Below are 64,395 nucleotides of genomic sequence, written 5' to 3'. Positions count from 1 at the left end.
CACTCAGAAGCTCAAACAGTGCTCAAAACACCAAACAGAGCCCTAGAAAACACTTTCTGGACGTAAAACAAATTGGAGCCCGCTCTTGGAATGGAAGAGCCGGCTCTTCCCCTATTGGAGCCGGCTCCAATTCCCTAGGAGCCGGCTCTTGCTGAAGGGGAGCCGGCTCTTGACTTTCTAGAGCCGGCTCTCTCCCTCTTGAGAGCCTCCAGTTCATCTCTGCTCCGTTTCCGTCAATCTGCTCCTTCTCCGATCAATTCCTACCCCTCTGCTTGTTTCTTAAACTGATCTAAAGGATCTAACACCCTCTTAATAGCATCCCCAAGGTTTGATTATAGCAATTTAAATCAATTACAAAGCTTAAGTTTGCTACCCAACTTAATATGCTGTTAGTATGAACACTGGAACCATATGCAAATTGAAGCGGAACGGATTGCAACACGTATTTAAAATAGAATAATAGCATCCCTATAAGCTTTGTATAACCCCAGTAGTGTTCCTATACTGTGTTTACAAAAGTTGCAATCAAATACAGAGACTAAATTTACAACAGAATCAATATACTTAACGTACAGGATACTGAAACAAATATACACGAACTGTAAATATATTGGATTTTAAAACAAACAGACTATCATCCAAGCATATAATAAACATGTAGGTTTCAATCATTGATTAGTTATTCCCTAGAGATCATCTAGGTGCACAGAACACGGCCCAAAGGGAAAGAGGAAGATAGAACTTGCCTTTGAGTTTCAGACTTTGAAACTCTAAACCATCGTCTCTGGGGTTTTCCGACCACCTTCTAAATTGTCGTTCTACTCCTCTGCTACTCTTGGTTAAACCCAGAAGAAAACCCTTGTTCCCTTCTTCTTGAACTTCTCTGTAGATCACTCAAGTTTTCTCTGTTTCTCTGTCTCTCACTCTCTGTATCTAGGTACGTGAACAGAGTTGTACGTACTTCCCAAAACCCTAAACCCACATTATGATATATTTATAGGCCCAAAACAATAACCCTAATCCATGTAAAAATTAGAGACTAAGCCCTACTTCCAACCTTAATCGGCCCATGAAACTACCTAAGTTGAAACAGACGGCGGCTATGATAAAACCTAAACCCTACGTTACGATAACTCAATTATAAATAATTAAATAATTACCATTTAATACAATAATTAACCAATTAATATAAAACGCAATTAAATCAAATAACTCACGAAATAACAATTAATTTAATTTAAAGAAAAATACAATTTAAATAATTAATTAAATTAAAATACTATTTAAACAATACATTAAATACCAGGAATATCCTTTTAAATCTAGGGGTATTACAGTTATTATCATTTCATTTCTACATGTTTCACATTTGCAACAAAACAATAGCATGTGAATGACCATTCTATTCTATTTTCATTATTATTTTATTTCCACTTGCATTCCATTCCATTTTTGCATACCAAACACTACATAAAAAATAAAAAATGGCATCATTAATCAATTAAACCATCTGTTATGAATCATCAATTAAAATAAATAAAAAATAAAAATTTGGTATATTTGTCTGGGGAATATTAGCTTGAAGTCCCTGTTCAACATGTCCCCTTGGGATGACATTGAAAGCATACATGGTTCATGATTAGGTGAGCCTTTGTCAATCTTGATTAGGCAAAGATACCAACTAGCATAAATAGTAGTAGTACTATTGGGGTCATAGGAAAATCAATAGGACTCATGATAGTATCATTAGTGGCACCATACCATTTAAAATACAAAAATTGCTCCACAATGCCTATATATATATACACACACACATAAAGTTCATCCATCCAACTCTGCAGAATTATAGTTATAGGGAGGGGACCAACGGCTTGATGTTGTTGTGGCTAAATATATATTCCATTCAAAATTTCATAAATTTAATGAAGATAATAAAGTTTCGTGGTGTGTAGGAAATGACATTTATGTCCCTAAATTTAAGTGTATAGTTATATAGTCAGGTGATTTCACTTTAAAATTCATGGAAAGTTGTATTTTCTGCTTGATAAAAAATTTAAATATGACGATAGTCATTTTTTTCAAATTAGAGAAAGAGAGGGATACTGTTCTTGAAAATTTCCCTAATAAAAATACCTGATTTATATAGCATTAGTCAAAAGGTGGAGTGACCATGTGTAAAATTTCTTACATTTCTTGCTTTTTTTCATTAAAAAATGTTTTATTATAAGACTATAACTTGGTCACTAATGATGGAGGGAGCGAGATGGAATGATTAGCTTTGTTATGGAAGGTGACTTTTTCGAGTATCATGTTTCATTCTTTGATTACATTTCAAACAGGGTGGCCCATTTTTGATTGCCTAAAAGGTTATAAGGAATTATAAAATGAAAAAAACATGTGTTAACAAGCACAAATGGTGTTAAGTTTTGGAGCCCTTTTTTGTTAATATCCAAAATATGGGACCTCTATATGCAAATATGCACTTGAATGGGGGCCTTTACTATGAAGGCCCATAGAAATAGTTGTGATAACAAAATCAAACCCTTGTACTAAAATAGATCCAATCCCACCTTCCTTTTATCCTTTTTAACTTTCAAAAGACATGACACCACTCCACCCTCCACCAATAGCATGTGCATGGGTGATGGTGTGGGAAGCCACTTTAGGTGATTGTCATCCAAATGACCAGAATTTTTTTTTAAAATAAAATATAAATATAAAAAAGGCAGTGAGAAAAGCAAATGGGTTTTCACTATAGAATCTCTATTGATAGAGATTGGGCTCCCTCTTTATTAAACATGTATCATGACTCTTGCATCATGCATTGTCTCTTCTACATGAGGCACCATGGGTCCCCCCTTCCCCTCCTCTCCCAATGATGTTGACCTTACGTGTCTATAAACTATTTTCCAACTCTAATCACTGACCCTAAATTACCAATAAGACTTATACATACATACATACATATATATATATATATATATATATATATATATACAAAAAAAATAAAAAATAAAAAGTTACAACCTTGTCCCTGTCGGAACTTAACCGGACCTTCTATTTTGAAAGGTAAGAAATTACCATTAACTTTGTACAATTCTTTGTAGATTTCAGTACTTAAATAAATGTTAGTTTTATTAGAATGCACAAAACTAGAAACTCTTGTGTGGTATGAGCCAAATTCAAAAAAATTCTCTTGTATCCCTTCAATTTTACTTATTTCCAAGTATAATTAAGATTTAATGTGGTAATTGATTCATTACCAGCACAGAAGAGCGAACAATTCAATGTGATAGAGCCTTTGGGTAATGTACTCTAGTGATGATTCATTAAACACAAAGGAATGAACAATTAATTAATTGCTACAACATAACATTCAACTGTACTGTTGTGTAGTAGCATTTTCTCCCATGGACCCAGCCTAGCTTGTTATGTCTGGATCAATGTCACCCAGCCCAAGTAGGGCTTAGTCTGGGCTCTGAAGATTTGGGCTTGTCCATGATTTCAGTTAAATTGGGATTGGTTGGAAACGCTAATAGATGTTGGGTAATAAATTGGGCATTTTTTACTTTTGGATATTCCAGTGAAAGATGATGTACTACATCTTTAGCAATTTTGAAAACTAAAAATAAATAAATAATAATAAAACAGATTTGTGAATGTCAATTGATTTGGGGCAATGGAACCACAGCAGTACACTGTACACAACCAAAAAGAATAATATTTGCATGACTTGTTACAATGAAATCAATGTTATTTATTTATTTTCCTTAAAAGTGATACTTCAGTTTAATATGCACACATATGCATGCGTATTATAAGTATACCACAATATCATTATAAAACTTTAATAGGCCAACGCAAAATAGCATAAAAATTCCTATCTGGGAACGACATATATATTATATGTATATCAAACACATGGTATAAAGCAATCAAATTAATAAAAAAATCACTAATACCTAATCACCAGAGTAATCTGATCACTAAGTTTCCAACTAAGTAGCTAAGCTAGCAACTAGAAATAGGTCCTCAGAAATTCTAAAGCAAGTGATGTATTGATCTCGGTATATATATATATACCAAATCTGATCATGTGGATTTAGGTTCATGGTTGCCTTGGAACCATATTTGGCTGATGTTCATCATCATCATCATCACCACGAGTCAACTCCATGTTCTGATCAAGTGGTTCAAGTTGGTCATAGATGTTATCTGAATAAGCTTCCACATCTGTTGGAAGTTGGAGTGGATTATTATAATTCATAATGTCAAACATGGGCTCCGAATAACCCAGAGGCTTCATTCTGGTGACGTCCTCCTCGTGATTAAATTGCATTGGCAACTTTGAAGAACTTGTTCCAGCTTCTGCAGGTACATCGTGAATTGCAGGCGGCTTCAATCCCTTGCCACATCCCTGCATCACAACTGACATCAAATAACCCGGACAGTATTGTTCATCATGAATTGAAGAATTACTTGGTCCTGCTACATCGTGACTTGTAGGCGGCTTCAATCCGGTGCCATATCCCGCCATATGCATTTTTGAATTACAATTTATTGGCTCTATGAATGGTACAAGATTTGCCAACTTTGAACAACTTGGTCCCACTGCGAAATGATCCATGCATATATATACCATGCATCAATTAATCCATACATATATATATATATGTGGGAAAAAGGAAAATGATTGCTGATTATTAATTAAGCATGCATACATGCAGTTAAGTTAAAGAAAGATTGCAGTACCTAAGTAGGTAACAACGTACCTTGTAAGGTTGTGCTAAAAAAATTTTGATGCACATTGGATGAATAACGGAGGTCATTATTGAGTACCATATGGTCATGAAAACCTTGATAACCAATGATGGATTCATTTGCCCATTGTCGTCCTTGATGAAGATTTGTGGTCGCATAATCAATTACTGGCGTCGTCGTTGCTTCCCCTTCAGTATTAGCTTCTTCTTTGTTGTTTTTCTTCTTGTATATCTTACATAAAACCAACTCATTCATCTGTCAAAGTCAAAATAATGTTTATAATTAGCTTGATATATTGAACAGTATATTTTTTTCTAGGGATCTTCACAATTAATATTCAATATATATATATATATACCTTCTTAGCAGCTGCAGTACCATTGCTATTGGTATTGGTATTATTTGGAGGAGGAGGAGGAGAACTCTTCTGTTGAATTCTATATTCGTGCATCTTCCAATCTGTTCTTATTCCCCCTGGATGCCTGCCTTGGTAAAAATCCAATGACTTCATATATCCAACAGTCACATTATTGCTTTTGATTTCTTTATCAACACCGGTTGGCTTCCAGTATCCGCCATCCACAGCTCGGTCCGGCCGCTTGCCGTTCGGATACTTTCGATTTCGAGTGGTGAAGAAATACCATGCATCCTCTCTTATCAGTTTGTAAAATCCTTGTCACAGTTCAATCAAAATGCAAACGTTAGTTTGTAATTAAATTATATAATTCTTATCCACATTTTGTACGTTTACAACAGTTTTTTAATTTGGTGATATACACACAAGTTTTTTACATTAATTTTTGTCAAATCCTTAATCCTCATGTAACATCTAAAATTCCAAATACCAAAAACTAGGGTGCAACTTGGGTAGACCATATCTTTCAAAAAATAAAATAAAATAATTTGGGAATATTAATCCAAACCCAACCCGAGACTTGATGTGTTAGAGCAATTATTTTTACAATTAGGGTTGGTAAATCTCAATTCAGACTTAATTAGGGTTGGATTTGTATTGAGGTGTTAGCAACCTGAATCCTAATTTTAATTAGGGTTGGATTTGGATTAATCATAGCTTTCAAAATAGCATAAAGCAAGTTTTAGAGAAGATTAATTCATACTCAATTCGAGCCGGTCTGAGTTTGAGCAATTATTTTTACAAAAGGATTGATAAATCTCAATCCAAACTTAATTAGGGTTGGGTTTGAATACGTGAATCCGAATTTTAATTTTAATTTTTTTTTATATTTTTATTTTAGATATACTAAACACTTGCTTTCAAAATAAATTTATTTTAATTGTTTAATAGATTATGTGCATTCCGAGTAAATAACTTTCACTATAGAAGATGTTTATATAATAAAATGAGTGTGATAACTAGAATTCTAACACCTGAGTTTGCAAGGCAAGCTAAAAGATTTAAGAATGAGTTTGACTCGAATTGATTGGACTGGATTGATTAGCTCAATTAAATTGTAATTGAATATTTTTTTTTTTTTTGAATGATTGTAATTGAATATTTCATATACTGAATTTGAACCGTAAAAGAATCTTTTAACATACATGTTAGGGAATTGTACTGTACCATAGTTAAATAAATAATTTTCAAATAATAAAACGTAAGAAAAATGTGATCTATTCATATTTCTAACCAAATCAGAGAATTGAAAAAAAAAAAAAAAAAAAAAAATTATATACAAGCATATAAACAATCCTAATTAATGGAGTTTATGAACTACATAAAAATAAATAAGCTGTTACACTATATCTTCTTCATGCTACTCTACGTAATCGAAAATATAAACTACATAAAAATTTGAAAATTCTATAAACAAAGAAAGCATGAAAATAATAAATAAATAAAACAACATATACAAGCATGAAACTAATTAAAATAGCAAAAGTTTTAATTACCCGTCAGTATCTGAGGATCATAATCATATAGATTAACTTCACGAATCGGACTAACCGGTAATGTCTCGTTACGGACTTTGCTCCTCAGGTAGTCAACAAGCAATTCTTTGTCAGTAGGACAAAACCTATAACCAGGAGGAAAACGGTCAAGATACTCCTGCAATGTCACAGAACGACGTCTTGCACCAGTACTAGGTCTGTTCATCATAAATTGTGGTGGTGGTGGTGGTGGTGGTGGGTGTTGGTTGTGGTGGTTTTGCTCCATTGGGTTAATTCGTGGGGTTGGAGAGAGAGAAAAGTTGATGACAGATATGAGAGCAAAATATGACTTAATTACCCATATAATAGAAGTATGAGTTCGGATTGGTATAGGCTTTGTAATATGGAACTATATATGCTCCACTCTCGGTTCATAGCTGGTGAATCCGATCGGGTATTTTTGTGCCGCTTCAATTATTAGTGTCTAACTATGACTCTTAAAATAACAAAGACAGAGTTTATCTCTTTTTTCAAAGTATTTCAATCAATGAAAAACACATCAGTGGATAATAATAGCGGGTATGTGAGAATCTTTTTTTGAGCAACATTCACTTTGAAAGAGAATCTCCCTTTTATCAAAAAATTATTACACAATTCCAACCAATCCCGTGTTGACACATAAATAAAAATAGAACTGATACAAAATTTACATATTTACATCAAGGTCTCGAATCATATAATAATTTTTTTGTTTAATCTCTCTTCTTCTTCTCTCTCTCTCTCCAAAAACACATACTCGCATACACATACTAAAATTATGTTAAAGTTATTTAACGATGTATGAGAAAAACGCAGATTAATTATTTAAGGATGCATAGAAATAAAATAGAGAAAAACGTAGGGTAAAGAGGCAAGATGAGAAGGCCGGGCAATGAAATAGGGTGAATGAAATTGGAGGATCAGGCATAATAATAAAGGTGTGATGTTTATGATTTTGTAATGAATAGGTGTAATGTGACAATGAATTGGCTCAGAACAATCGATGAGTTGTGTATCAAAAAATTCAAAAAAACTCATGCGTTTATTCGCCCAATCTGTAGAATTAATTTTGAACGAATGTTACAGGGAAATTATTAGATGGTATGGTATAATCAAAACTCTTCATTTAAAAAAGTAAACTCATAACCATTTAATATATGTGTGAGGTATATATATATATATATATATATAGATAATAAGATTAATTGGACGTGGACTCCACTTGATTAAAAGGTTTGGTATAAACTGAGCTTCAGGAGACATGTCCAACAAAGCAATTCCCTTTCTTCACACGCGCGCGCGCGCACAAAGACAGTGAGAGACATTAAATTTGGCCTGCCACCGAGAGACGTGGTTTGAGTCCATCTCAAGGCCCAGAATCAAATTAAGCCATCCTACTTACAGACATATAGACAGATTCGGGCTGCTACTATCCAATTCAAGGCCCAGATCCAATGAGCCACATCCTGTCATACCACACATGACATTTTTAAGATATAAAATTTTAAAAATACCATTGTCTCATCTGATAATGTTCTTATATACACACTTGTCACATTTAATTTTTTTTTTTTTACCTATTTTTTATTCATTTGTAGAGGGATGCTTTAGTCTTTCTAGTATTCAGGTCCTTGTTTGTACCAAAATTGAATATTAAGGAGGTTTAGAACGTATAGGAGAATATACTCTATATGCACATGCCATAGGGGTATTTTTTGCCTGCAACTTTGTATTATACATATAAAAAGAAGGACAGTTTAGTTATTTCATATTTAATAAGTTTTTTTTTTTTACCTATTTTTTTATTTAGTTATAGAGGGATACTTTAGTCTTTTCAGCATTCCGTCCTTATTTGCTCTAAAATTGAATGCTAGAGACTTTTTAGAACGTATAGAAAGTTATACACTCTATATGCATACCTTGCGGGTGTTTTTCACTCGCAACTCTTTTATAAATATTGTTCACTTTGTATACTCTTTCCTTAATACTCGTGATTTTGTTTGAAACGAGACTACATAATTAAAGAGTGTTCACACATATAAATGTTATAAAAATCTTCCTCATTATACTTCATTTTCTCCCTCCCCTTGTGGATTATTGAATGAGGAATGCTAAGGACCTTTCGCAGTCGATTTTGTCATTGGCTACTTTAAGTTTCATTAATTACATGCACTCTTTCTCTATCCTCAAGGAACCTGAAAAATATAACTTACTTTAAAACATAACTCACCTTTTAAAGACAGAACTACCCTTTAAATAATTTTTCATTACCTTTCTTGTATTTCATCGATCCCTCAATCTATATACATGTAGTATACATATATTTTTTACCGCCTTTATTTATTTCCTTTTTATGTCAATTATCACCACTAGTTATTTTTTTCCTTCCTTTTTTTCTTCTTTATTTCCCCTTTTTTTTTTTCTAAATTGTTGCCATTAGCCTTTTTTCCGTCCTTCCTTTCATTTTTTTTTTTAAACCAGAACAAATAAGAACAGGAGAATGTTAACCAAATTTTGAAAAAAAATTATTAAACCAAATTGTTATTAAATTTTAAACCAGAACAAATAAGAACAAGGGAATGTTCACCAAATTTAGAAAAAAAAATTAAGAACAGGGAATTGTTCACCAAATTTGTTATTAAACCAGAACAATTTTGAAAAAAAAAAATTTAGGAAAAAATAAGAAAAAAAAATGAAACGAAGGACGGGAAAAAAGGCTAATGGCAACAATTTAGAAAAAAAAAAAAAAAAAGGGAAAATAAAGAAAAAAAAATAACTAGTGGCAAAAATTGAAATAAAAAGAAAGAAATAAAGGCAGTAAAAAATATGGATATACTGTTGGAAATTTTTATATATAAATAATAAAAATAATTTTATGGTCCTATGCATTATTTTTTCTAAAATAGAATCGCAATGTGATTATTAATATTTGATGGATTGGGTTGTACTTTCCAATTTGGTGGTCTAATTGGCAGTATGGTTTTATAACGTTGGATTGTGGCTTTTCAACTTATTTGATATGATTTAATTCTAATTATTTATATCTAAGTTTTCATGATATGAAGGGAGACTTAAGTATGTTTATTTATAGAGAAGTCGTCCCTCCTGTTGTTGATATATAAGGATTTTGAAACCCTTATTCAACTCTATCAAAGGACAACTCTCAGAAGGGGATAAAACACTCTAATGTTTTGCAGGATCACAAAGAATTTTAAGACTATTCTCGAAAATCTAAAAGTATATGTGCGTTAATCATCAATCAAGTACGAGACTAAATTATCTCTTTAATTAATTGTAGTATTCTTGATTTCTACGTCTAAATTATTTGATTAAAACCCAACAATTTGTATTAGAACCAAGTTTAGTTAAGATTTATACAGTAGAAATCAAGATCAATGAATTGAATACACATTATATATTATTTTAAATTAAGGGCATGATAAATAAATAAATATATATTGGTTCGCAAATTGTGATTGTATAGTTTACCTGATGCATTGGTTTATAATGATCGACCTCTTTAAACGTGCATGGTGATTGCATTATTGCTGATAACTTGATATCTCCTGTGAGTATGAACAAATATATACCCCGGTTATGGTTACCCACTGTTTCATGCATATACCTATAGCTGCTGTATAGATTACATATATATTATATAAGAATCGTGACCAAATTGATGATTATATATGTATTCTGACAATCAAAATATATACCGATGCATTGTTAAGCTATGTTTGGTTTCGTGGAATGTGCGCTTGCTTTTGATGTTCAATCTTGAAGCAGGTAATTAAATAAATAAAATAGAGTTACTGTTGCATGCATATATTCATTCAATATGTGAACATATATTGGATGATTGAGTGATCTAATTGAATATAATTAAATATTCAATTCAAGTTTTAATATATGTACAAATGAATTTGTATATACCCCAATTGATGGCAATTGAAAAGATTCAATGTTTATGGATTTATAGAATTTTCACTAATTCATGAAAGCTGAAATATAAATGTTTTTTAATTTTGGAATTTATTTTGCGTACATGGATTAATATAACTATTTTTGTGTACATGGAATTTGTCCAACATGTGTATATAGTCGTTCCATATTTCAACCTCGACTTTGGTGCATGACTTAATACTCAAATAGTTTATATATACATGATATATACCGTGCCAAACAAATCATTCCATAAACTATTTGATGTTGAAACTTTTTATTCATGTCATATTACATGTACAAGTAACTTTTTAGTTGAATATGAGGCTGCATGGCTTTGTAGCTACACCTTATGCCCAATGCTCTAATTGAGTAATTCATGATATTTATTTAATTTTAAGTTGAAAAATCTATAGGGCTTACGTGTTATAAACAAACAATATAAAAAGAACTAAGATTTTTTAAATCTTGATTGAGGTGCATGTTATTATATCGTTCACTGTAATTTCTTGATATGTATGAGGAGGCTTAATTTTATTTGTGTTAAAGTCATTTATATTACAGTGAAATCAAGTGTTCCATAATATTTGGATTTAGTTTATGTGCAACATAAAGAAATTGTTGAACTTAAATAAATGAAATTTCTGCAGTTTAGGTTCTTCCTTGGGGTTTAGGAAAACTAGTAAAATGACCGTTTCAAATGTGGTAGCCAAAGTGAGTGATGTCTGCCAAAAGGTGACATGCTAATGGAGGTTATTATTTTTTTTGGAATTTTAAGGCATTGGTCTTATTAAGGTCTCACAGTACACTTACCTACATGAGGACATTAGTTCTGCCAAAAGGTGATCAATGTCTTAGTGTGGGATAAGTGAGTAAAATATTTGAGAGTGCCTCAATTATAACTAAAAAACCCTCTTACCAAAAAGTAATGGAAATGTTTAACAATAATTCAAGTATAATCATATAAGTCTATATGCAACTTTATCGCAAATTTGGGGGGTAAAATCTAAAATTCTACCAAAAGGTGATTTTTAGATGGCATTTTATTTGTTCTCGCAGGGTGGATGATTTTGCACATAGTAAAACACCCTCAGAAATTCGGCTTAAAACCCTAAGTATGAATTAAAGTAATAATTTCTAAAGTTATGACATATTATTTTATATATTGTTTATGTGGTATTATTCAATTTAATATCAATTCAGGTTACAGACGCTTCCACAATTTTAAAGATAGCTCGTAGGGATTGAACCATTGAATGGTTAAAATTATATTGCCTAGAAAATAGGTTTTGATATTATATTGGGTTTCCTGGACTATGCGTCTGTGTTTTTTTTAGGAAGAAATCCATATACCCAGTGCAGAGTCTTCTTAGGTAGAAAAGTTGTTGCATTTTTTAAAAGTGGACTAAAAGTTACTACCATGCCATTAGGTTAATTTATGTTTCTATTGGTGATACTATTCATGGTGGTATTCTAGTTTCTGATACTGCAAAGGAGCTTCTTGATTTGATCAAGAAATAATTAATGGGTATTAAGAAGCAATTACAATACTATTATCTGACATCGTTTATGTTAGTTAAATATGATGGCAATGGTTCAATAAGGGAGTACATCTATATGATGTGCAGGCTGGTTAATGATTTGAGATAGTAGGGAATCATATTTGATGATAAGTTATTAGTCTACATGGTGATTTATTCTCTGCTTAGGTTTTTTCAGCTTTTCAAGGTGAATTATAATTCACAAGAAGTTAAATATGGGATTAACCAGTTGTTAGCACTTTGTACGATTGAAGGGGAGCGACTCAAGGGTGTTAAAATTGAGTCAGCTCATCTTGTCATGACACTAAGAAAAGTTTTAAGAAAAAACTAGGCGGCAAGAAAATGTATAAGGCTAAATAGAATAAAGAAAGACAGAACAGTATATAAAAAGACATTGATTATAGAATGATAAATGTTGGTTCTATAAAAAATAAAAGGACATCAAAGAAAAGGTTATTGTGGTGAAAAAGAAAAACAAAGCACGAAAGAAAATTGCTATGTTAATATTTGAGCCTAACTTGGTAAGAGTATAGGTATAGACATGGTAGATGGATTCGAGTGTGATCCCACCTGCTTCTTGTTTTCCTATAGACTCGATACCTTCCGAATAAAATCGTGCTTTGGTTAAAGAGGATTCATTTATGCTATGCATAAGATATTGGGGAGTCTCTTAAAAAAGACTTGAACGCTTGGTCAAGGATGAGATTATTGGGCCACGAATTTTATGCGTTGGTTGCATAAAATGATTAATGCTAAGAAATGCAATTTTTGAGGCTAGTCAGTCATTTGGTCTTTCGGACTATATTTATACTGACATTTGTGGTCCATTTCTTATTGTAGCTCGTTTGTGGCAAAGGTTTTTCATTGTCTTCATTGATGGGTTCTTAAGGTATAATTATGTACTTAATCCATCAGAAGTCCAAAGCACTTGATGTGTATAAAATCTACTAGACTAAAGTTATAAGTAGTTGGTATAAAAATTATGGTATTAAGATCAGACTAAGGTGGTGAGTCTTAATGGGAGAATGATAAGGAGGGTGTAAATCGTAGTAATTTCAGTACATACTTAAAGAGCAGGGCATTGTGCCATAGTACACCACTCCTAGTTTTCCTTAACAGAATAAAGTTGCAGAAAATAGAAAGTGTGGGGATGTTTTATAGAGACAAAGTTATATAACGCAGATATCAAGGAGCTTGATACTCACACTATCAATGATTATTTTATTGGGCATCCTGAAAGATTAAAGGATTGAAGATTTTTTTTTTTTTTTTTTTACTGTCCAGTATACCTATGGAGATTATTGATATATATCATACAAATTTGATGAGAGTGGCGAATCTAGTGGGAGTTTAGAATACTGTAGTTTCTTTTTGCAGAGGAGCAACTTTCAGTATCTATTCCATTTATTTGAGACTTTATTCCACTTTCTTTAGTGGTTTCAGTTAACGTTTATATTCCCACTCATTTAGTTATTTCTCATTTACAACATCTTTTTTCAGTTTCCAATCTAATTCCTGGGCCTATTTAGTTTAGGGGATCTTTTAGAGCTTGGAAGTGTGCTGTAATTGGTGATTTTAAGGTGTATGATAGTTATAAGACAAAATTGATGGATAAATTCTTAAGCAAAAGTTAAGTATTGATTTCTTTGAGATTTTTTCTTCAGTTTCATTAAAGGACTCTTTAAAAATCATTATTTCATTATCACTCATTTATGGCTTAAACAAGTTTTACAGCAGTGGTATCCAAATTTTGATACTGTGGTTACTAATTGTAGGTTCAAAGAGAATGTTATTGATAAATGTATATACATCAAGTTTAGTGGGAGTCATTTTTTGTTTTCTTTGTCCTATATGTTGATGATTTTTTGCAAGATAGTAATAACATTCATGTGTTACATGATATTAAGAATTTTATGTAAAGTTTTGACATGAAGGACATGTGTATGCAAAGTATGTCTTTGGCATTAGGATCCATAGAGGTCACGCCACTGGAATACTTGGACTTTCTCTAAAGGCTTATATTAATTAAGTATATGGAAATAATTTAAGGGTGACCAAGCGTAGTAAGCCCATTGACATAAAGTACATTTTCAAGCGTGAGAAGGTTAAGGTTTAAGTGCTATTAAGATTTCCCTATATGGTTGCAGAAAGATTGTTGCAAATCCTCTTACTAAAGTCTTCTGCTGAAGATAATAAAGTATTTAAAGAGCATGTGATTCGGATAGGTGTTCGAGAGTTATTATGTTATGATGTCTGGTATTTCTTTTATTCCTCCAGTTTACACCTTATGGTGACAGTTATTTGCATCCAAAATAAAGTTATAATGCATCATTATTATTATCTTGATATATATGGTTTATGCACGTGCTATTATGTTTGTCTGGGAGTGGTATTTCACTTATGAGGTTGTTTAGACTAGATGTGATATTGGCACCACATCGATAAATCCAAAATAATTATTAAAGGTTGTCTGGGAGTGATATCTCACTCATGCGGTTGATTGGGCTAGATATGAGATTGACGCCATATCGAAAAATCCAAATATAAGATTTGTCTGGGAGTGATATTTCACTCATGCGGTTGTTTGAGCTAGATATGAAATTGACACCATATCGGTAAATCCAAATATAAAATTTGTTTTGGAGTGGTAATACACTCATAAAGTTGTTTGGACTAGATGTGGATTGACACCACATTGGTAAATCCAAACATAAATATTAAAGTTTGCCTGTGGGAGTTTTTCACACTCCATGAAGATAGCTTGGGCTAGATATGGGATTAGCTCCATATCGGTAAACCCTCACATTGAACAAAAGGTTGGCAGTTTACTGTAACATGTTTAGGTGACATACCACGATGGTAAGAAGTAGGACGGATAATGAGGTGTGCGTTTAAACCACATGTAATTTGCACTTCTCATGAAATACAGTAAAAATCACTATATTTGCTTGAATCCTAGATGGAATTGGTTTTGAGATCATGGAACTGTTTAGACTAATATATTACTTGTCTACGCATTCATGATCCACTATTGTGGAAGTGTATGGAGAAGAGTGTTCTAAAGTATCAATCCATCTATTTCGATAATTGTATTTTTTATAAAACAAAAATGAGTGGCCACTTGACTTTTTCTAAAGTGTGTTGCAATCCATAGTGTCATTTTTATAAAACTTAGTGCATAGATTAAGTGGGAGATTGTTGAAAATTTTTATATATAAATAATAAAAATAATTTTATGGTCCTATGCACTATTTTTTCTAAAATAGAATTACAATGTGATTATTGATACTTGATGGATTGGATTATACTTTCCAATTTGGTGGTCTAATTGGCAGTATGGTTTTATAACGTTGGATTGTGGTTTTCCAACTTATTTGGTATGATTTAATTCTAACCCTTTATATCTAAGTTTCCATGATATGAAGGGTGACTTAGGTATGTTTATTTGTAGAGAAACCATCCCCTCTTGTTGTTGATATATAAGGATTTTAAAACCCTTATTCAACCCTATCGAATGACAACTTTCAAAAAGGGGTAAAGCACTCTAATGTTTTGCAGGATTATAAAGAATTCTAAGGCTATCCTTCAAAATCTAAAGGTATATGTGCGTTAATCATCTATCAGGTACGAAACTAAATTATTTATTTAATTAATTGTAGTATTCTTGATTTCTACATGTAAATTATTTGATTAAAACCCAACATATACTACACGCATATGGATTGAGGGAGGAGATACAAGAAAGGTAATGAAAAAGGATTTAAAGGGTAGTTTTGTCTTTAGAATATGAGTTTTGTTTTAAAGTAGGTTATATTTTTCACGTTCCTTGAGAATAGAGAAAGAGTAATTAATGAGACTTAATGTAGCCAATGAGGAGAGCGACTTAGTATTCCTCTTATTGAATACCTCAAACCTATAAAATACATCAATGAAAGTGCCATTGTTCAAATCTTAAAGATGGTGGTGCCCAACAAATTCTACAACCTAAGCGATGGAATTTTTAGAATTTCGATTAATAATTAAATGAGTATTGAGGATCCAAAGATTCCAAACATATATTTTGTTATACATAAAAATTATTTCAGATCGAAAATGGATCTTGTAAAGAATCATCATTCTTTAAAAAAAAATTAAATTAAATAAACACACATTTATATTTCTATTGAAATTCAAATATTCGACCTCACATCTAGAGTGGAGGATTTGTTCCAATTAAATTATTGCCTATTAACAACAACTACGTCAATTTTTCATTACCACCTAAGAGTATATTCCAATCCAATGAGTGAATATTAAATCATATTAACTGTCATGTCTAGTCAAATTAATTAATAAGATACGCCATTGCGCACTCTGAAAAACCCAACTATATGAAGCCAAGGAATAATAGGGAAGAATTGATCCCTATGCTGCTTACCAACTGTGGCTACAGGAAAAGAGGGGAAGAAAAATGACCTCACCTAATTTGGCTTGGAATGGCCTACACAACTTTACACATTCTTAGCGCAATGTTGCATGACTCGCATATAGTCAAATTGTAAGAAGGTTCTGTTACGTAAGCAACATGTAAAATTAAGTGCCTAGGGATGAGTGCCTAAGGACTGAGGAGAAAAGGCTTATGAAACATTACACTGCACTTGTTTTTACTGAAGAGAAGTTCATTAAGCAAAAAGCAAGAGTCAGGTGGTTGAAGGAGGGTGACTGTAATACTGCATTTTTTTTCAAGCTCTACAACTTTAAGATCAACAGAAAAAAGATTACGTGCATTACCATAACAAATGAAGAGTCCATTGTGAATGAAAGCCTGATTAGAGCTGAGGTTCTTACCCATTTTCATGGTGTGCTAGGGAGTTCCCCCCCACTTCCCGGGAAGACAGGCTTTCCAACCTTTTATTTCGGGCCAGGTACCTAGTAACTTGCTCCTTATGTTATGTACAATCCCAACTGATATTGATATTCAGTCATGCTTCCTCTCTTTTAATAATGAAAAGTCCTCGGGGGCAGATGGATTCAACACCCATTTCTAACAGATGACATGGCCAGTGATTGGGAATGATATGATTAAAGCCATTCGAACCTTCTTTGTTAATGGCAGGCTTCTTAAGGAAGTAAATAACTCATATATTGCCTTAGTCCCAAAAACTCCTAACCCCACAACATTAAATGACTTCGGACCAATCTCTTGTTACAACACACTTTATAAATGTATTGCCAAACTGCTAGCAAACAATCTTAAACAAGTGTTACTTTCCATCATCGACTCCTCTCAGAATGCTTTTGTCAAAGCCCGAAATATTGGGGACAGTGTGCTATTGGCTCAAGAGCTTCTACATGGTTATCACAGGCACCTATCTCCTCCCAGATGTGTTTTAAAAGTGGACCTCCTGAAAGCGTTTGATTCTGTTGGCTGGAACTTCATTTTGGAAACCCTATCCCTCTTGGGTTTTCCCTAACCATCTATCCACTGGATTCAGGAATGCATTATTTCCCCCTCTTTTACTATTTCTTTAAATGGGGAGCTCCATGGACATTTTAGGGGGGTTAAAGGCCTAAGGCAGGGGGACCCCATCTCCCTTCTCCTATTTGTGGTGGCTATGCAGGGGTTCTCATCCATTACCAAGAAATTTATTGCTGAAAATCAAGCCTTCAAATTCCACTCAAGGTGCAAAAAGCTGACTATCTCTCACCTCATCTTTACTGACGACCTCATTATATTCTCACATGGGGACATTGCCTCCATCTCTACACTCAAGCGTGCTATCGACCACTTCTCTTTCCTTTCGAGACTAAAGATTAACTGCTCCAAAAGCCAGTTTTTTGTTTCTGGAATTGGTTCCCCTCTTGTTGAAGAGATTAGAGATTTGTTGGGGTTTAACTGGGGTTCGTTACCTTTCAAATACCTAGGGGTACCCTTAATTTCTACTCAACTTAGGGCTACAGATTGTCGAGGATTGGTGGAGAAGATGACTAGAAGAATTTGTCACTGGTCTTCTAACTTCTTATCTTATGCTGGCAGAATACAACTTATTCTGTCAGTGCTTTATAGCATGGTCAACTACTGGTCTAGCCTATTTGTACTCCCCAAATCAGTCATAACTAAGGTCAACAAGGTGCTAAAGAATTTCTTATGGACTGGAACAGAATTTAAGCACTCTGGAGCAAAAGTCGCATGGGATAAAGTCTGCCAACCTAAGGAATGTGGGGGTCTTAGATTTAGAAATTTGGAAGTTGCAAACTATGTAGCATCTCTAAAACACGTTTTGATTCTCATCTTTAATAAAAGAGATAACCTCTGGGCATAGTGGGTAAGAATTCAACTGATTAGAGATAGATGCTTTTGGGCTATTAGCATCTCGAAGAATTGCTCAAGCAATTGGAAGAGAGTTCTACAGCTTAGGGGGACTGCGAGGAACCTAATTAGATTTAGGGTTGGCAACGGAGATCTTACCTACTTTTGGGAAGATAATTGGCTACCGGGTGGACTTCTCACCTTCAGAATCCCTGATCAAGTCAGACAACTCGCTAATTTTACCTTGGCAGAGACTCTCCTCTCTTGCTTCAGATGGAGCATGGTCCTTTCCAGCCGTATTAATTGAGCATATCCCTGAGCTTAGTAGCATTTGTCCGTCGACCACTTCATCGGATTCAGTTGGGTGGATCATTTCCCCCTCGGGCACATTTTCTCTGAGTCACATTGTTGGCTGGTTTGAGATGAACCACCCGCCAAAGCACTAGCATACTTTTCTTTGGAACCCATTTTCAGTGCCAAGATGTAATTTTTCGTTGTGGCTTGCTGTGCAAAACCGACTCCCCACACTTGATAGAAGTAGCATGCGAGATGTGCCTGGCCTAAAACTCTGTCTGTTCTACAATTTGATGAATGAATCGCATGATCACCTGTTTTTTGCGTGCACCTTCACAAGGCCCTTATGGATCTTCCTACAATACAAGTGTAATTTCCTCTCTCCGACTTCAACATGGATCGGCTTCGTAGAGTGGGCTTCAGAGCATTGGGCGAGCAGAAGTCTGAGAAACTCAGTGAACAAGCTTATGCTCTCAACTACCATCAATAAAATTTGGATGGAGAGAATTAACAGAGTGTTTAAAAACCAAAGCTGCAAACAATCAGTGCTCCTCAATCAAATTGCATATATGATAAAGTAGAAACGTCTTTTGAAGCAGGTACGGGACTCACCATCGGCAAGACGAATTGTGCTTGAATGGAATCTTCCAGCCTCCTTTATTCGCCCGCCGGCGGAACCACCTGATGGATCGAGTTAAGGCGCTACTCTCCTTGATTGGCCCTAATTTCTTTTGCACCGGAATGACATCAGCTTGACATGAGTAGTTTACAAACCCTAGACTAGGAAAGTGTTTGCTTGGAGATGGGCTGGCCTTGCAGTGTTATTCTTGTTTTGCTTATTGGTCTATATGCTTATTGGGCCGTCTACACTTCGTGGGTTGTGTCCTTGTTAAAGCTTAGCCTGCTCTACTATATTACCTCATTTATATATAAATTCATCTTTACCTTCCGGAAAAAAAAAATAAATAAATAAAAATAAAAATGTAAAATTGAGTAGAATTTTACACTGCGTCTACTTGGCACGAGCTAAGTTAGTTTCTAGAAACTATAGAGTATTAGAGCAATTGTAATGGAGTCTCTAAAAATTGGGCCTCGAAAAAAAAATGCAAAAAAGAAGCAAAAAAACTAATTTCTAAAATTTTGTTTAGTCAAACAGGCCCTTCAAATACTGTTACAACTTCTGACCCTATTTTAAAAAGTCAACATTGCCAACAGGGCCCAAATACGGATCGCAACAGGGGTCGCCCAAAAAGGGCTACCCATTCCCCAATTCAATTTTTCTGGGCCCAAAAGCAGCGAGCCCATTAGAGTAAAAAAAATTGCCAAATAGGTCATTGGGCTTGTGAAAACCATTGCGTTGAAGCTACTCTAAGAGAACTTGTAGATATTTGTAATTGGAAAGAAAATTTAACAAAAGTGGAGAGTTTTATAGAATATAGAATGTAAATATGTAATAGCATGAGTGTGTAGACCTACCAATGGAGCGGATCCTGATCCGGATCCGATCCGAATCCGATCCGATTAATCGGATATGGATTGAACAAAAAATCCGATAACCCGGTTACGATCCGAATCCGATAATCCGTTAGCTTAACAAATCGGATATGGATTATGCTGATCCGATCCGATAAAAATCCGATCCAATCCTATTAAAATTATATATATATAAATAATTATATATATATATATATAATTATTTATCAATAATTTTTCACATATATATATATATCAATACTCCTATTAGAATTGTATTAAAGGTAACCCAAAAATCCAAAATAATAATAATGTTATATAAAATATTGTGATGTCCTCATCCACATGCTAATAAATCTTTTAGTACACATACTAATAAAATCATACTCTTTATAATTATATATGTTAGTAAATATTAATTTCATCCGATTTCGAATCTGACCCGATCCGAGTCCGAGCTAATAGGATATGAATTGAGACATTCAGTCCGAGAATCCGTTAGTGATCTGAATTCGATAGTCCGTTTGCTTAACAAATAGGATATGGATTTGATCGATCAGATCCGAATCCGATCCATTGACAGGTCTATGAGTGTGTCATTTGTACTTGGTTAACAAGCACTAGGTCTCAGATAGCCTTATATGGAACAATTCTTTTAAGTATTAATAGAGGTATTCTGTCTTGTCAAATAAGCAAATTAAATTGCTAAGTATGTAAGAGTATGTAAGCTAAGCAAGGTATATGACAAAAATTGCATAAAGAAAGTAACAGTCTCAACTACAAAAAAACCACATCCCTAATTTTGCTAATCTACTCAAATTCTTCTTATTGCAACTGTAAAATTACTGATAATCTGTAGTGAGCGTGACACATGGTTTTATTTAGTGATTTCAAAAGGCAAATATTTGAATAATTACTGATTTTTTACAATTTTTTTTGTTCACTTGTATAAATACATAAGCATGATCCAAGAAATGCATATATAATTCTAATAAAGAATTGCTTCTAATGTTACAAATTAACTAAAGCAAGTTACATTAGATAGCTCAAAGTAGTTCCAATCTAAGGTGAATGTTAAGATCTTTATATGGATAAACTTAATTTTTTGTGTAGAATGATGATCAGTATTAATGAAAATGAGTAAGTTCTGGAAGTTAGGAATACGAAAACAAATAGTGATTTTATTATTATTTATAGGGTAAGTTGTTGTCTAGTTATCAATACAGCTAATAACATACATGCATTTTACTGTCTGAGACTCTTATGCGAACTGCTGTGACAATTTAAAGAGGTATTCTTATGCTTATTATATTATATTAATGGCATGTGTAGACCCTTTTGTTGATGAGAATCCTTCACTTTTTTTCTCATTATTTTTTTTATTTTATTTTGTGTGTTTTTGTTTAGGTCTCATGAAATTTATTTTACAAAGGCATGCACATGCAATGCACGTGGCTCTGATCAGATTGATGTGATAGACACTTCCTTGTTAGATTAGACAAAGTGAATCAGCTTCATTGAAATCAAGAATTCAAACTAAAACAGAGCAAATCACGGCAACGAATGAAGAGCCAATGGTCGCTGTGGGGGTCAACACCGCCTATTCCACGAGTTTGTAGAAAACCGGGTCTACTTTTTGAAAGCAAAAAAGAGACAACCAAACACATCTCACGGCAAATTTAGTGGCACATTAACTTGGGCTTTTGTGCCTTCTTTTCTTCCTCCAACTTTGTCTTAATATATAAAATATATAATTGTCATATCATATTCCATTTCATCTCCATTGGATTCTATTTATATCTCCATTTGGACTTTTTTTTTTCTTTACTCATTGCTCAACAATGGCTCTAGTTCTCTCTCTGTACTTCATCTTCTCTCTCTACAACAGCTTTGTTTCTGCAGCCAATCCTCCAATTCTTGATGGTAAGCACCAAATTGTTATATTGTCTTTGAATGAGCTATATATATATGTGTGTGTGTGTGTGTCATTTTTGTGATTTGGGTATATAAATATAATGTCCCTCTCTCCATTAGGATTTCTTCCAAATGGCAACTTTGAAGAAAAGCCAAAGGCATCAAATCTGAAGAAGACAGTGATCATAGGAAGGTACTCTTTGCCCAAGTGGGAAATCAATGGGGTGGTGGAGTATGTATCAGGTGGGCCACAGCCAGGTGGCTTCTTCCTAGCAGTCCCTCGTGGGGTCCACGCAGTGAGGCTAGGAAATGAAGCATCCATCTCTCAAAATGTTATGGTCAAGCTGGGCTCAATCTACTCGCTCACATTTGGGGCCACAAGGACTTGTGCCCAAGATGAGGTGCTAAGGGTCTCAGTCCCTGGTCACTCGAGTGATCTTCCCATTCAGACACTGTTCAGTAGTGATGGTGGTGACACTTATGGTTGGGCTTTCAAGGCAACTTCTAAAGTGGTTAAGGTCACATTTCATAACCCTGGGATTCAAGAAGACCCTACCTGTGGACCTCTCCTGGATGCAATTGCAATTAAAGAGATGCAACCTCTCAAGTATACTAGAGGTAACTTTCCATTATACATGCATACATATATTTTTTTTTTTTTTTTTGGGAATTTGTAAACAGGGGAATTGAAAAAAATAAAATAGCATAACCTTAGGTGACTTTGATTTTTGAGTTTCACAAATGATGAGTGGGAGGCAAATGAGTTGCTCGAGTACTCATAACTTTTTTTTTTCCCCAGTGGAAGAGGTACAACCGTCCAAGTTTGAATAATCGTACTTTTACGTCATTAAGAAAAATGATAAAAGCCCAAAATCGATACATGTGATTTTAAAATTTTATATAAAACATCTTGATTCTGAAGTCAAATTAATGCATGCCCTTGTTCGATTTTTAAGCATTTGTGAAGTCCAAGATAATCACGTGAAGATGAGGAACACTACATGTGGAACGGAGCATGCTGCTTTGACTATTACAATAATATAATTATTTTCTAGTACATCGGTACAAGATCGTACCGTGTACATGAGTACATGTTTATCTAATTGCAAAATGGTTTATATAGCCACCACTATTAATCCATTCAATTTTTCAAATTTCCACATTATGGTTATATGAATCATGAGCTGAGGTGGAAATATAATTTTGTAATTGTGGCATATCTTTATAAGTTACTTGGAAACATATGTGGTATTAAATTTTATAATCCTTATAATATTGAAAACTTTGTTTATGCAGGTAATTTGGTGAAAAATGGTGGGTTTGAAATAGGACCTCATGTGTTCAAGAACTTCTCAACTGGGGTCCTCCTCCTCCCCAAACAACAGGACTTAATTTCACCTCTCCCCGGATGGATTATCGAATCCCTCAAGCCTGTAAAATACATCGATTCCAAGCACTTCTTCGTCCCCAAAGGAATGGCTGCAATTGAACTGATTGGAGGGAGAGAAAGTGCCATTGCTCAAATCATAAGGACAGTGCCCAACAAATTCTACAACCTAACATTCGCCATTGGCGACGCAAAGAGCGCTTGCCATGGATCGATGCAGGTTGAAGCATTCGCTGCGAAACAAACCCTAAAAGTGCCCTTTACATCAGAAGGAAAGGGTTGGTTCAAGACTGCAAGTCTAAAGTTCCAAGCAGTTTCAGCCAGGACAAGGATAACATTTTTTAGTGCATTTTATCACACTAACATTAATGACTATGGTCACATATGTGGCCCTGTTTTGGATGATGTTAGGGTTTTGCCTGTCTCTTAAGGCACACATGTTTACAGTAGTTGTTTGTGAGTCATATTGTTCAATGTTCCTTAATCTTATTATAATACTTAAAATGTTTAGGAATAAATAAATGAAAAAGAATACTTGGCAGTCTTTTCATCATTGGGGTAGCTAACCTAATAGTTGAAATGAGGGTTTCTTCCTCTCTTTTTACTTTGTTCTGTCAAAAGATTCATTTTAATTAAATATGAGAAATGATTGGTCCTAATGATTTTCTTTGTATGGAGCAGTCCTCGTGTTTCTTTTTCTTATTGAAGTTCAAAATGGATCCCTCCATTCGAAGTTTTTCAAATATATTGCAATTAAAGTTGAATCACTGATCAAACGTTTTTTAAAGTTGCAATTGTTGTTTTTATTGTTTGAATTCACTTTGGTTCGATTTTTGTGGATGTTAAAAAAAAATTTAGCGTTACACTTTCAAATACTATTACAAAGTCATGTATAACCGCAATGACTTCTTAATTAATTTCTACTCTCCTTTGTCCTTGTATTAATGAGTTTAATTCGGTGTATCACAAGTGCACACGGAGGAGGAAGTTAGGAGGACATAAAGGTGAACCTGAGTAATTTAATTAAAATTTTAAAAATAAAATATAAATATAAATATAATACTAAAATTTGTTTGTTAATGTAACCTAATGATATTTCTCACCTTGAAGTATTTTCTCTCCTTTTAAGACCAAAGGTAGAAGGTGCAGTCTCCCCAAGTACATTGTGAGATTTAATTTTCAAGATAAATAAATAAATCTATTATAGTAAAATAATTAAAATAAAACATGGCTAAATTCAAACAAAATAAATAAAATTATAGTAAAATGCTTCTATTCTCTTAGAAACTAAGTAAATAATAATTTTTAAATCCAAACAAATTGTTACATAAATTCCGTTTGATTTTTAAAATAGATTATTATAGTGGTTCATTACTAAAAATAAAATAAATCAAGTACATTATTATAATAGCACTTTAATGCTATTTTGGTAATTTCGTTTTCATGATCCTTTGATGTCTGTGTCACAATCACATACAATTTGATCACAACTTCAGATCCTATGTCTTTTGGCCATGATTCTAAGAGCTTCAGTTTAGCTCTAAAAGTAATTTATTAATAATTTTACAAACTTAAATCAAAACTTGAAAAAAAAAAAAAAAAAAAATTGAATAAAAATTATGATTTGTGTTATTATAGTCATGGGATTAGAGACCGTGTATGAAGGTGTAAAAAATAAAAGAAAAGTATATGTGAAGTGTTACATCTTTAAATTAAATTGATAATTAATTATAAATGAGATCATAAAAAGAGGCTCTGCATACAAGTAATTTAAAAGCACATAATAATATAATATTCAAATATGCTAGAAAAGTTACTTAACTGTTTTTTAAACTTTAAATCCACAAAGATATGTCAGTATTATTCTCTATTTCATAGTGAATCTTTAACTCTTTTGAATATGTCTAGAATTTTTTTAACTCCTTTAAATTATATTTAATAAAAAAACTATTTAATATTATCTTATTAATAATACAATTATATTCATTCTATGGTCATTAGACATATCATTAATAAAAAATATTATTTAAATTTTCGTAATGGTAGTTAAATTTTGGTAACATTGCTTTTTCTGTGGAACCTCTGAAATCTTAGTAATTCTGTTGATAAAGTTAACTCCACCATCTCCTCAACGGGTTCTTTTCATCTCAATAGTACAATGTGTTGTGGTTCCAATACCACATCCCTGGACATTTGTGGCATGGACTGCAATTCACCCCAAGCTCAAAATTTTCTAGTCAACTCTGTTCTCCAAACCCATGATCATCTTTTCTTTAATTGTTCTTTTTCCAACCAAATAAGTATGACAATTCTTTCAACACAAATGTGGCATTTACTCCTATGAACAGGGTGTGGTGACCATTGCTAATCTGTGGAGTCCTAATTCCAAATCTAGTAAAGCTATGGTTTACAAGTTGTGCTTTGCGGGATAATCTACTACTCGTGGAGAGAGAGAACAATCGAACCTTCACAAAGGAGCCTCTAACAAATATGAAAATTTGCAAGGAAATTGATGAGTGCATTCGTACCAAGCTTTCTACTGTCCATATCTCGGATTGTGTTGTCTCGAGGTCTGTGGCTGATGATTGGAGCCTTCCGAGCTCTGTGATCAGAACCAGACCCTAGTAGCATAGTTGTTCCATGTTCTACTTTCTCACCTGTTCTGTTCCAGTTGCTGTTCTGTTCTATTTGAATTGGGTGGGTTTGTTTTGGGTCCCAGTTTTGTGTACAGTATATTTTTCATTTATGAATTTAATTACCCAAAAAAAAAAAAAAATATATATATATATATATATTGGGAGGAGAAGACTTGTTGAAAAGAAGAACATTTATATATAGATATATATATATATAAAGTTTTCGCTATTTTCTCAAACAAGTAACTTACTCAAAAATATTTTTTTGTGCTGATGTAAAAAACGTGAACGAGAGAGAGAAAGAAAGAGGGAAAAAAATATTTAATGATATAAATTTTTGGCCTAATATTAAATTTCTATATTGGTTATAATTTATTATAAAACATGAATAAGAAGAGTAAAAAAAAGGGAGGAAAAAAAGTCATATAAGGATGTAAATCTTTGGGGTTAATATTAAATTTATGTATCAATTAAGGAGGAAAGAGAAAAAAGAAAAGAAGAAGAAGAAGAAATTATTTTATGATATAAATATTTGAGGTCTAATATTGGGACAAATGTGACTAAAGCTATCAATTTTATTTTATTTTATTTTTTTGACTGGGAAGTTTCTGACTAAGGCATATTATTGGAAGTAATTTGCCTTTATTTTTCCTTTCTCTTTTTGAATTAAAAGACCTTTTCTTTTTAATTGAATTGTTTTTATTTTATTAACTATATATATAAGTAATACATATTTGTAAAATTCTAATATATAATTGTGTCACACAAAACAAAGATGTTACGTTACAAGTTTATAGTTGTTATGAACTTATTTTTATTCTATTGAAAAATTTGTAGAAGTATTAGATTTGAGTTTTCTAAATCAGGTTTAATGGTTCTTTTTTTTTAATTATTTTATTAATTTTTGTTATTATAAATTTGTGTGTATATATATTTGTATATTTTATTTTTGAGTTGTGACTAATTTTAATTATATTGTTAAAAAAATCACTTTTTTATTTTTGACCTGAAGCCCCAAATTAGATTGAGCCCCCCCTGCATCAACAGTTACAGGAGCTTGCATCAATTGGAACTGTAAAGATGTAATAGGATTGCTAATGAACTGTTCATGGTTTGGAATAGCTCTATCCTCATCTTGTTTAGTTACTAAGATGATGTTTGAAAATAAGCAGTAATTTTATCACCTGCTTTAAGGCGTTGAATCCTGGATTGTTGCCTGTAAAACACCTCTTCAGCTCTAGAAACAGTTTGATAACGTTGCAAACAGTCCCTCTCCTCCTTCTGCAAGTTAATATTCAAAGGATCAATATCCATCCATTTTCTTCTGCAGAACATCAAGATCTTATTGAGCTTCCTTCACCTGCTGATATAGCTGAGACCTTTAGGGGTCCAATACTCCAATGGAACATCTTGTCACTTGATTATGTTTAGGGTTTATTTATTTTAATTTTTTTAAGTTGAGATGAAACAACCCTCTGCAATGGCCATGTTGGCGCCTCCATGCCAATGCAAGAGATGGATTTGGACCTTTTAGTGTAGTATGTGTAGATGCTTCCGTTGAAAGATAAGTTAGTGTGAAATAGATGCTAACCTATGCATCCAAAAGCAAGGAGTCAAGTACTAATCTCAAGTACGTACGTTGAACTTCAGGGCAAGTTCCACCAGCTCAAGATCGCGAGCTCTATGCTTTTGGAGCGTCATTGAGCTCCCACCGGAAGTATTCATCCCGGAGTTCCAGTACTCGTCATGGAGTTCTGCATTTATGGTGTACTGGTTATTGTATTGAATGTTGATTGCATATTTGCATTCGCGTTTGAAAGATTTAGCACAGGGTAGCAACCCAAATCCCCATGATTAACAGTGAAATTTTGGACTTTAAATTGGTATCGACAATCACATTGACGTGACTTTAATTTAAGTCCCCTTGAAGAGGGTGTGGGTTTTTGAAGATGCATTGTAATATAACGGGGATTCAGTCCGCAATGCAGGGTGTTTGGAAAGCCAGAATACAGGAGTGCTCTCTTTTGTGATGATAATAAACAGATAAAGAAGCAATAGCAGCATTTTTAGTCATAGCCAAATGACCACTTTATGTGGTAGATTTAGGTGTCTATAAACTTTTCTTATTTATTTATAATTTATTTTATCAATTAATATTGAGTAGTGCTAGTTGTAGTCGCACTGTCCTTGCATTGCGCTCCTAATTGGTTAGGATTTCTAGAATTTCACGCTAGTTAATTAAGTATCTCCTACCATTATAGGACATTTAAAATATAAATTTATAAGATAAAAGTACCTTTTTAATTATTTTTTCTTTCCAAATTTGATCAGTATTATGATTATTTTCTTTCTATCTTTTTTATTTATTTATTTATTTTTTATGGATTCTTTTATTTCTTTTTTTAATTGTCTTTTAGCTATATATGGAGTGTGTGTAATTACTATATATATATATATATATATATATATATATATATATATATATATCATCTAATATTTGCTAATCAATATCTCTCTATTATGAATCCATATATCGCATAGGGTAAAGTGCAAATTAAAAACCCTGAATTATTGCTTTTTTGCAACTAACTCCCTGAACTAAAGATTACCCCCCTCAACTATTGATTTGTTATAATTAAGGACAAACCCATTACAAAAGACTATTTTACCCTTTGTTATTAAATTTGTCATTTCTTATTAAATTGTTTATTATTATATTTTCTCTTATTTAAATATTAATTATACCATTTACCTTAATTTTATAATTAGTAACAATTGATTATAAAAATGGAAAAAAATAAATAAATTTGTAGCTATCATTTTCTAAAATAATTAACTTATTATAATAAAAACTTATTATACTCACTTTAAAAAAAATTAGTATAAAAAAATATCTTCTTTTTCAAACAATACTCATGAAAAATTAATAAATTATATAAATAAAAATATCTTCTTTTTAATGCAATATATTCATGAAAATTAAGAAATTACTTAAATTGTTTCAAATTTTTCTATTTAAGATTTTTATTTAAATAATTAATTTAAAAAAAAATTAAAGGCAAACTTATACAAATTTGATAGAGAATATTTTATCAAATTAGTATGAATTTTTTCATACTTTATTTTAACAAGAAAAATATATCAAGTGTAATTCAATAAGAGATAACATTATGGTCATTTAATGAAAAATATGTAAGACAATGGGACATTTTACAACTAAATGTGATAGTTTAGGGGATTTTATGCACAAAACATAGTTCGGGTCAGTTATTTGCAAATTAAACATAGTTGAGGGGGTTTTTTTTTATACTTTACCCTATAGTGTGTGTGTGTATGTATACATATGAAAACCACTGTTTTTATATATAGATACTCAATCTATATATATATATATATAGACAAAAAAAGAAAAGATGATATTTGTATATATAGATACTCAATTTATACATATAAATAAAAAGAAAATAAATAGATACCACAACCTTCCTTCTAGTCAGACACAATATTGTCGTTTTTTGCTTTCTCGGACCAAAGACTTTCCAAGGGTAGGGTTGTAACTCGGACGAGTTTGAAGTATAATTTGAAACCAACACACCATATGAAATGATAAACCCAAGCTCAATCAAACCCTACCTTTAACCATAATTACTCAATCCGAGCCCACCCATCCTGCTACTTTTAAATTCGGGCTTGCAACTCGAGCTTAGATTCCATATTAAAAATTGGGGTGAATTCGAATTACACATATAGTTGATCTTCACACTAAAAATTTAATATGATCTTGAATTAGTTTTAGATTAAATTACTCTTAAAATAAAAAAAAAATTAAAGACATTTTATAGATTTTGAATAAATTACAAACAAATTCTTAGAAAATTAATTGTCTTAAATGTTAATATACAATAAGTAAGATTTAACAAAAGAAGTTGTAAAGAAAAAAAGTAATCGTAGTTTAAATATTATATATAATGTATTTAAAATTAAAAATATATATGAAAATAATACAAGAAATCGGGTTCGGGTTGTTAATACCATAACCCAACCTCAACCCTAATTAAATTCGAGTTGAGATTTTTCAACCCAGACCCAACCCTATTTGTAAAAATAATTGTCCAAGCCCACGAAAAATTGGGCGGGCTCGGGTTGCCCAACCCAAGTTGTGCGCTTACGGAGTTCTGGTAGGTTCATAGCCATCACGGTTTTAAAACGTAACTCGTTCAGTGTGATGTGGGATTGTACATTTGTAACTCGCCCAGTGTGATAGCCTACTGGTGCTACCTGCATAAGCTCACACACCACCCATAAGGTTGCCACAATCACCCCCTAACGTCCTCGTTGGCCACACTTCCAGTTGGATCAGACTCTGATACCATTTGTAACACCCAGGCAATGTGCCACCTGCACACACTCACACACACTGCCCATAAGGTTGCCACAATCACTCCATTTGGAGGTGGCCACACTTCCTACTGGGTCAAACTCTGATACCATTTGTAAAGACCCTCACCCTAACTAAACACAATATTGTTTGCTTTTGGCATCCCCGCACCAGAGACTTCCTAGGGGGTCACCTATCCTGGTACTACTCCAGGTTAAGTACGGAGTTCTGGTATGTTCACGGCCATCATGGTTTTAAAACGTGTTGTATCATAGAAGGGTGTTGAATCTACATATAATATTTGCCTCATCCACACCCAAGCAATATGAGATTGTGCACATGTAGCTCACCCAGTGTGATAGCCTACTGATACTACCTGCACACGCTCACATATACCCACCCACAAAATTGTTACATACTCAATCTATATATATATATATATAGACAAAAAGAAATTTAGGTGTTTATATATATACTATTAAAATACTTAAATGCAATACGATTGAATTTGATTCACACCACGCAATTATTATTATTTTTATTTTTTATTTTTTATTTTTTTACACAAACTAAAATCAAATTGAAATATACATAAATCCTCAAATAAACATTGCTACGAAAATTTTGAAGTATAAAATCCTAATTGAACTCAATTTATACAATCATAATTTACACAAACCCATGTAAAACAATGATATACTATGATTTCAATTTGTATAAACAAATAAAGTAAATACAAAAAAAAATTAATAAAAATAATAAATACAAACATATGTATATTCAGTATTTTGGAATTGATTATAACTAACTTATTGTATATGATTATATAAAACTTTCGAACTATGAATAACAACTACAATGAGATTGAATCTGGTTCACACCATGCACTAAAAAAAGATTTTATTTTATTTTACAAATATTAAAATCAAATTGAAACACACTTAAATCTTCAAAAACTACCATCATGAAATATTTGAACTATAAGATCCAAAATGTACTCAATTTATTCAATCAAATATGCATACAATACAATGATGTCCTGATTTCAATTCGTATAGACAATTAAAATGCTTATAAATAATTAAAGTAAAAAATAATAATAATACAACTATATGTAAATTCAGTACTTTTAGAGTTGATTATAGCTAACTTCATGTTGATGGGTTGAATTGAATCTATTGGTCGGGACTAATCCATTTGAACATTCACATTCAATGTAAGAAGGGATATTCAGCAATGGAGAAATACCGAATGATGCCTAAATACCTAAAGCTTACCGAAATAATTAGAGAATTAATTTATTCAGTTTTAAAAAAAAAAAAAAAAATCTGTAACAAACAAATTTTACAAATTCGATAATGAATTGAAAAGGCAAACACCGTTGACCAATATTTTTCCATAAATAATATCGTATGCAAGTTTTAATAAATAACATATATAAAAAATGACTTGATAAGAATTATAAGATTAATGTTACATAATATTGATGCCAGAGTTGAAAGTCATAATTACCTTCATATCCAAATATTTTAAAAAATTTCATGCAACAAATAAAATTTTATTTTCTTCAAATTTTTGTTTTAGGTAACAAAACTTCTATATATAATTAATAGATCAATTTTATTGGTAGGAAAAACTAGAGATCCATATGAATCTCTGTGCATTTTTATTTAAATCATATACCCAGTTTTTTATGGAGGAAGAATTTGTACTAGAGGGCAAAAGTGATAGGAGGTAGCTTGTTTCTACCAAAAGATCGAGAGAGGGAAAGAAATGAGATTTTAGTACTAATACATGATCATGTACAAATGTTAATGAGCTAATGAAAAACGAATATATGTGTAAATATATATGTATATATAATATTTATGAAATTTGGAGAACTAGAATACTAAACAAAAAGACGAAGATTCAGGTAACTCACAAAACACACCTTTAATTTAAGAAAAATAAATGTTAGAAAACTTTATGGACAATGAACCATCACATAATTTAAATACTATTACTAATATTTTTTAAATTTAAAATAGTAAAAAAATGCATAGAAATAATTAAAATTTTATTAGTAGTATAGATAAATAAGAATATTATATTGGAAATATAAGTCATTATGAAACTGAAGTTGGATGGAGGTATGTTAAAAACAAAATTGGTACTTTATTTTTTCCCTTCTTTGTTTTTTTTGTTTTTCATTTTGTTGTATTTTAATTTTTTGGGAAAATTAGAATTTGGTGACCAAACCTAAACAAAATTATTGTAAAGTGATCTTAAAGTTGAGAAAAGATAAATTGTTACCAATTTGGAAACTTAATTGCCAACAAGTGACCATTTGATGGGTTATTACATAAATATCCTTATTGTAATATACAGATATACATATCCATACTTATCTCTTTTAACGGTCAAAAATAAAATTATTAGTATGAAATAAATTATTTTCTTTTAGAGGACCTCTGAGAAAAAGAAAAAGAAAATAGTAAAATAAGTAAAGAAGTTAAAAAAAGTTAAAGTTGAATAAATGGTAGTTATGACATTATAAATTAAGAGATGGTTCATTAATGAAATTAAGGATTTTTTTGTCATTCATTTTAAAAGAAAAAGATAAATGAAGTGCAAATGGAGAAAAGTAGAGTGCGAATATCGCCTCCCAAAAGAAATAAAAAAAATTTAATCCTCTTCCTTTCTTACTTTTTCTTTTTCTTTTTCTTTTTTTTTTTCTTTTTTTTTTTTTTTTGGGAGGGGCAACTTGACAAAAGAGATGATTTCTTCAATATTGGGGTTTTTTCATGTTAAAAGAAATAATTTGTAATGATTATTTTTAATTTTTTTTGTCCCATCAAAAGAGGCAATTTATTCAACATATTATTATTATTATTATTATTATTTGTCTTGTAAAAAAAAAAAAAATTATTCAAATTTTTTTTTTAAAAAAAAAAAGACCTAAAAAATTAAAGATCAGATACAAAGAGAGCAAATTTGAAAAGGCAGTTTTGTCATTTATAAAGTATTAATTATTTATTTGTAAAGTTAGAGTTAAAATTGTCATTTCATTTAAGATTACGATGCAAACGTTTAAAAGTGGAATGCAAATATCACCTTCCTTTTTTAATTGCATAAATTTATCCCTAACATTAAACACTTTTGTTGCAATCAGAGGATAAGATCAAGTCGAAGAGGGAAGTGCAAAGAAGATGTGTGTGTAAAATTCGATCAAACTTGAAAGTACGCAAATCTATAGAAATTATAATTATGGATATAATATTCTTAGTTATGTGCTTAGCATGTTTTTCGGTGGGATGTGGAAAAAAAAAAAAAAAAAGAAAAAAAAGAAAAAAAAAGAAATTCTAAATTTAAGATATAAGGTTATTAAAGAATTTCTAATTTTTTAAATGGTAAGTTGCAAACTAAAAAGGAAAAAATAGAGCAAGAGAGAGAAAGGAGAATAAATCAACAATTTTGTCATCTAAAACTTATTTCTAGAATATTTTATATACAAGAATTTTTTTTAACAAATTGCTCTTAAATGATCACTTATTAGTAATTAAGTTTTAAAATTGGTCACCATCCATTTTTTCTTGACTTTAAGGTCAAATTTTCACAATTTTATTTGCGTTTAGTCACCAACATCTAATTTTTTCTTTATTTTAAAACAAAAATGGTACTTTTTTCCTTTTACATTTTTTTTTTTCTTTTCGATCTTTTTTGTTTTAACCTTTTTGGAGGCATTATACACCATTATATATAGTTGATATATATGTTAATAAATTTTATAAATTTAAAAGAAGAAAAAATATTTAGAAATAGAGAAAATGTCTTAAAGTGTGTTTTAAAAATATAAAATGGTACATTTTTTTCTTTCCCTTTTAAGTTTTATTTTTCTTTTTCTTTCTTTTTGTTGTTTGGAATAATGTGAATTATGCTCTAAAATTTTTTAGGAGGAAATTTTTGAGAAGGAACGGGTTTGATTTTAAATAATGGGAATATTATAAATTTTTTTTCCCCTTATACTGAAGAATAAAAATTATAATCAATTTGATTTAAAAATATTTTTAATATTCTTTTAATATAAAAATTATGATTTAAATATATACATATATAAAAAGAGATTGGAGAATCTGAACAATCAAATAGTGTAATTAATTGGATTAAAAAATATTTTCTTTTAGTCTTTCTCAACTTTTTTCTTAAAATATTAGGTCATATATAATATATACATTATTTATATTATTAATGAGGCATGAGTTATTATGTTTTAATGAATTTTTTTATGTGAGAAAAAAAAAAATTTATTAAGAAATTTCTTGCTTTTTGAATAGTATAGATATATGAGGAGAGGACTTTTGTCTTATAAATTTAATTTTAAATATGAAGACATGTAATTAATTAACGTAGGAATCCTGATGTTGAATTTATTATTCAATCAGAAGTTGTATCATTGACAGAGAGAAAAAATTAACAGAGAAAGAGTAAGATGAAAAATTGTATCCTCTAGGGAGACTAAAAAAATAACAATAAGAACAAAAAAGAGTCTAAAAAAAAATAAAAAGGAAAATTTCCTCTAAAAAAAGTAGTCTAACAATTTCTCTTTGCTAGTTGACCTGACTTTCCATTGGATGTCTGTGTGTTGCATCGCTGAACAAATAATCGAAAGCCATATATCCCTTGACAGTACCAATACTGGCCATCCGGGTCGACTCATGAACCGCGGCGTGGTCTCCACTACTGCTACCGTTGTGCGCATCGTCGTGGTGGTGGTGGTGGTGGTGGTGGTGGTCGTCTGAGTTGGAGGGTGGGTGATAGTACAGGCGAGCAGTATGAGGGCAGTGTGAGTGGAACCTTGCTGCCAATCTCATCAAATCCAATATCTCCGCATACTTTCCCATTGATTGATTTTTCTCTCTATCTATAGAGAGACAAAAAAAAAAAAAAATAAATAAAAAAAAAAAAAAATAAATAAAAATTTGCTTGACTAATGTTGCTTATATAGCACCCTCCACTTCCCTACGGCCGCCTCTTTCCTTGTGCCTTCGCTTTCGCTTCTTTCTTCTTTCAATTCTTTGCACAGGTATCCTTATTTTGACCCTAATTCTAGTTGTTACCCTCTATTTCTATGTTTTTTATTTTTTATTTTATAACCCCATAAAACGTGCCACTCATCTCTTTTCTAATGTTTGACCATCCCTTATTTTAAACTCATAGAACGTGGGATACATGACAATTTATTCTAATCAAATAACAATTATATGCTTGGTTGAATTACTTGTTCCCATTTATTTATTTATTTATTATTATTTTTTTTTTTTTTGAGAGAGAGATGAAACTAGATTTTGGTGATTAAAATTAAAAAAAAAAAAAAAAAATTACTTTACAGTGACCAAACTTAAAAAATAATTACCACTAAGTAACCATTTAAGCTCTAATGTCTTGAATATCCTTCTAAATTCATAACATATAACGAAACAATGAAATCGAATTCAGCATATAGATTTGTTTGTCTGTTAGACCATGTACATCCGCATTCACTAACCCTATCATCAATTTCTTTCATTGACTATGAAAACCTCCTAATCATAATATTGGTAGAAACAGTAACAGCCCATTCTTTACAAATCCCCGGTACTGTAATGCTAACAATACAAGATTTTACAATAAACTATAAAAGCAATATGATATTATGTACTAAATCAAACAACTAGTGTGTTATGTGCTAGCGTGTGTGGATTGCTTGCTAGCTATGGATATTTGTGCTCTGTGTTCATTGCATATCTTGGTGTAGTGAACTCCTCACAGTGCATTTACACCCCCAACTCAAAATCAGAATGAGGACATCGCATTAGGAACAATCTAAACTCTCATGTAAACTACACCTCCACCTTTTGCGACAACACGAACAAGCTTTGATGCTCTCTAAATCCAATGGCTCTATCATATATTACACTTTTTCTAGTCTGGATGTTTGGATTCCATCGGTGGATTTATTGAAATTGAGGGTGGCTTTGGAGAGGAGAAAAAAGGATTGAGGATCTCCAAATAAGAGGAAGGGTATTTTAGACATTAAAGTTAATGGTCCATTGTTAGCAATTATTATTATTATTATTATTATTATTATTATTATTATTATTATTTGTTATTGGTAAGAAACTCAGACACACCGCTCACATACTTACTTTATTCATTTGGAAACTTGAACTCTTCTCATCCATTTTTGGGAGGTAAAGGAGATACTGCTGGACCATAAGATTCTTGATTTGACAATTAAATTTTAGGTTTGGTCCTTATTTATTTTATTAGAGTTTAAGGTTACTTTAAAACAATTTTTTTTGGTCACCAAAAACTACCCCATTGTAAAAATAATAATAAAGCAAAAGCTCAAAAAAATTATATAAAATCAAAGTTGAAGGAAACGGGCACACATTGTTGTCAAGAAATTTTTTTTTTTTTAATTATTATTATTATTTTGGAAATATATTATTGTCAAAAAAAATTAAAAAAAAAAGTTGATAGTTATTATTTAGGGCAAACTACAATGACCTCCCCTGAAGTTTGGATCAATTGTAACTAAACTTGAAGTTTGTCATTTTGTTGCAATGTGACCCCCCGAGGTTTACCCGATCTTGCAAACACCTACCCTCCGAACAAAAAGTATTTAGAAAAAATGGTTGAAGTGACCAAAATGCCAATCAACCAAGTAAAAAGACGTTATTACCCTTATAATATTATCAAATGACAAATTTTAATGGACAAAAATGCCCTTCTCCCTCCCTCACATTTAAATTTTATTTACCAAACACATTCAATTTATTTTATAAATCACTTATAAATTTATTTTTTAAGATTTTACAATACTTAATTATCTTGAAAATAAATATTTAATTAAAATTTTAAATTCACATGTTAAATATGTAATTTATATTTATTTTTATATTAATTACATTTTAATTAAATATTCAAATCAAATCTATAGTTTAAAATAATATTTATTTACAATTTAAAAACAAATAGATAATTTAATAATTATTATTTAGATTAATTAATTTAAATTTAGGATTGTTAAAGAAAGAGAAATTAGAACTTTTAATAAAAGAAAAGAAAGCAAAGAAAATAAAAGAAAACACAATTAAAAACCCAAACGCACCACCACTCCACTCCCTTCACCGCCACCACCAATCCCCACCTTCCTTCACCACTCTTGTTTCTCTTTACTCTCAAACCCAACCACTTTTTCATTTTCGCCACTACCAGACCCACCACTATACCACCATAGCCACTACCATTACTTGTCTTTTAATATATATGTAATGACCCGAACCCGTAGGTCCGAACAGCTAGTCGGGTCCTTACCCGAACCCGATGTTACCTACGTCAATGCCATCAAGTCTAGGGTCTATATATCATTTTTATATCTTAAATATGCTCCATGAAAACTCTAAGCAGCCTTCCAAAGCTCAGGGTTAATTATGCCGAAAGAATGAACAAAATATACAGGTCAGTAGCAAAACGGTCGACCAAAATGAAGCTTCGGTTGACCGAAATGGCTCCTATTCCGGTTGGCCGAAATGGCCAAACTGGTCGGCCGGTTGTAATCAAAGATTTTGGTGAGGCTACTGGAAATTTTGGTTGACCGAAATGGCCCTGCGAGCTGAAACTTTCTACTGGACTGCTATGAACATGAAGGTAGATAAAAAGGTTACTATAGTCCTTAAACTGTATGATTACAGTCCAAACACATGCAGAATATTGAATATACATTTCCATTCATTCATATTCATGAAGTTACATATCTATTATATAGTCCCTAAGTCATTTACAATAAGATTTCAATCTATAAACAAAATACAACAACAGAGGTACACAATTCTTGATACAAGATACAATAAATTGCAGCTTAACAAGTTACTGGGACTTTGATACAAAATGGCAGGAATACTCATCTAATCCGAACCAAGTCTATGGTGGAGCGTCGTCTGCCACCTCTTTCCCCGCACCTGAAAAATGTTAATAATAAAAGGGTGAGCAAATTACTCAGTAGATGGTGCCTAAGACACATCTCTTGCAACCCCGTGAATCCAAACAATGAATAGAAATAAGAAAAACAGGATCATGCCATGCCAATTAACAATTTCATATCCAACAAGTATAACATTAACAACACAACATTCATTGTAGGAAAATTATTATAAATAAATGACATGCTTCCGTATTACAAAGTCTAACAATTTAAAACATAATAAGCATGAAATACCACCACTTAAGCATGCTTATTTACACAATATCAACTAACACACACAATCACATGCTTCATTTACAACAATTAAGTCATTATAAGAAAGTTCAATACAAATTTAACATGCTAGGTGACAAATCATGAAGAATAACTCACAAAGATCCAAGAAATTGTGGATTAAGACCCCTACCTCAAAGAAGAAGAAAACCCCCAATTTTGTGCCCTAATTTCAAAAATTCAAGGTTGGCCAAACAAGGATTTGCTCCTATCAAAATGTAGATCTCAACGAGCTCTCCTATTTGCTGCAAATGGCACCAACAATTTCTCAGAATTGAAAGAGTAATCAAAGCTTGAATTTTGAAGGAAAAAAAAAAAAAAAATTGAGAAAAAAAGGGAGAGAGTGTGGCTGCCAGGGAGAGAAAGAATTTGAGGCCTTAAATGGCCTCTTGGCCATTAAGAAAATGAGTGGGGGGTGGGCCCCACCACTAAAAGAAAATATCCCACTTAACCATTTGTAATACCCCTAATTTCAAAAGGGATAAAAATGGAATTTAAATTTTATTTTTGTGCATATTAAATTGATTTTGTATCTATATGCTTATGTGTCCAATTGTTTGTTTATTTTAATTCATTGTGTTATTTTTTTAATTGTTTGTTTATTTTAATTAAGGGTGTAATTCTTTATTTGTTGGTTTATTTTAATTAATTGTTTTATTTATTTTATGTGTTTTAAGTGATTCGTTGCTTGCTTATTTCATTTAATTAATGGGTTTTATTAAATTAATTATTTATTAAGTATTTAATTTTTGAACAGGGTAATTATGTATTTCCCATTAACTAGGGTTTTAGATACGTTCTAGTTAGGGTTTTTGGAGCCGTCTCGTAAGCATCTGATATGTATCTAAACTGGGTTACTTTGTGGGCCGACGAAGTTAGGGCTCTGTGGATTAGGGTTTTAATTTTGCAATTATAAATACCTCAGTATATGTTAAACCTAGGGTTACATATTGTCGTAACTTTTACACGGAAAAGTCTACCAAATAGAGAGAGTTACAGAGGGAGTTTTGGTGAGAACAGAGCAGTTTGTGAGAATTTCGACTGGGGTTCCAAGGTTCAACCAAGGAGAAGGAAGGAGCAGAGGTTCTAGGAGGTTAGACAAGTTTCAGTGGATGTCGGAAAAACTGAGACCAACGGCAACAAGGGTTTGTTTGCAAACCTATTCAGGCAAGTTCTATCTTCCTCTTTCCCTTTGAGCCGTGTTCTGTGCACCTAGATATGCTCTAGGGTTTTAAGGAAATTGAAAACTAAATCATTCATGTATGTTATACATCAAATTAATCATATGTATGCTTTGAATTATTTCTGTGATGATTTCTGCAATATCTGTTACAGTGCATGCAAGTTGGTTCAGTTTTATGTCCTTTAAGCATGAGGGTTCTTGTCGTAGTTGTTGTCTCTGTTTTTATTGCAACTACTGTAAACTAAGTATGGAAAGACTACGGGAGTTATGTAAATCTCGTAGGATGGGTGCTATTTCTGTTTTAGATCTCTGTTGCATTTTTGCTTCGTTGTAATCCATGCATGAGGTTTCAGTTTTTGCACAAGTTTACTTCAATTAATTGATTTAAAATTGCTATAATCAAACCTTGGGGATGCTATCAGGAAGGTGTTAGATCCTTTAGATCAGTTTAAGAAACAAGCAGAGGGGTAGGAATTGATCGGAGAAGGAGCAGATTGACGGAAACGGAGCAGAGACTGAACTGGAGGCTCTCAAGAGGGAGAGAGCCGGCTCTAGAAAGTCAAGAGCCGGCTCCCCTTCAGCAAGAGCCGGCTCCTAGGGGATTGGAGCCGGCTCCAATAGGGGAAGAGCCGGCTCTTCCATTCCAAGAGCCGGCTCCAATTTGTTTTTACGTCCAGAAAGTGGTTTTAGGGCTCTGTTTGGTGTTTTGAGCACTGTTTGAGCTTTTGAGTGATTCTAATGAACTGTAGGGACTTAACAGAGGATCTAAGTAGTTAATTTTAAGTGTTATTAAACTTATTGTTGCATGGTTTAAGTCTCTAAGACAAAGGATGAAGCAGTGTAAAAATATACAACGGTGTATGCTACTAACAGAGAAAGGAACTAAATGGCTTGATTAAATTTTAGAAATTTAATGAGACTTCACGGAGGGATTAAATAGTTAATTTTTGGGTGTTATTAAGACCCTAAATTGATTTAAGGTTAATTCTAAATTAACGGATCAAACTGTATAACACTTATGTACATTGTATACGGTTAGTGGATAGATGAAGTTTTAAATACTTAAGCTTATTTTTAGGCATTCCAGTGGGATTTAATATATTTATAAAATGGTTTTAAATATATTATAGGGTCATTGATGTGTTAGATGTGATCTATGCAGGCTCTGGATGTTAGTTGTTGATTTATTAAATCATCTCCTGCAACTATATGGTTAATTGTTTGGATTTAAATTGCTGAAACACTTAAAAAATCTTCTGTAATTATTTGGATATTGGTTTTGGATTTTAAATTATTGTACTATTATTTATAGCCTGTAATTTACATGGTTTTGGATTTAAGTTATTGGAATACTAAATACTATTCTGCAATGATATGGATGGTTGGTTTGGACTATAAGTTACGTGCTTGTTATTTATGCCTTGTAATTTACCTGGAATTATGTATTGGAACATAATTGCTGAATTCTTATACTTAATTCGGTCAATTATTTGGAATCATATATTGGATTATAATTGCTGCATTCTTATATTAAATTTGACCAATTATTTAGAATTATGTATTGGATTTTAATTGCTGAATTCTCACATTAAAATTCTGTCAATTATCTGGGTTTGGTTTTGCATTGTAAATTACTTGCTTATCATTTGAATGTTGTAATTTACATGGATATGGAGGATGGTATGCACCGGTATGGGACGGTGGCATACTAGGTATGGTTTAGTTCAAAATGCTAATTCCTACCTTATGGATTTTAATTGGTGAACAGTATGACTGGTTTTATCAATTATATGGACTTTGTGGATTGTATGCACCGGTATGGGACGGTGGCATACTAGGGACAGACTGATTTAAAATACTCAGTCCTACCTATTTTGGAATAAGGGAACGGGTTGTTAAATAAATCCTCCTTATATATATATAAGTCGGTACGGTTGAATACGCCGAATGACTTATTGGATTTCTTGTGAATGGTTAGGAACGGAGTTTAGATATATATGTTTATGGTACCACGAGTTGAGCTTGAGTCTCAAACTTGTTGGTTAGGGTGCGTATATGCAGTGGATGTGTAGCTGGTTATAGTAGGTTGGGTGTACCCTGTTAGGTCTAGGTACTCATGCCCACCTTTGGGTGCGTTTTCGCATGTTGCCTTCTATTCAGGTTGAGACCCCTATTGTAGTTCAGTGAATGTCCCATAGTGTGGATATATATATGTATGAACTAAATAGATATTGTGAGGTATCTACGGTGTATCTGCGTATCGGGTCACTGTATGGATTGCAGTTAGATTAGAACTTGCTCGTGGGCCTGACCCACTCTTCTATTATTTTTTTCAGGTGTTCGTCAGTCAAAGCTGTAGAGCTTGATCGTGCTGAGCAGATACAGGTAGTCACTGCACCGATGGCGTAGGATTTTATTTCATGTTAAGACTTGGGTTGTTCCAGTCTTTTGAGTACCATTGGATATTTTAGGGGTCCACTAGATGGATTCCCGAGTTGTATAAATTGGAGAACGATTTCCATCCGTGGTGGATCAGTTGTATCAAAATAGTTTTAATTATCAATGAAATTATTTATTCTGAGGTTTTCAATTATTGGATTATCATTCTAAGTTCTTTTTAGCAAAATTTTATTCATTCTTGTTTTCTATATTGTATTCTGTGTTCATTAAATGGCTAATTGTTTTGATATCCTCGGGTAATCGGGCGTGGGCCTGGCCAACCCGCATCCGGAAATCCGGGGGTATCACACCATTTAATATATGTATATATATGTGTGTGCGTGCGCGCATAATAAATCACAACCACACAATTCAACACACTACCATAAAATTATGCACAAAATAATTATACATGATATGTAATGAACCCAAAATAAAATTTCCATACACAACAATTCCGGTAGTGGGTCCCACCCTGGACCGTCCGGCCCGAAAAACAGAAAAATGCCGAAATGGCAACCCTGGATTTCCAAGAGTCCTAAACTCAAATAAATGCCCTAACCAATTCTAGCTCAAACACACCCAGCACACCCCACGAGGTCCGGCACGCAAAACGAGAAAAGACAAAATCGCCCCCGAAAAATCAAAAAAAATCCAGAAAATAGAAAATAGAAAAAATCGGTAACATTATAATATATATATATATATATATATATATATATACATACACACGCGTGTATATATGTACACACTCAAGAGCCACCACCAGACCCACCACTATACTGTGATACCCCCTGGATTTCCGAATGCGGGTTGACTAGGCCCACGCCTGAATACCCGAGGATATCAAAACAAATTGATAATAAAAGAACACAGAGTACAAAAGAATAAAGAAGAATAAATAAAATGTTGACAAGAAACTAAAATGATAATCTAATAATAAACCTCATAATATATTTTCATTAGTTAATAAACTCTTCTGATACAACTGATCCTCCAAAATACAATTCGGGAATCCATACTGTGTGGACCCCTAGAAAATCCAAACTAAACAAATGACAGCAATAACTGTCTAAATCAGGAAATTGAATCATAAAGGAACTCCTATGTAGTATCGAAAGTATGAAGTAGACTGATCCTTACTCAGTACGAACAACCTCTATTCCTGACGAACACCTGAAAAATAATGGTGGGTTAGGCCCACAAACAAGTTCTACTCTATTATAATCCAAATAGAGATCCGATACACGTATACATCCTAGTCAGTCCAACAGTAACTAGTAGTCCATATATATATATATATACACACACACTAAAGGAACCTCACTAGACTACAGGGTTGTCTTAACCTGAATAGTAGGTAATATGCAAAACGCATATATATATTGGGCATGAGTACCTAGATCTACCAGGGTACACAACTACACTATATCTAGTTACACATCCCTGGCGATATACGCGCCTTAACCACTGATCCTGAGACTCAAGCTCATATCATGGCACCATACTTGTATATATAAAATCTAATAACCATCCTATCCAGTATAAATTAATCCTCCATAAGTCATTCAACTTGTTCAGCTGACCTGACTTGAATATAAGTAGGACTTAACATTTTAGTTAATCCATTCCCTTATATAATAAATTAATCTTCCATAAGTCATTCAACTTGTTCAGCTGACCTGACTTAAATTTAAGTAGGACTTAACATTTTAGTTAATCCATTCCCTTATATAAAATAGGTAGGACTTAACTAATAAGTTAATCCGTCCCTAGAATGCCACCGTCCCATACCGGTGCATTAAACCACACAATTTAACAATTGATGTAATGATTAAAGAAATACATCAAACAATCCAGAAATAACTATGATAATATGATATCAAGTTATCACAAAATAGGAATGACTTATTATTTATTTAAACTTCCTATATCACATGTCTTACACAAACTGAATCTTATACATGATGATATTTTATTATACCGTCAAATAAGCATTCTCCATATCCAATTCATCCTACACATTTAATCTTAATTGCTAAAACATTTTAAAAGATTAAATCCATTCGTTTGTTTAAAACATTCAAATAGAAAACATCATTATGATTGAGTCTATTTAAATTTATTTAAACTCAAACCTAGTTTCCATTTAATGTTCAGGTATCCTAGGTATGTTTCTACGTTCCATCATTCCACAGATATGAAAAAATACATAATGTAAACATATAAAAATTCATACCGGAAATCAAATCAAAATCATGCACTTATTAATTCATAACACAAGAACAGATATGAACCAATTTCATAAAACCTAAGTTCTAATCCAATTAAACATGCATAATTATTTAATTTTATGTGTTTAATAAATCCTGGAATTTTCTAGGCATGCATAGAAACACGAATCAAAGGGAAAGAGATAGAAGAAGAACTTGCCTTAAATTTTCGGATCGAAAGTTAAATTTCTTCTTCCTTGATCTTCTCTCTACATGGTTTTTTTTTTTTTTTCTTCATTCCTTCATTTTCCTCATTCCCTCTCTAACTCTCTCTCTCTAGAATATATCACGTGAATATTTCTAACCCCCTTTTACAACCTATAACTATATATTTAGAGGCTAAATAAAATAACCCTAACCCTTTTCCCAATCCAAGTCAACTTAAAAAAAATAAATATTAAAAATGTAAGTAAAATATGTTACATATATCATTTATGTATATCTTTATTAAATAAATAAATTATACACATCCCATTATTTATTAATGGATTATCCAATAATACTTAAGTTACCATTATATTATAAAGTAACTTAAAATATAACACGTATCAAATCTATGTATATTTTTATTATTTAAATATAAAACATATACATCAGATTAATATTACTACCCAAGTTACCATAAAAGTAATTAATAAATTACTTTCCCTTTTATATACATTAAAAATGTAAGTAAAATATGTTACGTATATAATTTATGTATATGTTTATTAAATAAATAAATTATACACATTCCATTATTTATTAATAAATTATTCAATAATACTTAAGTTACCATAATATTATAAAGTAACTTAAAACATAACACGTATCAAATCTATGTATATTTTTATTATTTAAATATAAAACATATACAGCAGATTAAATATTACTACCTAAATTACCATAAAAGTAATTAATAAATTACTTTCCTTTTTTATATATGTATATAATATATATCTATATATATACATACACAACTATCCATGGGTAATAATCCATACACATCTAACCTCCTATCCAAGTAGTCCATAGGACCCAATTGGTTGGCTCATTACTACTAACTATAACCATAACCACAAAAGAAAAATAAAATAAAATAATAAAAGAAAAGAAAACATTTAATTTACAATTAATCAAAACACCATTTAAGCACATAATCTAATTAAACAATTAATACATAGACAAATACAAATAATACATAGACACATAATCAAATAATCAAGTAATATCTAATTCAATTAAACACATAAGCAATTAGTCAAATAATTAATTAAATAATCAATAATACAATTAAAACAAATAAATAAATACTGACACTATCCTTTTAAAATTAGGGGTATTACATATACTTTCAGACCCACTGCCACTACCTTTAATTGTCTTTCAATATATATATATATATAAACACGTGTATATATATATATTCAAGTGCCACCACCAGACCCACCACTATACCACTATATCACCCTTTTCTTTCTTTATATATATATACACACTAGCGAGCTACGGGTGCACAAGTCTCACATCGCCTGGGTAGAGGAAAGGTGAAGTGCTTATATGTAAGTGCATCATCTCCAATTGGTATGAGGCCTTTTGGGGTGAAACCTAAGAGCAAAACCGTACGGGCTTAGGCCCAAAGCGGACAATATCATACCATGTGGTGGAGTGGGTCGTTACAAATGGTATCAGAGCCTGACCCAGCCGGAAGTGTGCCGACGAGGACGTCGGGCCTCCAAGGGGGGTGGATTGTGATGACCTTGTGGGCGGGTGTGCCGTTGGCGGGTGCAAGAGACACTGTCATGCTACCACACTGGCGAGCTACGGGTGCACAAGTCCCACATCGCCTGGGTAGAGGAAAGATGAAGTGCTTATATGTAAGTGCATCATCTCCAATTGGTATGAGGCCTTTTGGGGTGAAGCCCAAGAGCAAAACCGTGAGGGCTCAGGCCCAAAGCGGACAATATCATACCATGTGATGGAGTGGGTTATTACAAATGGTATCAGAGCCTGACCCAGCCGGAAGTGTGCCAACGGGGACGTCGGGCCTCCAAGGGGGGTGGAATATGACGACCTTGTGGGCGGGTGTGCCGTGGGCGGGTGCGAGAGACACTGTCAGGCTACCATACTGGCGAGCTACAGGTGCCCAATCCCACATCGCCTGGGTAGAGGAAAGGTGAAGTGCTTATATGTAAGTGTGTCACCTCCAATTGGTATGAGGTTTTTTGGGATGAAGCCCAAGAGTAAAACCGTACGGGCTTAGGCCCAAAGCGGACAATATCATACCATGTGGTGGAGCGGGTCGTTACAGTTATCATCTCGACTTCTTCCCCGAACCTTCCTTTATACCCAGCCTGCGCTGACGATGTGGATGAAGAAAGATTCAAAGTCAAAATTTTTGAGGGAATACTTTTTGAGACCAGATTTGGAAACCGATTCCACACTAAATTAAAAAGAATTAAAAATTTTAGGGGGAGCACTTTTTGAGACCAGATTTGGTGGTGATGCTTTCGGGGATGTGGCAGTGTTTGTGGAGGTGGAATGGTGCGGAATCCATGGTGGTGGTGGTGGTTGACGAAATGGGGATTACGATAGTGGTGGCGCGGCTGTTGTTGCACCCAAAGATTGAAAGAGAGATCGGAGATTAATGGAGAGCTGAGACTCTAGAGATTGATGGAGCTGTTGTTTTAAGGATGCTAGGTAACAAATGTGGGGTTGTAAGTATAGGGGGTAAAATTGACATTTGATATATTTATATATTTTAATTATTTTTATAATATAATAATGAGGGTAGATAAATAAATTCACAACAAAATCTGACAACGGGGGGTCTTTGCAAAAAAATGGCAAACTTTCGGTTTAGTTGCAATTAGTCCAAACTTCAGGGGAGGTTATTGTAGTTTGCCCTACTATTTATTTATTTATTTTCTATTTTTCCATTTATGCTATTTAAACCTTTAACTAGGAAACGACACAGTTTTAAGGTCTTCGTTTTTTGCTGTTGAAGTAGAGAACTGAAAGGGGCGCTCTGTCTCTCAACTTCAAAATATTTTTTAAAGAGGCTAATTGCTGAGCAGCGACCAATTTGCTTTTTCCTGCCTTAGGCTTCTCCCCGAATATTATTGAAACTCATTCTTTTCTCTTTTTTTTTTTTTTTTTTTTTTTTTTTTTTTTTCCAGTGAAACTTTTTATCTGAATGTAAGCTGTCCTCTCTGATAACTGATTGATCTTAGATTAGTAAACATTCAGTATTTCAATTTCTCATTTTTCTACCTAGTTTTATTCCTCTATTGGCTCGCTAAAATCATTACATTTTGATACATTTTATGTTTTTATTTTTTTTTATTCTTACCAAAAAAAATTGTGGATTCTTACCCAAAATTCCATGTTCTCACTCTCGGTTCTGTTGTGTGTTTTTCATGATTTGCAGATGTCTAAATCTGGAGCATTGGATCTGGCTTCTGGTGTTGGCGGCAAGATTGAGAAAAATGAAGTACTTTCAGCTGTGAAAAAGTACATGCTCTTTGCCTGTAATATATATATATATATATATATATATATATATATATATATATATTATCACATTCTTCCTTTTTGACATAGATGGGTGGTTATTGGATTTTGGTTATGAATTGTTCTTATTAAGTGCTAATCTTCATTTTTGAACTACTTTTCTGGTTTGGAAAGTGAAAAAGTCCTTTGGTTTTGTTAGGATGATGATGTCTCAAATTTTATTATGATTACGTCTCTATTTTTAGAGTCCTATTGTATGGTGTAATGTTTAAGATAACTCTGCCACTGAATTAGGTATGGGTCTATAAAATAGATATGTGGGTTATTGTTGAAAGTATGAGTAAGAGTCTACGTGTTTGTAACATCTCTACAAATTATAATGAAATCTCCTCATCCAAGGATGTAGCCCGAGTTTGGGTGAACCATGAAAAAATCTTGTGTTGTGATTTGGAATCTTCGTTATGTGGAGAAGATCCAAAAAACACAATGAATCTCAACGAGTGTTGTAACGGGTTCGGTTGCAGGTGGAGTCAATCGGTCATGATCATCATCAGGGTTCGTTATCTCTCAGGCCGGAAAAGAGATTGTAGTTTTGCTCTAAACCAAGATCCTAAAAGAAGAATGGGATTGTTCTCTCAGCCCCGAAAAGAGGATGGTGGTTTTGCTCTTTGCCTAAAAGAAGAAAGGGTTCGCACTCTCAGCCCGGAAAAGAGTTAGACGTAATCGTGATGAGATATATGGCAAAGGTGGAGTCGTGAAGGACAACCAGGGTGAGTTGTCAGATTCAGCTTGCCATGGAAAACGTTGATTGACGTGAAGTTGAGTCAAGGTGGAGATTGTTAGGATAATAATGTCTCAAATTTTATTATGATTTCGTATTGTATCGTGTAATGTTTAGATAATTCAGTGAGTTAGGTTTGGGTCAGGTTTAGGGTCTATAAAATAGATAGTGGGTAGCCCGTAAGGGCAATCTCACAAGGGGAGAGAAACGTGTAGCCCGTAAGGCCAATCTCACAAGGTGCGAGTATAATGGGTAGAGAGAGTTTGTGTTTGTAACATCTTTACAAATTATAATGAAATCTCCTCATACATGGATGTAGCCCAATCATGTAAAAATCTTGTGTTTGTGATTTGGAATCAATTTTTTTTTGATTTAATTTTTTATTGCTTCCGCTGTGCCCAACAAGTGGTATCAGAGCTGATGGTTTGGACTTGGATGTTGCAGTTCTTATGTGAAGAAGATCCATAAAACACAAGGAATCTCAATAAGCGGGTTTAGTTGCAGGTGGAGTCAATCAGTCACGATCAGTTGCAGGTGGAGTCAATCAGTCACAATCATCGTCAAGGTTCATTATCAGCCCGTAAAAGAGATTATGGTTTTGCTCTCCGCCAAGGTTTCCTAAAAGAAGAGTGGTTTTTTTTTTTTTCTCAGCCCAGAAAAGGGGATAGTGGTTTTGCTCTCAGCCAAGGTTTGCTCCCAACCTAAAAGAAGAGTAGGTTCACGCTGGAAAAGAGTGAGACGTAATCGTGATGAGATATATGGAAAAGGTGGGGTTAAGGACAACCAGGGTGAGTTGTCAGATTCAGCTTGGCATGGAAAATGTTGATTGATGGAGATTGTTAGGATAATGATGTCTCAAATTTTATTATGATTACGTGTCTATTTTTAGAGTCCTATTGTATTGTGTAATGTTTAGATAACTCTGCCAGTGAGTTAGGTTTGGGGTTTATAAAATAGATACATGGTTATTGTTGAGAGTATGAGTGGAGAGAAACGTGGCTCGCGAGGGTGTGAGAACAATGGGTAGAGAGAGTTTACGTGTTTGTAACATCACTACAAATTATAATGAAATCTCCTCATCCATGGATGTAGCCCGGGTGTGTTTGTAACAATGAAATCTCCTCATCCATGGATGTAGCCCGAGTTTGGGTGAACCGTGTAAAAATCTTGTGTTGTAGTTTGGAATCACTTTTCTTCTTCTGATTTAATTTATTGATTCCGCTGTGCTCAATAAGTGGTATCAGAGCCGATGGTTCGGACTTAGGATGTTGCAGTCATTATGTGAAGAGTGTTGCAACGGACAGGATGGTAAGCTTATTGGCAGCTTAAAAGAACAATTGTCTAGGTTCTTTGACATGAAAGACTTGGAAGCTGCACAACATATTTTGGGTATGCAAATATCCCGAGATAGAAGAAATAGGAAGCTCTAGTTATCATAGGAGAGATATGTTGAACGGGTGCTTGAAAGGTTCAACATGAAAAATGCCAAGGTGGGCTTGATGGTCACTTCAAGTTGAATAAGAATTCGTGTCCTATCAGCAAGGGAAAAAGATGCAATGGAAAATATTCCGTACTCCTCCGTTGTTGGGAGTTTGATGTACACAATGGTGTGCACACGGCCAGACATTGCTCACGCAGTTGGTGTGGTGAGCAGATTTCTTTCAAATCCTGGCAGAGAACACTGGGAAGCAGTGAAATGGATCTTCAGATACTTGAGAGGAAGCTCCAATTTATATTTATGTTTTGGGGATTCAAAACCAGTCTTGGAGGGTTACACAGATACAGACATGGCAGGTGACCTTGACGGCCGTCTAAATTGTAGAAGTGTGTTGCCTTGTCTACAACTGAGGCCGAGTATATTGTTGTTATTGAAGCCAGTAAAGAATTACTGTGGATGAAACAGTTCCTTCAAGAATTGGGGTTAAAGCAAAAAGAATACGTAGTATTCTATGACAGTCATGAGTGCTATTGACTTGAGCAAGAATGTGATGTATCATTCTCTCACAATCGATGTTAGGTATCATTGGATACGTGAGGTGATTGAGAAACAATTGCTACAATTGAAGAAAATTCATACAGACAAGAATGTCTCTGATATGTTGACAAAAGTAGTTCCGAGTGAGAAGCTTAAGTTTTGCGCCAAGATGGCGGGGATGCGCTCCATCTAGGAGTGCATGGTGGTTCTTCCTCTCATGGGTGGAGGACTGGAGGGGGAGAATTGTGGGGTTCCACCCACGTGTGGAGAGTGCACGGTTTGCCCAATGTGCAGTTGGTGCACTACGCGATTTGTTAGGTTTTGGAAACATAAAGTGATAGAGAAGACTACTCTTTTTGGGGCAATAACAATTTGTGAGGCGATTTACGACGGTGGAGTACACCGACGTAGAGGAGAGATTGGCTTCTTCGCGGATTTGCGAAGGTCTTATTTTACTACTGCTTTGAGTATTTCCAACGGGTTGTTAGGGAAGGGTTGATTGTGGTAAAGAAAGATATTTTATCTTGTTATTCTCCTGTGATTGTAATTTCTCAATTTTGGGCGTATGTCTTGAGAACAACGTTGTCCTACATGATTTAAATAGTGGAGATTATCGTCAGTTTGCCCCATGGTTTTTTCCCTCTACACTGGAAGGTTTTTCCATGTATATCGTTGGTGTTGATTCTTTATTTTTCTGCATCGTTTATTGTTTATATTTTCAGCATTATTTTTCTCAGCCCAAAAGTTTTGGGACCAACAGGTTTTTGCTCCAAAAAGCAATGGGACTCCTCCGAAATGCTAATCCAACAATAAATAGTCAGGTCCCTTTCTTTGAGTGTGAAAGTATTGGGAATTGCGTTGATTATGAGAAGGCTGTAATTTTAGTTATACCCGGTTATCATAATATGAATTGCATGTAAAACGTGTAGGTAAATTCTTACCCTAACTATAAGCATGTGTGTACAAGAAATGTATTTATATTGATGGGTGCGATATGAATAACCATAGAAGAGATTTGCAAGAGATCCTTAGCCTTTGTAAGATATTGATGAATCTAATGCAGAATTACTACTATTTTTTGTGAGTGAGAATTGGTACAGACCCAATACATGTAGATATTATTTATGCAATCCTAACCCATAAAGGATTGCTACCAAAAAGGTGAAACATCATACTAACACTATGCAATCCAGCATAGCTATGTTGCACTAAGCTCAGCAGACTTTATCGATCGCAATAAAAAATAATGAGCTTATCTGGTGCACTCTCTCTACCTTCAAGCATTCCAATCAATCTTGTTTTTCACAAACCAGAATATAATGACAATGCTAGTGCACATATTTTATAAAAAATTCTTACATTGCCTTCTCCTTTATATGAAATTCTTGTTGTTTTCGTATGTATTTATTCTTACGACTTGGACACATTCATCTTCCAGTGGAAGTGATAGCATCGGATTGCATTTTAAGTAGCAGTTCCAATGGATCCTTTATATATAATGCATGTCTTGTTGGTGTCGTTGAATGGTTTGTGATGAGATTTTTTGTCCAATAATCTAGGTATGAGAAGTATTATGTGGCTGGGGATGAGGATGAGAGAAAAACTAACTACATTGACATGGTAAGAGAATTTACTTTGTCTTCTATAGAAAACCATTGATTTAGAGTTATGTATTAGATATTAGTTATACCCAATCGCTTTGAAGTCAGTTACACATTTTTACTGGAAGTATCATAGTGTAGTCTTCATTTTATTTTTATTTTTCTTTTTTGGGGTGGGGAAGAGTTTTATTGCAATTTTTTCCCTCACTTGTTTCCCCCTTGTCAATTGTTCCCTTGAGCTCTTGAAAAAAAAATTTGTTCCCTAGAACTTTTAACGTTAAATAGTTATGCCAATTGGCTGTGCAATGAGAGCTTATAGTGCCAATTGTTCTTTTGCTGGAAAACCATAAGCTTCATGATTGCTTAGTTTCAGTTGTTGCAAGAAGAAAATCCGTGTGTAGTTGGACTTAATTAATAATCTCTGCTACAGTCAAATTTAACAAGTTGCAAAGTCTCAACTTTATCTTAATAAATTTTGACTTGTTCCTTGGTTGAGCTTATTACCAATTTATCACAGATCCTTATCTTTTGACCATATAAAAAATGTTTAAAGCAATGTTCAGATGGTCAATTTCATTTGTCTGAGCCGTCACACTTTCCTTGTACACAATGGAACATTAGATTGTGTATAGAAAAGGAAAAACGAAAGAGAAATAAAAAAAGATAAAGTAAAAAGGTAAAATTGGAACATGAGCTTAAGTTTAAATCTGGCATATATGGTGTGAAGTTATATGTTTTCTTAAGAAATTTTGTTCAGAAAATTGCATTTGTAAAACAAGAGAAAGTTCCCAATTTTATATAGAAATTGGTCAATGTAATATCTTCCTTTTTTTTCCCCAAGTAATATCTTCCATTTAGTCCTGCAGAAATGAAACATGTATAGGGAAGCTTCCCAGGAGGTTATTGTTTACATGTTTTTGTACGTTTAAAAGTTCTGAAATTTCAAAATTAAGGCTTTGAATTTTGAATACTAAATTTTTTAATCTTCAAAATTATAGTTAAATAGCTGTTTCATATTATATGATTGGGATCCTGAAAACAGATGAGTACATTTCAGCTGTTCTATTGTCATCTTTTATGGATTTCAAATATAATTCACTGTGCCCTTCAATTATAATTCTTTGATCAGTCACCTTTATTTTTTTTGTGTTGATTGTACTTATAAAAGTAGTTCTTATATGCTGCATTTTTCCGGAGTTCAGGTCAACAAATATTATGATTTAGTGACAAGCTTTTATGAATATGGTTGGGGTGAGTCCTTCCATTTTGCACCAAGGTGAGTGATAATTTTTATTACCATGCACTGTTTGGGCCTCTTTTCCTTCTTTCAAGTATGAAGGCGTTGCAGATGGAAAGGGGAATCACTTCGAGAGAGCATCAAGCGGCATGAGCACTTTCTTGCTTTGCAATTAGGTCTAAAACAGGGACAGAAGGTGCATTTCCACCCCCCTCCCCCTCTTCCCAAACTTAGCATAGTGAATTTTTCAAGACATGGAAATCTATTTCCTTTGGCACAAGTTTCTTATTGAGGTTTGATCTTTCGCTTGCAGGTCTTGGACGTTGGATGTGGAATTGGGGGCCCCCTAAGAGAAATTGCTAGATTCTGGTAACTTTGAATCTTGGATTTAACTGTATTTTTAATACACCGGAGACTTCTGATTCATGAAATATAATTGCTCAAGCATGGGTATTCATTTCACCATATCCTGATACGCTGGCAGTAGTAAGATATAAGAGTAGGTAGCTAACTTTTCTGAGTTTCTCCTAGTATTCCAGCCATAACGCATCCTGATAATATAAGTTCCACTTACAGATAGCTAAGAGAGTTTTTGTCTTTTTGTTTTCCTTAATTTTTTTTAAATCAATTTTTTCGGGATATTCTGGGGAACAAGAAATTTAAGCTTATTTTGCCTATATTTTTCTATTTAAATATTATTCATTTCCAAGAGATCGCACTGATATTAATTACCATGTGTAGTGATACATTTGTTACAGGGATAAATAACAATGAGTTTCAAATCACAAGGGGAACGGTAAGTAATGGTCATTCATGCGTGACCAAGATATACTCTACATCTGTCTTTTGTTTGATCATTATAGTTAAAGTTAACAATCCGTTATTTTCTCTCTGTTTTTTCACAAACATTGAAATGTTTTAATGAGTTTTGTTGCTTTCAGGAACTGAATCGCATTGCAGGAGTGGAAAAGACCTGTAACTATGTGAAGGTTATATTTTGTGACTTCATATGCAATTTCACTTGCCAACAATGAAATCTATATGTTAAAAGTGTTTTTCCCAGTGCTTTTGTTGTCCCAGAAATTTTTATATGATTGTTAATGATTTATCATGCGGCATCCTTATCCATTGCTGAAAGTTGTTGTCTCCTGGGCTGTATTTATTTCATGATATTGCAGGCTGACTTCATGAAAATGCCATTCTCTGACAATAGTTTTGATGCCATATTTGCAATAGAAGCTACCTGTCATGCACCAGATGTGGTATGTCATGTTAGAATGCTCTATTGGATCATAATATTCTGTGATTATGCTTTGCTCACTGTTACCTATTAAGGTTGTATATTTCTAGACTTTTTACCAATAACTCAAATCCTCATTCTGTGGTTGAATAGTTTGATTGCTACAAGGAGATTTACAGAGTGTTGAAGCCTGGCCAGTGTTTTGCTGCTTATGAGTGGTGCATCACTGATTCATTTGATCCGAACAACCAAGAGCACCAGCGGATCAAGGTACATTACCCAACTGATTGTTTGCACTGTGAGGCATGGGCTCCATAACCTGAACTATCTTCTTTCTCCCCTTCTCTGTGTTTCTATTCCTGCAATTACAAAAAAAAAAAAAAAAAAAGAAAAAAAAAATCCTCAATTTTCCGTTTGTTTGATACCTAGTGGTATAGTCACTGTATCTCTTCATGTTCATCATAAATGGGATTAACATTTGTATCGCAGCAAGGTAATGTTTAGCTCATGCCAAAAGAAAATTGCATCTATAGGAAAATTACAAATCTTCTGGCACTTTCTTTTGATTTATATTTTCGCTTCTAGTATAACAAACTTGCATGAATACAGGGGGAAGTTGAGCTTGGAAATGGACTTCCTGACATCAGGTCAACGGGACAATGTCTTGAAGCTTTAAAACTTGCAGGTTTCGAGGTTAGTAAGATGATAATTGAAATTTTACAAATCTCTTGGTTTAACTTGAAGAAACTGGAAATGGCTACTAGGGGAGGGAAGATCACTTCCTCCAACACTTGTTTGGGAAGTGGGTAGCGTTATGTTTCTGAAGATTTTAATGAATTGTTTTCTGAAACTGCACCATTTGGCTGCTTCTTATTTTTGGTTTTAAAGAATTTTGTTTCTTCTTCTTCTTGGTTTTTGTTTGTTAACACCTTTGCTCAAAGTCTGTACTTCAAACATTTACAACCTTAGTTTTAGTATTTCAGATTCAGTACTCCTCCAAATTTCAAAGCCCTCAAATTTGAAATTTATACTTGATAGGTATCTGGGCATTAAATTGCAAATATTTGCTTCTCCTCCCCTCCACACAACCCACCCACCCCCCCCCCCCCCCCCCCCCCCCCCCCCCCTCTTGTTTCTTTCTTTTCTTACCATGAAAGGTTAAATGGGAGAAGGATGTTGCTGTGGACTCACCTCTTCCTTGGTATTTGCCTCTGGATAAAAGTCAATTCTCGCTAAGCAACTTTCGAGTAACAGCTTTTGGACGTTTCATCACAAGAAATATGGTAAGATGTACAATTGCTTTCCTTTCTCATGGGACTTCCAATGATATATATTTTGTGAGATCTTCTGTAAGAACTACTATCAGTTAATGATATAGCAAGCAAAAGGATAAGAAATATTAAGAGAATAATCTTTCTATTCTATTCTCTGTAATCAGATGAAGCATTATTGTGTTTTTACTTTTATGGAACACAAGGCACCAAAATATCTACAGATTCTCCAAATTGTGATTATACTTTGTGTTACTTTGAACTTTACCTTCTTTGTGCAAGAGATAGAACCATCGGGAAAAACATAGAGAATTGTAACAACTGGTTGGTTGAGTTATATGCAAAAACAGTTTTCTGTTATCAAAGAAAGACATAACATGGTTCAAAAATTCATTTGATTGATAATTTTTTGAAAATTGTGTTCTAGAAAACTGAAAGAAATCTTGTTTTTATTTATTTGAAAACTAGAGCAAACATAACTATTAGCTATAGTAACTCTCTCTCTCTCTCTCTCTATGTGGATACAGAAAATGTAAATAATACTAGATTTTCTTTTCTTGCTTCTGTATTAAATATGTTGGAGAAATGTTGAAGAAAATAAAGGCCATGTGGGCTAAATGGAAGAGTACATTTAGTATTTTGTGTGACTGGCATATCCCGCTAAGATTTAAAGGGAAGTTTTATAAAATAAAATAACGATTAGACCAGTTATTCTTCATGGAACAAAATGTTGGGCAACTAACAAACAACATGTGCATAAGGTGAGTGTAGCAGAAATGGTAATATTGAAATGGATGTGGGGTAAGACGAGAAAGAATAGAAATAGAAATGAACATTCATGTGATGGTTGAAGTAGGCACCAATTTTAAATAAATTAAGAGAATCGATTAAAATGGTTTGGACATGTACAGAGGGGATTACTAAGTGCGTTAGTTAGGAAGAGTAACATAGTTTACATTGAAGGTAATGCCAGGGATGGGGAAGACCAAAGTTAATGTAGATAGAATTAGTAAGAAACAATATGACAACATGTGATTTGACTGAGGTCTTTGATAGAGTGGAATGGAGAAATAGGATTCATGTGACCTATTCTAAGTAGTTAAGAAAAAGGCTTTGTCGAGTTGTGTTGAGTTGAATAGACATTATAGTCAGTAAAGACTTTCTCTCTCCACAACTTTTTCTCTTGCCTCTCTCTAAACCCAGCCGCCCCCTTCGTTCTCTCCCTCCGTTTTGCTCCCCACCCCCTCCCATGAGGGCGGGGAGGTGCCGATCCTCGCCTCCCACCGCTTAATAAACTCGGCGTGTTGTACATAGTCGTTCAGTGGGTGGGTTTTTTTACGCCGTTTTGTCGTTAATTTGTTAGATCTACTCATGTTCGGCTTGTTTCTGGCTTGACGGGGTAAATCTACTTTTTGTTTTCTGGCTAGATCTCCGATCTATGTCGGGTTTTTTGGTCCCCGCCTCTATGTGAGTTTTGTGTTCCCCGCCTCTTTTGCGGGGTTTGGGGAGGTTTCTTCCCTATCGGTGGTACCTTGTGAATGCAGCCTTGGAGCAGTTGTCTTGACGATGGCCTAACCTGTGGGTCACTCCCGTTGCTATTTTCCTCCCTTGGTGGTTTCCGCTGATGCATTGTTTCTTAATAAATCTGGAGCCCGTTCTTCAGTTTTATTCTCTTGCTTCATGATTTGTTTGTCTTTGTACGGTCATTTTTTGCGCTCTTTGTAGATGCCGTATGCCTGTTTTTATTGCGAGGGTAAAAAAAAAAACAAAAAAAAGAAAAGAGTTGTATTGAGTTAGTGTTGAAGAAAATTATAAGCAACAATTGATTTTTCTTTGTAGGTGAAAACCTTGGAGTTTATGGGGCTTGCTCCAGAAGGAAGTCAGAAGGTTCAATCTTTCCTTGAGAAAGCAGCAGATGCACTTGTTGAAGGTGGAAAGTGAGTTCTTTCTCTCTAAATCACCTCTATCCTTGATCTCTGATTTTCAAAATATTTAGGTATTTGTGGTGTCCTATCTTTAACCATGTTTATGCCTCGATCTAAAAATGGGTTCTATTAGCAGCTTTTGATTAATTGTGATATTGAACATTGATGCTATTGTTTTCAATCAGGAAGGGGATTTTTACACCGCTCTACTTCTTGTTGGCCCGGAAACCTCTTTTGTAGGTCAAAATGCTAATGCAGCAGAAGCTTCACAAGGTTTATGAGAGACATTGTGATTCAGTTACTACATCACTTCTCTTATGTGACTAGAAATTGATTTGGTCCAACTGGACTCTCCCGGCCACCGGCGGCCGCAAGAATGTTGGCATGGTGGTGGTGATGGTGGTTCGTTCTCCAAAACAATCGTCGCCATGCCAAGATCGAGGCCGCCTTCCCCGAACCGATATCGCAGTGGCCGCTGTTTTTTTTTTTTTTCCTCTTGTTACTGAATTTCAGTGTCTTGCATAATTTGCATTTGATTTTCTTTAATTATTAATGACCCAGGTTTGCCTTTTGGCTTAGTCCTTCGTTTTCGTTTTGGTTTCATGTTGTGAATGCACAGTTCTAGAAATGAGATGAGTATCGAAAAAGAAAACACCAAACAGAGAACAGACAAATTTGTAACTTTTTTTCTTTTTTCTTTTTCTTTTTCTTTTTTAGTTGTGTCAAGAATAATATCTCATTGAATTGAACAATTGCCAATGTCAGCCTCTGACAAGTTAAATTGTCTGATTAACTATAGCTAAAAAAGATGTCTACTTTTCTCTCTCTGTAATTGTAGTTTAGTTTTTTCCCTAGAAATACATTCTGTTTTTGTAAGGCTTGGTCCTGTTTGTGGCTTCGGCCTGCTGTACATTCTGTTTGTTCATGTTTGTACCGTCAGATTCGATGGGTGCATCAAAACTGTGCCTTCTATCACTCTTGCGGGGGAAATTGTAAGACATGGTGTTACAACTATTAGCAGGAGGTTGGGGATTCCTATCAAAATTCTATATCAAAGTTGGGTTTCTTTTGCCCGTGAAACTGGTTGTCTGGTTCCTCGCCGAAAATTGATCGTATCCTCGCCGTCTCGATAGCCGGAGTTCGGAGACCTCGGGATGATGTCTGCTCAGATGACAGCCTTTTCGTCTGACATCATAATTGTGCCGTTGGCGTGTTGACCAAGCTTGGCGTGGTGATCTGGGTATACGTGACCCTTCTAGTGTATGCAAGATGGACCATAATCTAATGGGCCAGTTTAATGGTGCTACAGATCTGCTCAATATTAATGCACCTTTCCAACATGTGGGCTATGTGCTTCCTTGGCCCACCTTGCTTAGGATTAATGGACGATCCAGTCGTATTGCTGTGGATTGTTTGTTCCTTGTTAGGATGCTTGTATAAATTAGTTCGATGCATCGTATGTACTGTTGTTTTGGTTGGTTGTGCTGTGTGGATGCCACATGGCGTCAGGAAAAAATATATATATATATAAATTTTGTTAAAATCCGAACCTAACATTTTTAAAAATTCAAATCAGCTTTCGGTTGTGGAAAAAAGAAAATAAAAAACGTTTATTTATTTTCTTTTAACTCGTTTAAATTGTTTTTAACTCAGTTTTTAATTTTTTAATTGTTTCAAAACTTTTAAAGCAATATTCAATTTTCTTTTCAAAGCGGATCGTGGGGTTGCATCTTCATATCGACAGATATCTCGACTCTTGCATCGATGAAAAACGTAATTAAATGCAATACTTGGTGTGAATTGTAGATATTTTCGGGTAATTACGACCCACAAGGTACCACCTAGTGCGCACTTATGACTTAAAAGACTCTTATATTCGTACTAGAGCCAAACCCTAGCCATCACATAAAGTATGTCCTCATAAGCTTTCCAAAACCAATAAGTTCAAAACTTATACAAAATCAAATGAAAGTTACCCCATTCCATGCACAAGTAAGATTGAATTTACACAACTCATGTCCTAGAATTCAAGTCTAAATAGCATATGACAAGTCATGTCCTCAATATGCAATTTATACACAAAGTAAAAATATTTTACAATAATTGAGCCACATTACCATCCTAAGCCACAAATACTAAATAGGTCACAATTTAGTATCAAACTTTCAAGGTAAACAATTGTAATATTCTAGCATGCTATATACCTACACAAGATATATTTAAACAAGCTATTCAAGGCAATGATATCACATGTCATGCTAAGTCAAATTATCATCTTTAGAGACCACAAGTACTAATTCTATAACAAGTTAGTAACATGCTCACAAGATAATTAATTAAACTACATTTCATGAAATTATCACCTTAACATGAAAGTCCATAGATTTCAATTCAATTCCAAATAAGCTCAAATTAACACATGTTAAAGTTTATAACATAATCTTTACATATTTCATATCCAAAATCAATTTAAGTGACTACAACACTTAAAATAAAATTAATTAAACTAATTAATTAATTTTCCTCTTGATTTCCAAACATATCAATTGTCCTCAATTTAATATATGTTAAAGAACTCATCAAGGCCTACTTTAATATCACATTACAAGTTGATTTCATGATTGATACAACAATGTGAATTAATCTTTCACCAAAGATAAATATTAAATAAGTTTTACAATTCTTATTCAAATACTCCAAATTTAATATATATTAACTATCATACAAAGGCCTAATTTACTAGCATGCCACAATTTAATTCCAAGTTACACACAACCATATAAATTAAATCTCATATATATAAATTAATTAAATTAAATTCTAAACCTTAAACAAAAGCATGCTCACAAATTGTATATGCTCATAAAACATTCAATACAACATTAATATAAACCTAAGACATCCCCCACCTCAATTTGAGATGAAAACTCAAATCCCCATCAAAAGAAAAGTGCTCCGAATCCGACGATACTCTTAGGTTTTGTCGGGGACAACGCCGTGAACAAGAATCACTAAGAAGCCCAGTGAAAATCACAACTTGAACTCAAAACCAAACTCAAAATTTGGCCAAAAACAGGTTCTAATAAGGGCAAAAGATGCGCGTTGTCAAGATGAACAACAAATACTAAGGCACGACTACATTTTAACAAAGAAATGAAGCTCAAATGAGGAGAGAGAAGATGACAGCCTCCCTTGGGCTGCCATGGAAGCTTCAGGTCGTGCATAGGGAGTGGGGAAGATGAAAATCAAAATATCTCCTCCCCCTTTTATAGAAAATTTCAAAAAGTGCCCCGAACGGGCCCCGCCGGGTCTGAAAAAGTGAAATTTGAGCAGACGCGCTCAAACAGCAAAACTCTATGAACAAAAAAGATTCAAAATGAGAAAATATGAATAACAGAAGAAACGACGTCAAAAACTGAGTCCCGAGCAGAGAGATATGCCCCAAACAAGTTTGACAGCAACTAGGTCCAGAAACCCTGAAACTGGAGAAAATTGACCAGAACGGAATTCTAACAGTACCCGACTCGACGAAATGTGAAAATGAACCCCGTACGAGGATCCAGACTCCAGACGAGATATTTTGCAATAACTTTCGTTAATTGCACAATGGCCCCTACAAAAAGGGTTAACTGCGAAACTGCCCCAGAATGAAAATATCTTTCTTAGATACCCCTGAAATAAAATATCTTCAAAAGATATTTATGAAAAACACCACAAGAAAAGGAAATAATTCTAAAGAATTATGCATCCATGCCCCTATGGACACCGGGAGCAACCAGAGTTCTTTTCTACAAAAGTAAAGATACGTATTTCGTGGAAACCACTCAAGATGAAGACACGTGAAGTCAAAAACCAACTCCGAACACAAGAAGTGAGGTTTTACCAACAAGGTGATAAACGGAGAAAAGACGAAACAGGGAAAAGGACAAAACAGTGAAAAGTGTCCGAAAAGTGAAAATACGGAAATGACTTGGTCCTCAAAGGAAGTTGTCAATCCACACGAAAGAGTCTCAGAAGTCATTTCTAAGCACTCGAGATGACACTAAGCGACGAGAAACTGAACTCAGATAAGAAATTTCAACGAAAAAAATTCATCCGTGAAATTCTAAAGAAAAAAAAAAGGAAGGAAATGACCGGGTCATTATAACCTACCCTCCTTAAAGAGATTTCGTCCCCAAAATCAGGAACATTCCCAGAAGAACCAAAGAAAGACCGTACACTAGGTCACACGAAAGAATAGATCATAAAGTACCTAAGGACAACTCCAAAGGTCTCAAGATCAACGAAGAGACACAAAACCACAACTAGTGAGACACCTCTCTAACAAATTGACATTCCAACCCAATGTCAACCACCTAAAAGAGATCAAGGAAACTACATAACTAAACAAGGAACACAACCAGAAGTAACATGGCAGCACAAATACTGACTAGAACCCGCCCACAACGTACCCAAGGTGCGGTAGCATAAACAGCATCAAGCGCCCGCCCACACTTACATTACCAGCTAGGTAATGTAAGGTAGCATCGACGGCAACTAACACTTGCCCACACACAACCTGTACGGTAGTATGACAGTATACAGCCCTAATTCGTCACCTGCCCCCAACAAGCTTACCCGTGAAACCTATCGATACAAATGACATCAATGTCAAACAATCATTACCAAAAGCACCACGAGAGCCAGGCATTCTGTGAGAGTTACGATATGGTCCAAAATATCCGGCCGGACCATTCTGGCCAATCCAAAACTCTGACAACAATGTCATAGGCACCGCTACGCTTAAAGCCTTAAATCCTCAATACTGTAAAAACTGACAATCCCAAGTCTCAAAACACTGTTGTCAACCACACCAGTCACGAATCCAAAACCTGACAAGTCATGCCCTCAAGCCAATGGATCGGACTTTACAAATCAAACAACATCATCATTGCCCTAGTCACCATGACTCCCTACAAGACAATGCACCTAAGAACCTCCACGTCATCCTAAAGCTGACCTACTACAAGGCTACGCCTAGGAAATCAAGACACTAGATCAAGCTCACACACATAATCCCGACAACCAAGGTCATACAACCCCAAACACAGTACGGAATGATAAAAAAAAAAAAAAAAAAAAAAGAAAAAAAAAAAAGAACTAATAAAACAATTAGTCATGAAACAAATATATACATATGCAAGTATACATTCACAAGTATACTAAGAAGTATCAAAATGAAAATGCAATATATATGTATATACAAGTATACATTCACAAGTATACTAAGCAATACTAAATCTATGGTAGGCAAGTATACAAGCTCGTGTATATTAAACCAAAATGAAATGAAATAAACAACGTGCAAGCATACTAGGTACAAGTATACTAAACGTAACTGAAAATCCACACGCCATACAACTAAACATATAGTGTACAGGGGCAATCAATTGTGCTACCTATCACATAGGGGTCAAGCATCAGAGACATACTAAACATCACCTATGACGTTAGCATGACAAACAGATATATCAAATGAAAAATACATCATCTATATCAGCACATAGCTACCAGATAGTCACATCCCCTAAACATGTTTCTAAGGTATGCTCAAAACAACAAGGCATATAAACATGTAGGATGGACTATGCATAATAATAATCCCATAAAATCAAGAGCAAGAAGGGATGGAATGCCTCTCAGAAGGACAACTCACCAAAAATGAAGCCCAATGACTCCGATGGTTCCAATCTCTCACCGTGAGGAAAGGAATCATCTCCTAGAATGAACACTAAGGTTCCTGAAACAAAGAGTCTACAAGTCTTTCCCAAGACTGGCTCAAACCCAAGGTGGAATCCTAACGCCACACAAAACAAACAACGATGTAATGGATAGTCCCAATACTAACCATTACGAGACACTAATAAAAGAACTCAACTCAAGAAGCCAATGAGTTTGATGAGAACTCCTTAGGATCCTATCGGAACCCTAAATGCAGAATCCCAAGTCTCCAAGGACGAGAGAGAGTAATTAATTGCACTAATGCAATTAATTACACGGAAACACTCACACCCCAACCTTAGCTCGTAAGAATTGTCCAAGGCTAGACAAGAAGAGATCTTAGGCCAACGCACCCATCAAATCCCTAACCATCACTCTAAGAAGAAAAGATGC

General features: G+C 33.6%; 3 protein-coding genes across 3 annotated transcripts; 2 read left to right on the top strand and 1 right to left on the bottom strand.

Moving 5' to 3' along the window:
* Nucleotides 1-4,108: 4,108 nt before the first annotated feature.
* Nucleotides 4,109-6,937, bottom strand: LOC132314749 (NAC transcription factor NAM-B1-like). The gene is made up of 4 exons (XM_059813572.1): nt 6,673-6,937; nt 5,120-5,433; nt 4,773-5,016; nt 4,109-4,611 (listed from the first exon to the last, which is right to left on the bottom strand). Exons 1-4 carry the CDS (start codon nt 6,935-6,937, stop codon nt 4,109-4,111), a joined length of 1,326 nt encoding a protein of 441 aa, XP_059669555.1.
* Nucleotides 6,938-22,022: 15,085 nt separating this feature from the next.
* LOC132315096 (protein DUF642 L-GALACTONO-1,4-LACTONE-RESPONSIVE GENE 2-like) lies at nt 22,023-24,180 on the top strand. Its single transcript, XM_059813853.1, has 3 exons — nt 22,023-22,152; nt 22,264-22,761; nt 23,440-24,180. Exons 1-3 carry the CDS (start codon nt 22,071-22,073, stop codon nt 23,958-23,960), a joined length of 1,101 nt encoding a protein of 366 aa, XP_059669836.1. The 5' UTR covers nt 22,023-22,070; the 3' UTR covers nt 23,961-24,180.
* Nucleotides 24,181-47,553: 23,373 nt separating this feature from the next.
* Nucleotides 47,554-58,832, top strand: LOC132313594 (cycloartenol-C-24-methyltransferase-like). Its single transcript, XM_059812430.1, has 13 exons — nt 47,554-48,212; nt 52,528-52,588; nt 53,772-53,845; nt 53,918-54,002; nt 54,120-54,175; nt 54,548-54,602; nt 54,748-54,795; nt 54,985-55,068; nt 55,200-55,316; nt 55,656-55,739; nt 56,204-56,329; nt 58,157-58,254; nt 58,428-58,832. Exons 1-13 carry the CDS (start codon nt 48,085-48,087, stop codon nt 58,480-58,482), a joined length of 1,071 nt encoding a protein of 356 aa, XP_059668413.1. The 5' UTR covers nt 47,554-48,084; the 3' UTR covers nt 58,483-58,832.
* The last annotated feature ends 5,563 nt before the right edge of the window (nt 58,833-64,395 follow it).

The sequence above is a fragment of the Cornus florida genome, unplaced genomic scaffold (genome assembly GCF_030987335.1).
Source record: "Cornus florida cultivar Cherokee Brave unplaced genomic scaffold, ASM3098733v1 CherokeeBrave_3.0.0_Hap2_Chr06, whole genome shotgun sequence".
Taxonomy (NCBI): Eukaryota; Viridiplantae; Streptophyta; class Magnoliopsida; order Cornales; family Cornaceae; genus Cornus; species Cornus florida.
This window is presented reverse-complemented; position numbering and strand designations above follow the sequence as displayed.

Bases quoted from the DNA above. Each gene is read 5' to 3' on its own strand.
- LOC132315096 (XM_059813853.1), top strand. From the start codon at position 22,071: ATGGCTCTAGTTCTCTCTCTGTACTTCATCTTCTCTCTCTACAACAGC. The intron at 22,153-22,263 runs GTAAGCACCAAA...TCTCTCCATTAG, and splicing joins CAATCCTCCAATTCTTGATG to GATTTCTTCCAAATGGCAAC. The intron at 22,762-23,439 runs GTAACTTTCCAT...TTGTTTATGCAG, and splicing joins ACCTCTCAAGTATACTAGAG to GTAATTTGGTGAAAAATGGT.
- LOC132314749 (XM_059813572.1), bottom strand. From the start codon at position 6,937: ATGGAGCAAAACCACCACAACCAACACCCACCACCACCACCACCACCA. The intron at 5,434-6,672 runs GTAATTAAAACT...AACTGTGACAAG, and splicing joins TGATCCTCAGATACTGACGG to GATTTTACAAACTGATAAGA. The intron at 5,017-5,119 runs GTATATATATAT...TGACTTTGACAG, and splicing joins GTACTGCAGCTGCTAAGAAG to ATGAATGAGTTGGTTTTATG.
- LOC132313594 (XM_059812430.1), top strand. From the start codon at position 48,085: ATGTTCTCACTCTCGGTTCTGTTGTGTGTTTTTCATGATTTGCAGATG. The intron at 48,213-52,527 runs GTACATGCTCTT...CCAATAATCTAG, and splicing joins GTACTTTCAGCTGTGAAAAA to GTATGAGAAGTATTATGTGG. The intron at 55,317-55,655 runs GTACATTACCCA...GCATGAATACAG, and splicing joins AAGAGCACCAGCGGATCAAG to GGGGAAGTTGAGCTTGGAAA.